Source organism: Schistosoma mansoni, chromosome 5 (assembly GCF_000237925.1).
Source record: "Schistosoma mansoni strain Puerto Rico chromosome 5, complete genome".
Classification (NCBI taxonomy): Eukaryota; Metazoa; Platyhelminthes; class Trematoda; order Strigeidida; family Schistosomatidae; genus Schistosoma; species Schistosoma mansoni.
In genome coordinates, this window is record NC_031499.1 from 484,714 (window position 1) to 556,802 (window position 72,089).

The 72,089-nt window shown below is 39.6% G+C and overlaps 3 protein-coding genes across 3 annotated transcripts in view; 1 reads left to right on the top strand and 2 right to left on the bottom strand.

The window, feature by feature from the left end:
• Smp_136320 (hypothetical protein) overlaps positions 1-1,885 on the bottom strand; it is a gene marked incomplete at its 5' end in the record, with an annotated part of 3,864 nt that extends 1,979 nt beyond the window's left edge. Inside the window, 2 exons of the mRNA XM_018797550.1 lie at positions 1,570-1,798; positions 1,858-1,885. Of these exons, the coding sequence (XP_018652581.1) occupies positions 1,570-1,798; positions 1,858-1,885 (257 nt within the window). The remainder of the gene's footprint in view (positions 1-1,569; positions 1,799-1,857) is intronic.
• A 19,739-nt stretch (positions 1,886-21,624) lies between these two features.
• On the top strand, positions 21,625-29,715 carry Smp_102510 (putative peripheral-type benzodiazepine receptor). The gene is made up of 3 exons (XM_018797551.1): positions 21,625-21,686; positions 24,869-25,216; positions 29,261-29,715. The coding sequence occupies exons 2-3, from the start codon at positions 24,902-24,904 to the stop codon at positions 29,423-29,425; spliced, it is 480 nt and encodes a 159-aa protein (XP_018652582.1). The 5' UTR covers positions 21,625-21,686; positions 24,869-24,901; the 3' UTR covers positions 29,426-29,715.
• Positions 29,716-34,657: 4,942 nt separating this feature from the next.
• Positions 34,658-44,904, bottom strand: Smp_179130 (hypothetical protein). Its single transcript, XM_018797552.1, has 2 exons — positions 44,849-44,904; positions 34,658-34,948 (listed from the first exon to the last, which is right to left on the bottom strand). The coding sequence occupies exon 2, from the start codon at positions 34,939-34,941 to the stop codon at positions 34,663-34,665; it is 279 nt and encodes a 92-aa protein (XP_018652583.1). The 5' UTR covers positions 34,942-34,948; positions 44,849-44,904; the 3' UTR covers positions 34,658-34,662.
• Positions 44,905-72,089: the final 27,185 nt, after the last annotated feature.

Here is a 72,089-nt window from a genome sequence, read left to right on the forward strand (position 1 = left end):
TAGAGTCTGACGAAATCTCAGCACGGATTGAAAAAGCTCGTTTGGATTTTGCCAACTTACGCCATCTATGGTGAAAGCGAAATACCCGTCTATCAATTAAAGGACGAGTATACTGTACGACAGTTCGTCCTGTTCTACTTTACGGCTGCGAAACGTAGCCATTGGAGTGGAGGATACTCGTACGTTACTGGTATTTGATCACACATGTCTTAGAAATATTGCTCACATCTGCTGGGATCACCGAGTAGGTAATAGTGAGGTTAGACGTAGGGTATTAGGGAATGATGGTAAATCAATTGATGAAGTTGTGAATCTACATCGACTGAGATAGTTGCGCCATATATTACACATGTCCGACGAACGATTACCACGACGCGCAATGCTGACTAGTATTGGGGTACGCGTGACTATCGTAACCAATGGTTGGAGACTCTAGGTGACATGGCTCAGAATCGATCACAATGGCGTAAGTGTATACACTCTTTATCTTCCCTTAAACCTTGAGATTAAAATTGCTTCATAACTTTATTCCTTCCTGTACTATATCCTTATATACAACCTATAATTTATATACTACCACCACCACTAAATTAACTACTTCTCCGAATTCGCTGTTCATCTTGTTGTGCTAACGAGGTATGCCAACTTGGACCGATGCATATGTGTGCCTGGTTCTACGTTGTAGCTGACTGACTGACACTTCTTTTATCTCGATTATGATTACTAATAACTATAACACCTACTTTATTCCTTATTTTTACTTTGTAACGTATAAATACCCATCCGTCTTAACCATATTTATCTACATACTTTGTGTCCTGTTCTTTTTACGATTACCGCTACGTTTCAAACATTTATCTATAAGCTACAAACTGAAGTATCTTAAAAGTTTGTTAATAACTACATCAATAATTGTGATTTCAGGCTGTATGCAGCTGATGAGTTCATTTTGTTCTGTAAATCTTGTGGTCCTTGCTCTGTTTAAATTTAAGGAACGATCTAATTGTATGAACCATCGTTTTGAGATTTACTCACGTCTAAGGACAAACAGGATCTCAGCACGGGAACCTTTTAAAAAACAAGGTGGGGTAGAAAATGTGAGGAATATTTTTCATTACGAAATGTTGCATTGGTGAACCAGTTATAAAAAATGGAAGCAAGACACCACCAGTCGATAAGCGCTGAGAAACATAGGGAACTTCGTACTACCCGTTTGTTATCAACGAGCAAATCAAACCTGTCTTACTGGAAAGTAACTATCACAAAACACAAGATCATAAATTTAAAAAAATAGATATGGGGGTTTCCCGCTTTAAGAAACAGTTTTATGATAGGCATCAGGAAGGATGGCCAATAAAACCATACTTAGATCATAAATCAATAGTATACTAGAGACTTTTTTTCATCTATCTCAAGTCAAAGAAAGAAATTAAGACGTATTCGTTTAAACTCATCAAACTTGAGTCAGGTTACATAAACACAGCCGATAAAAAACAGAGGTTAACAGCATAACAAAACGTCTAAAATTGATATCCATAAATCTTAATGTCAAAAAAGCGTGAGACTCACGATGAACCAACAGGACAAAATCCTTTGACGCTAATTTCAACACACATTTTCTCCCCCTCCAATGTAGTCAGATTCAAGTACGCTAATGTGTCCGTAAAGGGCAGAGAATCGGATGCTAAGCATATTTCTTTTACACCGAACCCCACTTCAGCTATAGCAGCTTTAGCCTCAATGGAACATAATTTCACATCTTCATGACTATCGGCAGTGTGTAAACAACCAACTGATCCTTTAGATGATTATTAATTTTTTAAATACATGAACTTTAAATTGACTTATTTAACATACCAAAAGCCTTCTTAGTTGCAGTTGTCATTCCTACTGATATAAAGAATGTACATAAAAATCAGGATTAGGATAAGTCGGTAAAAGGAAAACAAGTGAACAAATTAAAATCATAATAATTCCTAACAAACGAGATGTTATAAGAATTTCTCCTTGGCGAAAGTTAGCTTTACGTTTTATATCTGTTCATAGAAAATATTGTTTCACTAGGCGAATATCCTTATCACAGAAAGGCTACGTTTCACAACTATAGAACAGAATCGATTTCATCAAAACACTGTATACTTGACCTTTTGACCCCAAACTAACGTTCTGACAGCGCCAAAAATAGCCTAGATAAGTATGAGCTACTCTAAATTTCATAAAAGACAGACGGATTTCCATCATTAGTCATACATCTACACAGATGCATGAGCTTTCCGAATACTTTGAAAGGTCTCACAAAAAGTGCAAGCATAACCGACCAACCTCCTAATTTCGAGGAATTTTGTTAAATTTCGTAGTTTCCCTCAAAGTTTGTTGGAAGACTCCAGTGTCATAACATTCTGGGGAAAACGCGAAATTTCCCCTATTTTGGAAATTCCCTAATGAACTTCGGGGATTTTATCCAGAGCTGGGGAAAATTTGGGGTTTCTGTGCCACTTCCTCATAGTTTTCTATTGTGGTTTCCCCAAAATAGGGAGATTAGGAACCTTGGAGACGCACCTTAAATTTTAGTGGCATTAAGTGTTTGTGGGTGAACTCCAAGTTGTCTAGCTAGGAAACTGTGCTTAGTGGAGTCCCCCAGGGTACAGTTTGGGGGCCAGTGTTATTCCTCTTGTACGTAAATGACCCCCCTTGTCTACTATCGTCATCGGTCTTGCTATATGATGACAATGTCAAGATATGGAGAGTAATACAAAGTAAGGGTGATAGCTTAGAAATCCAAAACGACCTGGAGAAATTGTCTGAATGGTCCCAAACCTGACAGTTGCCGATAAATACTTCCAAGTGCATTGTGATGCATATCGGTCATCAAGGTACGGATACATACACGATGAATAACACTGAACTACCTATTGTCCAGACACACAATGACTTAGGAGTCACCGTTAGCCAAGACTACTGCACACTGTCGTGCAATAGCCGCCAAAGGTTTTAGAACTTTATGGTCAATATGTAGGGCTTTTAGTCATATAGACGCTAAAACGTTTCTAACTTTGTATACAGTGTTCGTGCGTCCTAAACTTGAGTACTGCGTACGAGCGGCTAGACCCTGTTTAAAGAAAGACAGTGAGCTTTTGGAAAGGGTCCAGAGAACAGCAACTAAGCTGATTCCTGGAATAGCGAAGCTCTCTTATGGTGATAGACTGACCAAGCTAAACCCATTCACGCAGTTATATTGAAGAACCAGAGGAGACTTGATTACAGTTTTCAAATTGCTTAGTGACAAATTTGCACCTGATATACCCTCATTTTTCTTGTCTTCTGAAACAGAAAATTAACGAGGACAACCCAAAAAGTTTACAAGCCCAGAACAAATTACTTGTCAGCTGACCCCTTCTCTTCTTGATTTACATTAACGATCTTTCACAACAAGTTTCATCTGACTTATTGCTTTTTGCTGATGACGTGAAACTTTGGAGAGAGATACGTAACCAAAAGGATATACTAGCACTTCAGGAGGATCTGACTCGACTTCAAAGTTGGGCAGATGACAACAGACTTACCTTCAACACTTCAAAGTGTAAAGAAGTCCATCGGCGACATGTTGCAGACTATAGTTATAACTTAGAAAACTCCTCTCTAGAAGTTTCCCAAGTCGAAAAAGATTTAGGAGTGTTGGTACCCTAGGACTTGAAGTAGTATGCTAACTCTGACAAAAACGCATTTCAAGCAAACCTTGAACTGGTAACATTGAAGCGCATTTTTGGCCAGTTTGACGGTAGAACTTTCCACATAATCTTCAACAGTTTTATTCGTCGCCATTTACAGTACGGAAACAAAGTATTTCCTTCCTCCCTCCAAAAAGATAAGGACACTCTGGAACGTATCCAACGTCGAGCCACGAAATCAGTTCGGGGACTCAAATTTAAACCTTATGAAGAGCGCCTCCAATCACTTAACCTTTACCCGTTAGAGTACAGGCGTCTTAGAGGTGACCTCCTAATGACTTACAGTATCCTTAACACTTCTGGTCATCCCCTTTAACATCTACTTAAGCTTAGTCACAACACTAACCTAAGGGGTAACACCCAGAAACTGGAGACCCAACAGAGCAGAACAGACTTTAGACACAACTTCTGCTCCGTAAGAGTTGTCAAATGCTGGAATTCGCTGTCGACTGAGCTAGTTCAAGCGACTTCCCAGGAGTCCTTTAAGAGGAAACTTGACCTGTTCTTAAGGACTAAGGATAACATATTATTATGATTTACCAATTTCTTTTTCCCCTCTATTATCGTTAATATACCTAGGTTCTTGCCTGGAGGTATTGGTGACTTACTGCTACTAGACACGGAAGCCCGTTAAGCGAACGCTTCTTCTATTCCGTCCTCAACCATTCGAACCATTTGGACTATCAACTTTTCCATCGAATCACCAACGAGTGGAATTCATTACCTCAGCGCGTGATTGAGGCTCCATCCGTAGACTCTTTCAACGGAAAGTTGGATCAACTGAGAGACCGTCATCTCCAGGACTAACACAGGCCATCAAGCCTCACGTCCTTTCTGAACTGAAACTGGTAATACTAAGGGTTGCTGAATATACACTTATCAAATGTAACTCGGACAAAATGTGTGTAATCTTGTATTATGCAGAATTTATTTGCATACCATAAGTTGGAAATTCTCGCCCCAGTCAACCCACTTACTAAAAGACAGCAATCGATTGCTGTACTAAAAGACGTCCATTACTAAATGTGACAGTACATCCAAGTATGTGGAGGGAAGTAGTGCGGCTAAGGCATTCAGAACTTGAACGAAAACCGAGGTGTCCATTAGGAATAAATCGCCATGAGTTGTTTAGACCGAAGAGTAAGAGGAAGTCTGTATCTCGGACATAGATGAAAGCGAATTCATACTCACTGTATTTGCTCAGTGTGCGTACTTTTTACAAACGTTGATCTATTTAAACACATAAACATTGGTACAAGGAGGCACCAAATTTATATGCAAAAGCTTCTTCTATTCCGTCCTCAACCATTTGAAAACTGGTGCACTTCACATGATTCAATAGTAGTTCCTTGAATGCTGTATAAGGGAGTGAGATCGGCTTATATGGATATGCCAAAGTTTTTAGTAAACTGTACACTTCTTGACTGATGAACGTCAGAAAATGTGCCACAATTTCGCCACCCTTCATGCCTTTCTTGGTTATGCTTTATATCTCAAACCTTCGAAAATAATCCTCAAATGCTTCAGAAGTTGAATGAACGTCCAACTGTTGTACCGCAGCTCCATCGCGACGCCAATGTGATAATTAGAAGTATTTGAATTATAGTATGAACTAGTAATCCCAGGAATAAAGCAATTTAATCAAGAAGTATTAGATGAGCACAACGAATGTACGTACTAAACAGATGGGAACAGGTAAGGAAACCTTACTTTGCGACACATATACAGGTAGGGATCGTCCAATAGTACCAAAACATTATCAACGCAACGTCTTCAATACGTTGCACAATCTTTCTCATCCAGGTGTTCGTGCATCCATCAAGCTCATAACGAAACGGTTTTGCTGGCCTGGTATGAATAAAGACGTGAGGGAGTGGGCACGCTCCTGTGTAAGCTGTCAGAAATCTAAGGTCATTAGACACAACAAATGTCCCTTAGGCTCTTTCAAAACCCCTGACACTCGTCTCGACCACGTTCATCTAGATTTGGTAGGACCCTTACCCGATTCCAACGGATACTCATACCTTTTAACATGCGTAGACCGTTTCACTCGATGGCCAGAAGCAATACCTATTAAGGATATTACTGCTGAAATAGTGGCTCGCGCTTTCGTCGAACGGTGGGTAGCAAATTTCGGCTGCCCTTCAACCATCAACGCAGACTGCAGATGCCAGCTTGAATCTGGACATTTCCGTTGTCTGACCACACTATTAGGAATCACTCGTTTCCGAACGACCGCCTACCACCCACAAGCAAACGGTTTGGTAGTACGGCACGAATGATAGCATCAGTATCGATCGCCTCAAAGCAACGTACATAGAAGGAAACCCTATCTATGTCGATTTTCCCTCGGTACAATCGAACGACACGGCCCTACACTTGTAATAACCCACACGACAGCCGACACACACGTTGATACTTCGTCAACGTCGGAAAATAAACCTACGACAACGCGTTCTGGAAGAAGAGTAAGATTTCCAGAACATCTAAACGATTATTGCACGTAGGACACAAACTCTATCTCGAATTTCCTTTGAGTTGTTTGTCATGAAAAAAATTTTAATGTGCTCATTTATATGGTTTTATTCCAAAGAACAATTTGTTTACTAATAAGCGTATTATTTCTTTTATATAAAAAAACGATTTTTCAATCGCTTTTACGCCGTCGCAAGCGTATTAGTTCATTTACTTTTTCTTCGCTCACCTTGTGTCCTTATACAAGTGCGGGTGTGTTTCGACATGCACCCACACGTTCTATTTTTTCTTTTCCAGGACGGCTGGAAAAGAACGATGAAGTCTATAAAGAACCGAGATTTTCAATTGTATTTTGCTTTACGATTACTATATTGTATTCCATGGCTCTTTATAGTAAGGAAAGACGACCAGATGCTGCTGAACATAGCAGGCTATCAGAAGAGTGTTTACCAACTACAAAATCGTTGGGTTTAAACTTCTGGCTGGCCACGTCGTAGGGTCATCACTATCTCACTAGGGGGGAGTGATCTGTAGCTGTAAATAATTCGCCAAAATCAATAGCTCTGTAAATGCTCGACATTGGATGCTGACCACATTGTTTTAGTGGACTTGTTTAACTGAAGGCGTTCGGTCATACATCCACACTAGGTCACGTCACAGCTCAGCGTGGGAAACATCTCCCACGTTCACTAGCCAGATTAGATCAACCGCTTCTCGATGTATTGATAACGCATCAAATATATCTTTCCAACCTCTTCACATCTGACTTCTGATTTTAACTAAGTGGGGGACGATTCGAATATAGAAGGTGTTACTGGTTAATAGTTGTCAAACTACAATACTGGTGGTATCTTCAATGGAATGGTGTGTGATGGTGTAGTGATGTGATAGGTTTCCAAAATGTGTGTAAATTCATTGAAGATGTGCGATTGAAACTGTGAACGTCTGTCGGAAGTAACTGTAGGAGGTACTCTAAAATTAGAAATCTACCTGTCAAGGAATACGGCAGCGACATTTTCTGCTGGGAAGTCTTTTATTTGGCATGCAATTAACCATCTAGTAAGATGGTCCAATGCGCTAAATACATAATTAAATCCGTTAGATGGAGCCAAAGGACCAACTAAATCAACATGGACATTTGGAAAACGATGGTCGGGTAGACTGAATATTGACGATGTTGTAACTTTGTGCCTATGACTTTTGCTGCGCTTGCATTGTAAGCGAATTCTGGTCCGCTGCTTCACATTTGGCCAAACAAATCTTTCTGCGATCAGTCTCACAGTAGCACAGACTCATGGAAGGGATAATCAGTAAAGACAGTCAAAAATAATCTCCCTCTATATAACGCTGGTACAAATAATGTGTGTGTCCCAGTCAAAGTGTCATAAATCATAGTAAAGTCGGAATGTGGTATTGGAACACTTTTTAACGTTATACTTGAATTTTGTCCACAGGCACCAAGATCAAAATCATCCGCACGTAGACATGCAACGTCTCATTAACCAAGTATTTTGGTGGAGAAAATAGCATCCACGTGAAAACGTGATAATGAATCTGACAAAAAAGGTTGATTCACCTGTTGTAAACTATGTTGGTCGAAAATTGGGAAGTGTCATCCAGTTTTCGGATTTTTCCAGGGGTATAAAGACCGCTTTTGGAATCAAAGGTGTAAGTCAAAGGTTTGTGATCTGTGAGTATTAGGAAATCTTTACCTTGAGATAAATGTTTAACCGCCTGGTAAATGGCCAATAATTCTGTGATAATTAGAAGTATTCGAATTATTATACGAGCTAGGAATCCCAGAAATAACGCAATTTAGATCAAGGAGAACTATATGAGCACTAACGAACGTATTATATTTAGAATTCGAAACCAGGTAGTCATCGAGTACAAAGGAATCATTAGTTCATACAAACACCACAAATTTCTTGCGGAAAGTACCATATGGCATTTGGCTTGGTTCTAGTTTCTTTGGGAAGGAAACAAATGGTTATGGATGCAGAAAAAGAATATTTTGCTTCGGTAAATAATATAAAGTGTTTTATTTTGCTTTGCAATGCCTGCGTCAGAGGTTGTAGAAAGGCTGAATAGTGTGGGATATATACCAATGTGAAATCTTCAAAGTCAGGTTGCCCACTATCTACGGACTGCGTCAGTAACATCTCTGTGTTTGCGTGTACACCCGGCTAGGCATGGTCTGTCTATACTTCTAGCTCCGATCATCTGTTAAGCGAGCTTCTGGCATTAGTGTAACAGATTTTAAGACCGTTCAAATTGCTCCGAAGGTTCAGTATCATTCCCTGTCGAAGCCCCACCACCCTAGGGTCCACAATTTCAAGGTTCTTTTGGCCGGGATCTAGCCTTAGTTTTATGTCTTTTCGAGCTTCTCGTCCCTCCGTACGGTTCACGAGCGTCAAGTCTCACAAACGAAAGCTTGTAGATGAAGACGAGTCGCGATTGACTAAGATCACCACTACATGTGGATTACGCGCCAGATAAGGACTTGGATCCCTCGATAGGCCGAAAACCAAAAGGCTATTATTGGTCCAGATAAGATATATTTGTTGGCGATCTCGTGGTATCGAAAGAATACCGTGACGTGCCAAACATTACAAGCGAAACTGCCGGGCAGATGCGAGTTCCTGCGAGGTCACAGGCAACAGAAGGAAAAATGTGTTTGGTACAGTTGAACAAACAAGTACAGTAAAACAATCACTGGTACAATTGGTTACAGTAATAAATGTTTCCATTATACTAATCGCGTTTCTCGTCATATAAGTAGGTCACTCCAAGGTAATTGCCTGGTGGAAAGAACAAACGAACCATCAAGGCACTTTTACAAACGTTCATCAATAAGTCGTCATCTGAATGTTGGTATTAGTTTCAGTTTTGAAAGGACAGGAAGCTTGATAGCCTGTGTTAGTCTTGTCAATGATGGTCTCTCAGTTGGCCTAAATTTCTTTTAAAAGAGTCCATTGTATGGAGCTTCAGAAAGAAGGCAGTGATTTCTTACTTGTTGTGATTAACTTTGTTTTTGTGTATTTGTTGCATCAAAAAACATCCTTCATCTACTTTAAGTTGAATTATTTCGGTTAGGGTTTGACATTTTGTTGAAAACTTTGTCTCGTGGTACCTTCTTTCTCATTGACTCTGACACTTGTGTTTCTATTGTTGTCATATTGTGTTTGAAACCCTAACCTGATTCCAGTGTTTGGCAGTACTTACAAATGTGGACAACCGAACTGAAGTAATGCAGTGTGAGGAATGTAAAAATTGGTTCCACAAGATGTGTACCCGTCTTAGTCCCTCCGCATACAAAAGATGCTGTAAGCCTAACGCTGCAGACGTAGGACGGAATGATTTTGAGCCAAGGAACCAGGAGCGACCACAATAACGAATTTCGGGACCGAATTATTGCCATACGTATTTGGAGCCAGATAGATCGACTGAGTGCGTTGACTAGAGCGTAGGTGATCAGGCCAGCTTTCACCAAGGTTGACTGAAGTCGACGATACCGAAGGGACGATGGTCGGAGGCGTGGGCCCAGGATAAAGACAACAATCAAAGAAAAAGAGAAAAGTGTGGCATGCGTGTAGTATAGGGGTAGAGTCCTATACTGCATCCGTTGTTAGTTGGAAGGTTAGTCGCGAAAATGTACGGGTAGGCGTACTCGGCTACCGCAACGTGAGACGATAATCCCGTACTCGCCTCGCGAGACTGCAATCTCATCCGAAGTCAAGGGCGGCGTGGTCTGCTGATCTGGACGTGAGACTGGAGTCTCGTCCGTAGATGGTGCAGGTGACAAGTGCTGTTGACTGGGACGTCGGAATGAGGTCTCTGATGCATCTATCGTGGGATCCGAAGTGGATTTGGAGATCCCGCTAGAAGATTTGATGGGTCTGGCATTGAGTCTCGGCTTATTAGGTATAGCACTATCATCGATGTGTGCTGACTATCTCAATGCGGCAATGTCGATCGACCTAAAAGGTCTTTTCGTGACGGGAAATCACGTGAATTGGTCCTTTGCAAGGCCGTTGCAAAGGCTTGCGTACCGAATATACTCCTATGGAAACATGTGAACAGGTAGATAACTATCGAGGGAGAGCGACCTGTCGATGTTGTATACGAGTTGACACCGGAGGCAATGTTCGCATAAATTCAGAAAATCATTGGACGTAGTCTCATTTGCCAAAACTGTCACTGCTCCGTGGTGTGAAAAATTCCCTAGGCAGATGTAATGTCGTGCCGTGTACAAGTTTGGCGGCAGAACATTGAATATCTGCCTTTAAGCTCGTTCTGATACCCAAGAGGACGAACGGTAAGGTTTCGCACCAATTGTCGTTTTCGTGTGCTCGAAGAGCACTTTTAAGTTGACGATGAGACCGTTCAACTAAACCATTTGATGCTGGGTGGTTGGCGGTAGTGCGTATGCGTTCCGTACCAAGGAGTCGGGTTAACGAGGAGAATGATTCGGACTCAAATTGTTGTCCTTGGTCAGTCCTGACAGTCGAGGGACAACTGTACAGTGCTATCCATCATTCTACGAAGCGGTGAGCAACTGTCTCCGCAGTAATAGACGTGATGAGAATAGCTTCGGGCCATCTGATGAAACGGTCGATGCACGTGAGCATGTGATCATACCCATGCGATGGTGGCAATGGTCCCACAATGTCCATATGAACGTGATCGAAGCGAGCATCAGGCGTAGCGTAGGTGCAAATGAGGGCGGCTACGTGCCTGTGCACTTTTGATAGTTGGCATTGTAAGCATTGCTTTGCCCACATACGGACATCTTTATTCATGGACGGCCAGATGTATCGTGCAGCGATGAGGCGTAGTGTGGCTGCGATACCTGGATTAGATAGACCATGGAGGGTATCGAAGACGAGACGACGGTGAGCAGAGGGTACGATGGGTCGAGGGAGACCCTTAGAAGTATCGCATAAGATAGTACCTGAGCTAGTAGCTAGGGGTTCTTCTCGGCACCGAAAGAAGCGTAGAATGCTATGCTTCTGTGCATGAAGGATCACTTGCTTAGCGACGGCAAAGTAGCTGCATTCACCTGGATCGAGAGCTTGCCAACTCCCGGAGATGTTCTGTTGCATAACGGCTCCTATGGCGAAATCCGATGCATCAACAGCTATACTAAGCGTGGCTGATGGGTCAGTATGAGCGAGAAGTTTGGCTTGAGCTAGGGCCGTTTTGATCTCTGAAAATGCAGTACACGCAGCATCGTTCAATTCTGGTTTGCGGGGACAACCGCCAAGTAACTCGGTTAATGGTCGTAACCGTTCTGCCGCGTGTGTGATGAAACGTCAGCAGAAGTTGACTAAACCGAGGAATGCCTTCAGTTCCTTGAGTGTGGACAGTACAATTTACTCCATTATTGCACATACTTTATCCTCACAAGGTAGAATACTCTCTTCCTTAATAAGATGACCTAAGAATTATATTTCCGTTTTACCAAGTTCACTCTTGCCCGAGTTGACTGTTATTCCATTATCTGAAAGGCGCTGGAATGGTAGTGTTGGGTGCTGATAATGTTCATCTACGTTTGACGATTCGATTAGTAGGTCATCAATATAGACGTGAACAAAATCTATGTCTCGTACTACGCTCTCGATTAACCTTTGGAAAGTTTGAGCAGCATTCCTTACTCCAAATGACATTCGTAGGAACTCAAACAGACCGAAAGGAGTAGCGATAGCGGTTTTCTCGATGTCTTCAAGAGTGGCTGGGATATGCTCGTACCAGATCAATCCTGGAAAAAATAGTCGTGCCCTTGAGTGATGCCGTGGTGTCATGTATGTCGGGGATGGGGTAGCTTTCGAAGCGCGTAACTACGTTTAATGCTCGGTAGTCTCCACATGGTCTCCAGCTAACCCCGTCCCTTTTTCGTACGATGTGGAGAGGTGAGGTCCAGGGACTGTGATAAGGACGAATAATACCAGTAGCTAGTAGGTTTTCAAACTCACGTTTAGTGAAAGCTGATTTGTCCGGCGCCAGTCGGTAAGGTTTTGCCGTAACTGGTGGTCCGCCGCTGACTATGTGGTGTACCACACGGTTGGTCACCGATGGGATCTCCTCGAGAGGTTTAGTTAAGTTAGAGAATCTCTGAAATAAACTGTGAAATAAATCGTCACGCGAATGAAACACACCTGTGATTCGGTACGCGTTTGTGTGATCTTTAAAGCCCATGAATTTGCTGTTCGACGAAGTATCGATTAGCTGCAGCCTACGTGAATCAACCAGTCATTCATAGTGCTGTAGGAAATCGATACTGAGTATTGCTGTGGGAACATCGGCAATGGTGAACGTCCACAGATACTGTCGTCGGTTGCTCAGGTTGACCGTAAACTGTCGTGTACCATAGGTAGGAATGACTGAGCCATTCGCAGCGCGTAGTCGAGGCATCGTATCTTGAGACTTACTGTTAGCAATAGGTACAGCAGAAACTTGGGACATGTATTCACTAGGTACCTAGCGTTAGTGAGATAATCGTGCACATAAAATGAACGGCCAACCTGAGATGAAGGGCCGGCCGCATTTACTCGCCGGCTCGAGAATTTCCCGCCCCGTATGTGCAGGAGGCTCGACAATGGCGGGCACTGGCCTCGAAGGCAGGGTGGAACACGCACCAACCAGCAATCGCTTCCGAAATCGCCTTTTGGCATGGCTTAGAAGATGCCCGCTTGGGACGAGCTGTTACGGTTTCACGAGAGCGTGACCTGGGTCGGGGACCTAGGGTTCTGTTTCATTGGATCGGTCTCAAAAACTGAGACGGGTGTGAGTACATTTATCCTTATCCCAATGAGATGTAGGTTGACTAGTATCAAGATCGATGTTCGAACGTGATTTTGAGGCAACTATATAATTGTCTCGGATGCTAGTCCGCGCCGATATCTTATCTGCTATGAGGGCTACCTAGTTAAGTGGTCTGTCCTCGAGTAGAGCCGTAATATTTGGTTGTACTTTTGCTAGTAGAGATTTGCGCTACAGTTCCTTAACGATTTCGGGATCGGCTGTCGTAGTCCCCGCAAGAGATTGCAGGCGCGTGAGGTGATGGTTCGGTTTAGCATCAACCATGGGGTGACGTGCTAACAAAGTCCTCAGTCGTTCTTCCCTTGACGGGAGGAAATGTCTAGGGACTGTCTCCCCGAGACGATCGTAGACGTTAAGTACATTTGCACTGAGGACGACCTCACGGACAGCTGTTAACTGGTCCCCAGTCAGAGTTTCCAGAGCGCAGGCATACTTTTGCCGTTGGTTCGATATGTGGCGGATCTCGAATTGAGACTTCAGTGCTGCGAACCAAACTTCCGGATCGTGGGAGATAAAGGGTACCGGTCGAAAACTGATTGCCTGTACTTCTGAATCTATTGTATTAATTCTATTCTTATCGTTATCCAGCATATTGGGTTGTTGTCAGAACATCATATATTGAAAAATATCAATACGAATATGTGCAACAAAAGTGGATAGATAGATAATAGACTCACCGTGTTAATCTTCTTTGTAAGGTTTTCTAGAGGCTGAAACGTGTTCGAAAATTCGGCTCACCAGATGTAGATGGCGTCGAGTCGCGATTGACTAAGATCACCACTACATGTGGATTACGCGCCAGATAAGGACTTGGATCCCTCGATAGGCCGAAAACCAAAAGGCTGTTATTGGTCCAGATAAGATATATTTGTTGGCGATCTCGTGGTATCGAAAGAATACCGTGACGTGCCAAACATTACAAGCGAAACTGCCGGGCAGATGCGAGTTCCTGCGAGGTCACAGGCAACAGAAGGAAAAGTGTGTTTGGTACAGTTGAACAAACAAGTACAGTAAAACAATCACTGGTACAATTGGTTACAGTAATAAATGTTTCCATTATACCAATCGCGTTTCTCGTCATAAATGTAAGTTAATACAAGCTCTTAACCGATTAATTTTATGTCTATTCAGTTGTATTGAGCTAATTATATTAGGAGACTTAAATACCACTTCTAGCAGCTTGGTTTGATTCTGTTTCAAGTCCATTCGACCATCATGTCTGCAAAACTTGAGCAAGGTAACCGTAGAGATATCCTGAGACGTTAGCTTGTTTCGTAGCTCCTTTATTAACTTGTAGTGACTTACTTTTGTGACGAGAACATGATTGATATATTGCGAACGATTATTATTAGAACCAATTTTACCAGTAACTGTTTTACTTTACTTTTTTCTTTAAGTGTACAACAGACTCTGTAGCTGTAAATAAATCCAACTGTGTCCTTACGTGAGTACGAGTGTATTCCAACATGCACCCACACGTTCTATTTTTTCTTTTCCAGGACGGCTGGAAAAGAACGATGAAGTCTATAAAGAACCGAGATTTTCAATTGTATTTTGCTTTACGATTACTATATTGTATTCCATGGCTCTTTATAGTAAGGAAAGACGACCAGATGCTGCTGAACATAGCAGGCTATCAGAAGAGTGTTTACCAACTACAAAATCGTTGGGTTTAAACTTCTGGCTGGCCACGTCGTAGGGTCATCACTATCTCACTAGGGGGGAGTGATCTGTAGCTGTAAATAATTCGCCAAAATCAATAGCTCTGTAAGTGCTCGACATTGGATGCTGACCACATTGTTTTAGTGGACTTGTTTAACTGAAGGCGTTCGGTCATACATCCACACTAGGTCACGTCACAGCTCAGCGTGGGAAACATCTCCCACGTTCACTAGCCAGATTAGATCAACCGCTTCTCGATGTATTGATAACGCATCAAATATATCTTTCCAACCTCTTCACATCTGACTTCTGATTTTAACTAAGTGGGGGACGATTCGAATATAGAAGGTGTTACTGGTTAATAGTTGTCAAACTACAATACTGGTGGTATCTTCAATGGAATGGTGTGTGATGGTGTAGTGATGTGATAGGTTTCCAAAATGTGTGTAAATTCATTGAAGATGTGCGATTGAAACTGTGAACGTCTGTCGGAAGTAACTGTAGGAGGTACTCTAAAATTAGAAATCTACCTGTCAAGGAATACGGCAGCGACATTTTCTGCTGGGAAGTCTTTTATTTGGCATGCAATTAACCATCTAGTAAGATGGTCCAATGCGCTAAATACATAATTAAATCCGTTAGATGGAGCCAAAGGACCAACTAAATCAACATGGACATTTGGAAAACGATGGTCGGGTAGACTGAATATTGACGATGTTGTAACTTTGTGCCTATGACTTTTGCTGCGCTTGCATTGTAAGCGAATTCTGGTCCGCTGCTTCACATTTGGCCAAACAAATCTTTCTGCGATCAGTCTCACAGTAGCACAGACTCATGGAAGGGATAATCAGTAAAGACAGTCAAAAATAATCTCCCTCTATATAACGCTGGTACAAATAATGTGTGTGTCCCAGTCAAAGTGTCATAAATCATAGTAAAGTCGGAATGTGGTATTGGAACACTTTTTAACGTTATACTTGAATTTTGTCCACAGGCACCAAGATCAAAATCATCCGCACGTAGACATGCAACGTCTCATTAACCAAGTATTTTGGTGGAGAAAATAGCATCCACGTGAAAACGTGATAATGAATCTGACAAAAAAGGTTGATTCACCTGTTGTAAACTATGTTGGTCGAAAATTGGGAAGTGTCATCCAGTTTTCGGATTTTTCCAGGGGTATAAAGACCGCTTTTGGAATCAAAGGTGTAAGTCAAAGGTTTGTGATCTGTGAGTATTAGGAAATCTTTACCTTGAGATAAATGTTTAACCGCCTGGTAAATGGCCAATAATTCTGTGATAATTAGAAGTATTCGAATTATTATACGAGCTAGGAATCCCAGAAATAACGCAATTTAGATCAAGGAGAACTATATGAGCACTAACGAACGTATTATATTTAGAATTCGAAATGTTGGTGCCACGAAGTTTGCACACATCTAACGCTTATGATGTTCAAATGGCTAAGCAAAAATATTTGCGCGTGATTGTGCCAGTAGTGCTTCTTTGACACAAACAGCGATATGTCCAAAGCAATTTCAATGGTGAACGGAGAGTTAGCAAGCGTAATTTTGACACATCAAATATCAATCTTTTTGTCGATAAGAAATTTATATGTAGTTACCCCAAATAAGGTGAGGGTCGATTGGTCTATATGGGCCAATATAGAAAGGATGGTCTATATAGAAGTCTGGCAAAAATAAAATTTAAACAATGGGATTTAGTTTTTTTTTCGCCCACCAAATGGCGGCGAGCTGAGAAAGCCTCAATAACCTGATCTCAGTGCTAGGACTGTTTCCAGTAAGAAAAGCAACAGTCTGATTTCCCAAGTTATCGACAGTCATCCAGGATCCCACAGTGTGTAACGTGTCTGTGGTTGCTGCTTCAACGAAAGTTGAGGAATGGGTACAAGTCGAGAATAAGAAGTAACTTAATGCTGTTAAAGAAATGCCAGTCCGCCAAGCGGTAGATGAGAAATTGAAGAATTATCATAGTTGTGTTTCATTGAGGCAAGGTGAGTGAAAGTTAAGAATCGAGAACTCGTTTTGAGCATGACTTTGAGTCTGTAGATGGCGTCGAGTCACGATTGACTATGATCACCACTACACGAATATTACGTGCAAGGTTTCGACGTGGATCCCTCAGTAGGCAGAAAACCAGAAGGCTGTTAATGGTTGAAAAAATATATGTTGGTTGTTGATCTCGTGGTATCGAAAGGATAACGAGACGTGAAAAAGTTTACAAGCGGAGCTGCCGAAAGTAAGCGAGTTCGTGCAAGGCCACGGACAAGGGAAGGAAAAGTGTTGAAGATACCACCAGTATTGTAGTTTGACAACTATTAACCAGTAACACCTTCTATATTCGAATCGTCCCCCACTTAGTTAAAATCAGAAGTCAGATGTGAAGAGGTTGGAAAGATATATTTGATGCGTTATCAATACATCGAGAAGCGGTTGATCTAATCTGGCTAGTGAACGTGGGAGATGTTTCCCACGCTGAGCTGTGACGTGACCTAGTGTGGATGTATGACCGAACGCCTTCAGTTAAACAAGTCCACTAAAACAATGTGGTCAGCATCCAATGTCGAGCACTTACAGAGCTATTGATTTTGGCGAATTATTTACAGCTACAGATCACTCCCCCCTAGTGAGATAGTGATGACCCTACGACGTGGCCAGCCAGAAGTTTAAACCCAACGATTTTGTAGTTGGTAAACACTCTTCTGATAGCCTGCTATGTTCAGCAGCATCTGGTCGTCTTTCCTTACTATAAAGAGCCATGGAATACAATATAGTAATCGTAAAGCAAAATACAATTGAAAATCTCGGTTCTTTATAGACTTCATCGTTCTTTTCCAGCCGTCCTGGAAAAGAAAAAATAGAACGTGTGGGTGCATGTCGAAACACACCCGCACTTGTATAAGGACACAAGGTGAGCGAAGAAAAAGTAAATGAACTAATACGCTTGCGACGGCGTAAAAGCGATTGAAAAATCGTTTTTTTATATAAAAGAAATAATACGCTTATTAGTAAACAAATTGTTCTTTGGAATAAAACCATATAAATGAGCACATTAAAATTTTTTTCATGACAAACAACTCAAAGGAAATTCAAGATAGAGTTTGTGTCCTACGTGCAATAATCGTTTAGATGTTCTGGAAATCTTACTCTTCTTCCAGAACGCGTTGTCGTAGGTTTATTTTCCGACGTTGACGAAGTATCAACGAAGTATCAACCATGGACTATTTGACAGTCGAATTATTCCCAAGTCTAGCATATGTTCGAATTCATTTTTAGTCAACCTTGTCTTTTCGGGAACGAGTCGACGGGCTTTCGGGAATACAGGTGGTCCTGTTGTCGAGATGTGATGTGTAACATTGCTGGTTACACACAGCAATTTTGGTCGCGGTTGGTATATCCCGGAGCACTTGTTGAGTGATGACTGATATAAGGGGTCTATGGCGTGCTTAATCGCGATTGGGGATAACCTGCAACCAGAACAAGGAGTTACGCAAACGGATAACTTAGTGTTTCCGTCTATTAACTTTTGTGAGCGTGTATCGATGAGTAGATTGTGGTCTATACCAATGATTGGCATAGAAACATCTGCAACCACGAAAATGCAGTCTATGGGTTTGCGTAAACCCACGTTAAGGTAGACGTACATTTTACCGTAGGTAGCGATCGGCTTTCCGTTTGCAGCCTGTAAACTTAAAACAGACTCGCGAAGTCCGTCGTTGGGATTTGCTGGAAGAACGCTAACTTCTGCGCCAGTGTCGACGAGGTAGCGAACTTTCGTTGCCACATCCGTGACGTAAAAGAGGCGGCTATGTTCGCTGGCTACGGTTGCCGTTAACGCGTACCGGCTCGGAAGTTTCCCGAAATCTTATTCGTGTCAGTCGCCTTAGACTTCGGGTAATTGCAGGGTTTCCTGTAATTTCTAGAGGATTTACCGTACTGATTGTGATACCAGCACTAGTCAGGATTATTTGTCTCTCGTGGTCGAGAGACAGATCGCCTACGTGAAACGATTCTTCGCGCGTTTCTTGACCGACTACGGTCATTACGAAATCGAAGATAGCGTGTGAGTGTATGAAATAATTCCGAGATGTCATTCTGGGTCGTTTGAGGCTTTTCTTTGACTGAAAAGACCTCGGCGCTAGTCGATTTGGTAATTTTTAAAATTCGATCAGCAGATGCAGCTAGCTCGTCTACGGCGTTGTTTTGGAACGAGACGAGCGCTGCCTGCACCTGTTTCGTGAGTTTAGATAAGAAAGGCTGTTTGAATAGGCCATCGTCGAGGGTTCTTTGACCTATCATTTCTCTCATCCTTAACAACATGTCCGTCGCGGAACCATGTTGTGCGTCGATATTATTGAGAAGTTGGTCTAACCGTTGTCGGTCGGTTAGATCTCCACGTCGCAGAATTGATCGTTTCAACGTTTCGTAAGATTCCGAAACATCACTAGTAAACATACTAGGTGTTACGTACCTGTTGAATTCGCACGGTAACGCCTTAACTACCGCGAGGAATCGTGTGCGCGAGTCCGTGATTCCGTGCCCGCAAAAATCAGCTTCTGCGTAGCAGAACCAGGACTCGATATTGTCAGGCCAAAATGGCGTTAATTGAATCGAGGGTGGGGGAATAGATTTTAACTTAAAAACCTTAGGTGACTGTTCCGTCATAGTAATGTAAAGAACGTAAAATATTTAATTAGAATATATCCGGAAAAACTCGCGAAAAAAAGTATATCACAATATATAAAAATCAAATAAAGAATAACAGTGAACAATAATGTTCCAAAAAGGAACAGACTCACAGTTTATTGGCTTGGTGTACCAGATCACGTCGGTCTCACCACTGAGGATACGACTAGTATTCTAACTTTACAATTAGCTACCAGTAGCACCTTCTATAATCGAAACCTTCTTGGCCAATGAAAATCAGAAGTCAGACGAGAAGAGGTAGGAAAGATATATTTGATACGTTATCAATATATCAAGGAACGTTTATTCTAAGCTGAATAGTGAACGTAGGAGCAGTGTCCCACGCCGAGTTGAAACGTGATCTGGTACGGATGCATGACCGAAAGCCTTCAGTTAAACAAGTCCACTTAAACAACGTGGTCAGCATCCAATGTCGAACACTTAGAAAGCTATTGATTTTGGGGAATTATTTACAGCTACAATATATCAGGTCTAAAATCATGTCTTAGAATTCTTTACCTCAAAATCAGTTCACCTCTTAATCTGCGGTAGGACGGAGTGAAAACTTTAGCTTTTTAAGCCTCTCTATGTATGGTAGACACCTTAGTTCTGGTATTTCACGGGTAGTTGCCCCCTGTACATTTTCCATAGTATCCGAATGGTCGTTTATACATGTAATATATGATAAGTCAGGAGTCTAAAACGAATTTATGTGGTATTCAATTAGGGACTAGTTTTCACGATGAGCATTTCGAGTTTATCCCTACTTTTTTTTTACAACTTACTAGGTCTTTGGCTCATTACCAGAGGTCCAGCAATTCCTAGATTTTCTGGCGAGACTATAACATATAGATTAACCAGTCAGAAGCATCTGAGGGACTTCAGGGCTACAGCGTCAATTTCAGTACCTGATGCTCATGTACAATCGGTTCACAGAGGATTTTAGAGAAAACGTGGCAATTAAATCGCAACAATAAATGAGACTACTAAGGATTTCCTTTATTTTTAATTGCGGTAATCAAATGACTTGTAGACCTCGTGCAGACTACCGTGATGTTGTCCTTCGATGTAATGTATGTTCGAGGAAGACGTCTGCTAGAATAAGAACTTTTTCGCTCGATCCAGATTTGGACTAAGGCAAATTTTAATAATTGCTGTGAACTGTATAATAAAAGCACCAGTAACAGTGACTGCAATATTCGCAGATGGTATTGAAGCTTCGGCTGTCCAGAGGTATGAGTATTGTAGGGATATGTGCGTAATAAAAATGACAAACTTACACAACCGGAGTATACACAAGCAATACTGAAGCTATGTGGTCGAGGCGGAGAGTGATTTTGTGACCTAATCATGGCTCCAGAGACTGTGGTGGACCTCAGCGAAAGAGCTTAATCAAAATATAACAATACGCAAAGTTACCAACAATATACCAAAAGAATTAACACTACAAACCTAAGCGTGTGTCTATGATTAACGCAAAAGGTAACAAATCACAGTTAAATTACAAAAAGGTATATTGAGCAACAAAATGGTAACAGTGTTAGGAAATGAATGTTGCTTGTAAGCTGCTTTCTGAGATAACAACCACAAATAAGTTCACTTAGTTAACAACAAAATGAAGTTAACAGCAAAATGAAGAAGATTATATCCAGTAGTATTATTCAGTAATGATCCGGGCCAAAGCTCCAACGTAGTGTGGAAAGGCCTAAAAGGATGTTATAATACCATTATAATCTTCAATCAAAGGCCGTGGCCATTAAAGCAGAAGAATAGACGGCAGATACGTTTTTATTTTAAGAATCGCGGTAGTGAAGAAGTGTTATATATATCCAAACAAAAGTATTCGTTTTTTTACCGTTGATACAGAGAAACAATAGATATCGAATATAAGTGTGGTTACATAAAAAGTGTGACAACTAGGAAAAATATGTAATCTTTAATTTGTTGTTACAAAAAATCACTAGATATAAATGACACTATAAGACCGACCATTATGAAGCCATATAGATGAGTTCCTCTACTTTATGCATTACGATTTTAGAACCTCTGAACCTCTTTCTAACCTTGACAAGCTTTTGAACCTTGTAGAAGAAGTGTATCCACTTTAATTCTTTAGTTTTGTATAATGTTTTTACTCTATACTAACGGTTTCCTGATTGGCTAATATTTCTCAAGGTCACTTAAGATTCGTTCAAAGGTCGTCCATCAATTATAGTGTCGTCGCGCTAATTTTCCATCTCTGTAACTTTTTTGCTGTCAGGATTTCCGTTCGCGATAATCGTTTCCTAAAACTGTACTGTTTACTAATTGACTAGTTGTTTGGTTTTTATGACTGTTATAATGGCATTTTCGATTATTCTTCCCAGTATTCGAATTATGACGATATTGAAGATAATGGGTTTATAATTAGGTGTATGTTGCCTCGATCCTATCTTGTGAATTGGACTAACAGTCTTATCCTTTCAGTCCACTGGTAACTCTGGCTGAGGGATATCTTAAATATCTTACTGATCGGGACAGCAACATATATTGCAATTTATCTCAACCGACTGAGGTATGGTTCATCTGGTCCTGCTGGTCTTTTCATCTCAATGGAGCTTCGTCTCTTTAGAACGTCGTGGAAGTTAAAGTCTACGTTAAGTGATTTTGTGGCATAGCTTCTAGAGCTTGTGCGTCGATTTGAAATTCATACATAAAGACTCGAAAAACTGTTTGCCATAGCTTCTGCTGTGTTTCGGTCTACCCATGTCATCTGAAACGCACTTCCTGCAATTAGAATAGAAATCCATGGATGCGTTCTCGTTCTGTAACTGATTTTTGGAACTAGTAGCTTCAGATGGTTGGTCGTAGTTTGGACAAGTTGATTTTTTTTCTGGAACTGTCAAGGGTACGAACGTCCGAGTTACTTGGTTATATAGCTTTCAGAGGCAATATCATGTCTTTCTCACTAATGCTTCCGAGTAGAATTTTCGGTCTTAAGTAGTGGTTGTATAGTTGATTTCTTTCGTCTCTACCTGTTAGGACTGTCCGGTAGCCATGCTTGGTAGAATGTGATGACCACACGGTCACTTCTCTCTTTAAGTGAAATTTACCTAATTTGACGAACATCGCCGTTAGCAACGAGTAATTTTAGGGTGAAAGATGAGTGCTCTAAGCCATCTCTGGGGTGATCTTTAATGTATTGGACTAAAGATAGTATGATTTTCGTTCTTAACATTTTGTAATCGGACGAGTTTTCTGAACACACCATCTATGTGTTAGCCTAATTTGGATATGGTGCTGTAGACCATCAACGTTGATGATCTCTGTCTTATGATTGGAGGCCTACAAGAGTTAGACGGGAACGGTGTGACAAACCAGCTAACTTCAAAGTCACCTCGTGGTCAGCATCTAACGTGGATTACCCCTTCGACGTATTAAAGTACTATGGCTTCTTTGGAGACTGTATAACACAAAAAACGTTATTATAGAAATATATTGGTAAGAATGAATACAGAGATAGCGAGACCACCGCATGTGCCAGTCCATGGTATACAATTACCTGATGCGCGTTGTTTTCCCTTGACTTTGACAGAGATCGATGATCTGTTCGATATTCAGTGACCCAACTGCCGAATGATTTGGTCAGGGCTCAGTGACATTTCACTGCCCCTACAATGCGTTAAAGTCACCTTTTGTGAGCTTTCTGGATTTCCTGACCAGGATTGTAGTTCATTTAGGACGAAATCGTCTACTGTACATCTAGGGCTATGATACATTGCAACTACTCCATTGTCTTTCCCTTTACATTTTCTGCCGGCACTCCACCAACACATGTGTCTCTGAGTCACGTCTCGACAGCTTGCATGGATTAAGTATTTTTTCTGGAGAAAGACTATGCCATCACCTCGGTGACTCAGCCTACCTGTTCTAAAGAGCGAGAAGTCCGTCAGATGTATATAGCCTCTGCCAGGGAAGTCCTAATCACTGCCTTCTCGTAGCAGGGGTGTTGTTTACGAAATTGAGAGGACGAAAAGCGAATGTCCGGCGCTTCAACCGGGTTGGTGGACACGGAAAGTCCACCTAGGGGAGTTGGGAAACTCTCACTCCCAATCAATAGTGTACATGGGCTCCAGTATCCTATGAACCAGTCATCAATCACCGGCTGCCATGGAACTGCATCTCCTCACTATGCTACACTGCCTTGTGGATTAAGCTTTTAGGTTAAAGGCTCCGGGTGTGGTCCCCTAAGAAAACCACCTGCTTCAGTTTCGGTACCTAGGCAGTATCACAGCCCTCACACAAATCAAATGAGATTTGTGTGGCGCATATGTATCTGGTGCTTCCTTGTACCAATATTTATGTTTAAATAGATAAATAAACACATGTATTTTGTGCCCCTTCGTACTAATATTTATGTGTTCAAATAAATAGTCATTTTAAATTCCAAGTGGACTCTTAAGCTTCCTTTTATTATTCTTTGGTATATTCACGTTTATCAACTTTAACCACCTTAGTAACTAAATGCTACTAGGTTTTACTTGGCTTCTAGTAAGACACAAGTTACATGTCGTCGCGTTCCTAAAATCTCGCAAAAATTTGAAAGCTCCGGAGTTTATTAGGTGAAATAAATAAATAATAAGACAACTTAGACCACCGATCTAATTGTGAGCACATGACTGACTGATATTATTTCCATTAATTTTATGGTTTATTCCGTTTATGCTGAAATTTTTTAAACTAGTCTATATTACCACTGACTGATATTTAACAAAAAAATAATTCATTTTTGTATTTGTTGCGTGAATCTTCCCATTGATGTGTAAGACTGCAATTGATTAGTCTCTTACCAGCATATGCGCATCCTGTGAGGATTGCCTTGATATTGCCTTCAGTCACAAGCATTGTAAGCCGAAGGCAATATCTAGGCGATCCTCACAAGATGCGCATATGCCGATAAGAGACTAATCAATTGCAGTTCCTAAACATCTATGGGAAGATTCAAGCAATCAATACAAAAATGAATTAAACTTAGGGAAACGTTTTATTAAGGTGATGAACTTTTCTGGTTGCATGATTGGCTATTTCTTAATCAATCAGCACCAGTGATTACTTGGAGAAGACCTTAGAATCTTGTGTGGAAATTCTAGATATACTAACGTTTTTCATGTGATTCCTACTTCCATCCAACATTTTTATTTGGAATATAATTACGTTCCTGTTCAACCGTGTTCTGATTTGGGGCTTGTTGAGTGAAGTAGTGTCCAAGAATACTAAAGAATAAGAGTAGCTGAGCCGTAATAAGAGAAATCATAACATCCCACAAAACTAACGACCAGATAAATACACTTTCTAGTCCTCTATTACTGCTAGTATTTATGTATTTGATTCACGAGTCAACATTCGCACGATGGATACTCATTAATTTTATTTGTATCATTTGGTGAATGGAAATAATTGATGGATTTCGTTGTTGGTTTTTTACTTCCCACTCAGAAATAATTTACTGCTCGCTAAGACCTTTTGATTATGTCTGAAGTATCTCTTCTCCATGCGTCACCTTTTATTGCTTTGCCATTTGTTGGAGCATTTGTTGGACAGAGGATTGTTTCTAAAAATATGTACTGGTATGATACTTTGAGAAAGCCATCGTTCTCACCTCCCAAATGGGTTTTTGGACCAGTTTGGAGTGCACTTTATGGTTGCATGGGAGCTGCGTCCTATCTGGTATGGAGAGATACACCACATGAGAAGGTGATGGTTCCTTTGGCTGTTTATGGTGCTCAGCTTTTACTTAACTGGTCGTGGACACCTGTGTTTTTTGGACAGCACAAAATAAAATATGTATGTTGGTTTTATTTGGTTTGGCGTTTTTAGAGTGATATTAGTGTTAGTCATTAGATGTGTAGATGAAGTATCAACAGTTTTAACGTATATGATCTTATATTCAATGATGTAATTAAACAACACTGCCTAACACCACTGCCCAAACAGAGCGATTGCAAGAGATAGTTGTACCCTCTCACTCTATCTGATTCGTTTGTGTACAAAACATTCAAAATGTTGAAAAACACACCCCTCTTCGATAAGTAACGCCAAATCACAGTCCTGTTCAACGAATCGAAGGTAGTGTTGATATCAAGCAACACAACAATTGTGATAAGTGTTGGTGCATGAACGTTTGGCGAAGTGTTAATAGGTAATTAATACATTCGTAATTTGAATATAAACCAGCCTGCTCCTCACAAGTCAGTTTTCCACGGGTTTTATGCAATCTACAAACTATGAAAAAAGTCAATACTTCAAAGAAAATCAGGAGTAGACTTATCACCAGTTGGTTGCTGCATGGATTACATAGGCCATTTTCAAAGATGATGACGACTTTCGCTCTATTCCAGGATTTTAGAACAGTGGTTTATTTCCAAGCCTTTGCGGACGACCCAGTCAGTTTTCTGAACAGAAGTTCTCCATTTTGCTTCCTTGATATAAATTTACTGACTGTAAACTTTTCGTTGGTTGCATTGGGGTTGTAACCTGTTCAGGTGTAGGTGTAGATTAAGAAGTAGATCGTTTCCTACTTCCGTCTTTCCTCACATTGAAGGAACTTTCTAATCCTAACACAATACAAGCGGCTGTTAACGAGGATCCAATTGATTGATGCTGTTTCTGGTCTATTTTTCATTGAGACGCCAACACCCACTAAATAAAAGTGCCTAGTGATCTCCGGATAAGCTCATTTGAAACATGTTTCGAAATAGACAGATGAAGGGCGAATGCGTGGTACTTCCCTAGAGTCTTAAACATTAGTCTTCTTTACAGCTAACATCAATGTCACGAATTTTCAAAGGCATCCAAACCTATTTGTTGTTCGACCTGCTTCAGTGTACGAATAATATCGGGAACGAATTGAATAGAACGCGTGGTTTAAGAAACTCTTATTCAGATTTTATATTCGATGGTAGCATTCAAAATTTTGATCAGTTAGCGTCTTCAGTTTATTTACTCAGAACAGAACTTTCATAACAGACGCACTTCAGTTACCCACGATCCCCAGTCGTCCTGAATGGAAAATTGATGTAAGTCCTCCAACCCTCTGCGAGGTTGAAAAAGCTATAGGAAATCTGAAGCGAGGGAGAGCAGCAGGTCCTGACAGGTTTACTCCTGAGATTTTTAAGGATGGTGGTCCAGTACTAGCAGCGAGATTGACTGAGGTCTTAGGTAGAATCTGGGAACTGGACGTAATTCCATCTGACTGATCCCAATCATTGACTGTGCCAGTCTATAAGAAAGGACAAAAGTCCTCTTGTGACAATCACAGAGGGATCAGTTTTACTAACATAGCGTCTAAAATATTAGCTTCAATAATACTTAGGCACCTAACCAAAGCTCGTGAAGAGCAGACTAGAGAAAAACAGGCTGGTTTCCGACCTGGACGTGGTTGCATAGACCAGATATTCACTCTACGTCAGGTCCTAGAACATAGACATACATTCAGACGTCCCACAATCGTAGTATTTCTTGACCTTAAGGCGGCATTTGACTCCGTTGATCGTGAGGTGCTATGTCAGTGTTTGTCACTGAAAGGAGTACCAAAGAAGTACATTAACCTCATAAAGGCTCTCTACTCGAACACAACTGGTCGAGTTAGAGCCTATGGCGAACTGTCATCAGAATTGGTTACCTCAAGTGGTGTTCGCCAGGGCTGTCCACTTTCGCCATTCTTGTTTAACTTTGTCGTTGACATGCTTTTAGAGATAACATTTTCATCATCTCAATCTCCAGGAGTTGAACTTTTACCGGGAGACTCACTTGTTGACTTAGAATACGCCGACGACATAGTTTTATTCGGGAAAACTCTGACAAAATGCAGAGCCTTCTGACCACTATAAGCAACAATGCAGGCATGTTCGGGATGCGATTCTCTCCCTCGAAGTGCAAAATGTTACTTCAGGATTGAGTTGCATGGACACCTGAACTAATGATAGGGAGTGAAGTAGTTGAGCGTGTTGATCGCTTCACTTATCTTGGGAGTCTCATCAGCCCTCGTGGTCTGGTGTGTCAGTCAGTCAGTCACAACGTAGAACTTCGTACGTACGTACATCAGTTCGAGTTGCCATACCACATTAGCACAGAGATACAGTTGTCGATTCAAATCCCATAGTGGTAGAAGTAGTAAGAGTATAAGCATTATGTGAAAGATTAGGGTTTGAAGATGTTATTGAAGGAGTATAGTACAGTGAAATAAATTTGGAAAGAGAAAAAGATAGAGACATGAGGAATTCAGAAGTTGGTAGAACACAAAGACTGGATGCACCTTCGCCATTGCAAACGATTTTGAGCCGTGTCATTCAAGGTCTCTAACCATCGGTTGCTGTCATCTCGCGAATCCCAACCAGGTAGTCTACACCTACCAACATGGCTCAGTCCAATTGTCAGTGACTTCATTGATTTGTGCCACGTTTTGGTCTGGCCACCCCTAGCTTTCTTCCAACCTACTCTGGTGTGTGACGAAATCTCAGCACGGATACAGAAGGTTCGTCTAGCTTTCTCCAACTTGCGTCATTTATGGCGTAGGCGAGATATCCGTCTAGCAACCAAAGGAAGGGTTTACTGTGCAGCAGTTCGTTCCGTCCTACTTTATGACAGTGAAACATGACCGATAAGAGTAGAGGATATTCGTAGGCTGCTAGTATTCGATCACAGGTGTCTTCGAAGCATTGCTCGTATATGGTGGGACCACTGAGTAAGTAATGCAGTTGTTAGGAAACGGGTACTAGGTAATGGTGGCAAATCGATTGATGAAGTAGTGAAACTTCATCAGTTGAGATGGCTGGGACACGTGTTACGTATGCCCAACCACCGACTGCCCCGACGAGCAATGTTCCATGGTGTAGGAGTAGGTTGGAAGAAAGTTAGGGGCGGCCAGACCAAAACGTGGCACACCTGAATTATACAGATAACACTTATCTTTTGTGGTAGTTATAAAGTGGAGAAAGCATGTCAGTTTCGTCATAATTATACATTGTCATAAATGTGAGACTGCTAGGCTACTTCCCGGGTCCCTTAATTGAAGCATTGAATATTGGAATATATTCACTAGTTGGAGTACATAGTTTAAGTTATCAAAACTTTCAATAGCAAAAGGTATTGTTATACGCTGCCATTAGTAAATAAAATGAACTTTGCAGTAACACACACTTCTCGAGCATACGCAACAGATTTGTGTCACACAGTTTTTCTTCATTAAACATAACTACAAGGAATCACGGACGATTTGACTAGCAACATTGACTTGTATTTTGCCTCTAACACTTGGACGTTACTCAGGGTTCTCTGAAGAACAGTCCACCTGGTCTTACAAAGCCGTTCCCTTAGCCTTTAACCTTGAAGCCTGATCCACAAGACAGTATAGGAACATCAAGAGATGCAATCCCATGATAGCTATTGACCAAAGATAGGTTTTCACACCATTTAATCTTCCAAAATCCTGAAGCCTGTGGCTTGGAAGTGCAGTTTTTCAATTTCACAAGGTGGGGTATTCGTGTCCATCAATTTCGGTAGTGCGCTGGAGATTCGCTTTCCGCCATTACTTCCGTAATCAACACTCGCCTCGAGAAAGCGAAGAGTAGGACTTCTCTCACAGTGGTTATAAAAGTGTCATATGGGAGCATTACGGCAGGGAAGCCTTACTACCCCCACTCTTGAACGTAGCAAGCTATCAATAGTGTTGATTGTCATATACTAACTAAGAGCTAACTCATAGCCCTAAATACCTTATATTTTAATCACAGCATAAATATTGCATAAACTTTGATTTGCCTAATATGTTATTAATGTCAAATGTATTACCTTTTTCTGACTCCTTGTTTATGCATATATTTTCCAAAGGGAGCTATGATAAACTTGGGAATTCTTGGCGGTGCTGTTACATGTGTATATTTATTTCGTTCTATCAATATCAATGCCAGTAATCTAATGATTCCATATGCTTTATGGACAGCATTTGCTTCAGTCATCAGTGTTCGTGTGGCTATGCTAAATGATCATGATTAATTGAATAAATATAAATATAACGAACAAGGAACATTTCTAAAAGTCGTGTCTGCGAGTTTAGTCTTGTTTTGTTTATACTTTAGTCTCTAAATATTTTCAGTAACTCAGGAATATTATTTAGTTTATTTTTGTTTTCCCTTTTTTCCAATAACTTTTTAGTATGTTGTGACAGTAAATGCAAGTCTTTTTTCAGTTTTCTCTACTACTTTTATGAAAAGAAAGCCATAGAAGTATTTCCCCGAAAATATCATAGGGGTTGATAACTTTTACATAAAGCTTATAATGTTGTTGGTTATGCTTTTTTGGTCGTTTAAAACCAGTAATTTCAAAAAATTCGGAACAAACAGTGTGGGATTAGATTAGGTTAGATAATTTTAAATCATTCCACAAAATTTCAGGAAGTAAAATATTTTCTAAGAGATTGATTGATGCTGAATCACAGCATAAAAACTAATCAACTATATGACACAAAAAACCAAAACAATTTACTTAAGTAAAGCAACACAATGAATATTAACTGTCCATATAAGAAGAGGAAATCGAGGAGAGAATTTGTATGCTCAAGTGAATAAAAAACCTGAATTTAAAACGATGTACTTTTAACTCAGGTGACAGTCACTTGTGTAATTGGTCGGAACCCGTTGGTCACAGATCAGATGGCAATGGCCGTCTCTCGCAGCTTCGCGCACAAAACGGCCTGTCTCTAACCAGCACCACCCTCCAGGATAGTCATTATTATTATTAGCTTTATTCAATACTATATTTTTGACACATTATAGAATTCTCAGCACACCGTATTTCTACAAGTTTGCGTTTCTTCTTCGATCCTGACGATAAATATTGAGTGATCACCAGTTAGAAGTTAGCAGTCCAGTCAATCGACATCTGAATATTGTACTTTTTTGTTGCATATTGCCATCAACCACAATATCTCTGATTAGGCCGTTTGTAACCTGTACAGCGAAAGGTTGTACGATTGTCAGGAACGCACCTGAGTAGGTTGTGCGATTAATAGCCATGATGATGTATTAAAACAGAGTTAGATAACTTGTTGAAATATCTAGATGGTAGGAACAGGTAGCCCAGATGCTTTATCAGGCCTCCATTGCCTATATACTACCTGGCACCCTCGCTCAGTGATTCAAAACTGGACTCAGATTAGTCACATCGTGACCAGCTACCGCTAGAATAGTTGTGTACAAGACTGACGCTCCTTTTGGAGCACCTATCTGGACACTGATCTGCGCCAAAATCATCTTCGTTTTGGAGGCCAGAAAATGCCTTGTCCTAAATGGACTGATCTAAACTATTTAGCTGTAGCTCCCGTTGCAACCGAGTGTCGAAGCGAGCTAAGTCCAATACTAACTACCACCGGGGAGTGTAAATGAGCAACGACTGCGTTTGGATGTCGTCATACAACTGGTGAGTCACGTCTTTTGCGAAGCGTTCCACTTATAAATACCGGGTTCTTACAGGCTCCTTACACAACTACTTGAAAGCCGCCGGTCTACTCTGGCGAACCGCGAGTTTAATGATAAGTGTAGATACCTATGTAAAGAAATTGTGCGGGATTTGTGTGATCACCGAGAAACCTCATGGTCGGAGCTTTCTATCGGGTTGGGAACAGCTGCTATATCAGGCAATTGCCCGAAGCTCTTTTGACTCATTTGGACCACTGGCAACATTAAGTCTAGTATCCACATTACAGGCTTCTGTAGTGCTCTTCATATTGTGGAAAACCCGTAAAGGACTGACCTCTAAGCAGCACATTAGCTTTCATTCAGGTCGTTAATGTATTGATCACATATCAAACAAACAAAACTCGTTGTGGCTCGCTCCTCGCTGCACCACTTATTATTTTCGACCACCACAAGTTCTAGAAATCTGGTTAATAATTTTCAAAGATTGTTACTACTACATTAGGGTCTGATGAACTATTTTAAACACTTTATTGGGTTCGTTAGTAGAGTAACTTATGTATGTTGTACTTATTCATATTGACTCCGATAAAACTATCTTCGTTGCCCGACTAGATGACATTGTAATCATTTTTTTGTTTTTACATTACTTAAAAAACTCTTGAGTTACATAAAATGTTTTGCTAACTGCATTATACTATCGTTGCCTGATAGTGTTAATCAAAGTCGACCCTCTGTGTGTTTATTTCCCGGCATATTGTTTTATTATCCGGTAACCTTGGGGATATATTAGCTTAATGGTATTTATTCTGGCAACAATACATTGTATTTAAGCTTATCTACAATATCCAAATTGAGAGCATACTGTTATTTAGTGGTTGATATAATTTGAGACAGTGCAATGAGAAATCAATTTTAACGACAGTTATGGGAATGAACATTTTTTATGTACTTACGAAATATATAGCTGTCATCAGCAATTTACTACATGTAATGTTTCGAAATCCAAATTGTAGAGTTAGTTATAATATACAGAAATGAATCTGGTCGGAAGTTAGTATGAACACATTGGTTTGTAGCAAAGATCCTAATAAATTCAGTAGACTGAGTGAAATATTACAACTAAATATTGTACTCGAAAAATTCTGGAATATTGACAGTACTAAATGGCTAGAGATAAGTGGTTATGTCACAAACACTATAGAAACAAATGCAGTTAGAATATTACTATGGATAACTATTATTTGATGTTTCGTATCAACAAATGTACTATCGATATCTAACATTAACCAGGAGATATAAATGGAATAACGAGAGATTTCCAGTTCAAATGGATGTTACTGCGTTCCCTAAGCTAGGTGGTTGGATTGAAAAGCTTTCATTACTGTTCTGGATAATTTTATCAGCTCTTACTTGTAGAAGTTAAGCTTTTATTCCATGTGCTTCAAGTCAGTTTGTCCCGATAGCTTTGACGTAATCCTTCTCAGTTTCTCTTTCTGTCTGTCTAAGCTAATTCTAACTCTAACAAGCGATTTATTTGATGGCTGTTTCCTCCAAACTGGTCGTCACTACGAGTTTCTGAATAGTGGGGAGACAGTTTTATGATTCTCCGTAGACATTTAACAGTACTCACCGTATGGATTTCTGATAAGTTACTGGTCAGAACTTTGTATGATTTAATTTGTCCCACAGATATCCTGCTAGAACTGTAAACGCAATACTGGCTGCCCCCGAGTTTATGTGAAAGCTATAATCAAAATAAGGACAACTTGGCCTTAAGCTTTATCTGTTTCTAAACGTGAAATTAACAATTTGATTAGTACGATAATTAAAGATACTATAGTCATTAAGTGGGACGCACGAACATACCGACCAATATTGCGTGTCTTATTGAAATGAATAGAAATTCAGTCACACTAATATAATATGGTAATGATGTCCTTTAATTGGCAGGTCACATGCAACAAGGATAGTCTGCAAACACATCAGACCAAATTGATGTAGTGGGACTTTAAGCAACGATCCTATTGGTCAGCTATGGACATGACTAACACAATCTCAGTTCCACTAAATGCTGATATTTTTAGTGACTTCTAAACATTTTCGAGACTTGTGTCAAATATACTAACACTTGAGATAAAAGGATAAGTAGGGTCAATTCACTTAGAAAGCACAAACAAGAAAGGAAACTGTTCAATTATATTCTTCAATATCAACAACGAAAAATTACAAACCCGCTACTGGACCAAGTAGCTTAATGAAAAATGTGATGGCGTTTGAAGTGATATTCACTGGGTTTGGACCTCAGTGTAAAAGTCAACATCGAGATGCAGGCACGTCCAGTTGATCAGTCCCATATAGGAAGAAAGAAGCGTGTCCAAAATTCCATCTCAAGCCACATTTCAAATATACTAAATCAATGTATGACATTTTAGCATTTTGAAGGAGAGATATTTCCTGTGTAGACAGTACACGTCTGTTAGATTTGACTGATCTGATTCTTTTAATATTTCGTCAGAAGGATAATCGCATTACTAAACAGCCCTTTAAATTATCGATCTACGTGATTCATCAACTAACATTAAATGAAAGGACATAGGTGGTGAAGTTAGAAATCGTATCTACATTTGTATGTAGCAACCTGAAAGCTACAAAATAAAAAGCAATTAATAGACTAATTGCTGAACATGTAAGTTTTATTAGGTTATCGTCCAATAAACTAACCATATGCCAAGTAAAACATATCTTGATAGTCACATTTACGACTACCGACACTAGTGATCACTAAAATGTGACAACTTGCAGTAAATTAATCAACATAATCAGTTTTCCCTAACTCATTTTAGGATACACGCATGCTCTCACCTTATAATCCACAATGTTGTCGCGCTGCCTCTCTTCAAAAGAGAAATAAATCTCTCATACCAAGTATAGAGGCTATCCCTGTTGCATGTGACCTGCCAATTGAAGGACATCATTACCATATTATATTAGTGTGACTGAATTTCTATTCATTTCAATAAGACACGCAATATTGGTCGGTATGTTCGTGCGTCCCACTTAATGACTATAGTATCTTTAATTATTGTACTAATCAAATTGTCAATTTCAAGTTGTCCTTGTTCTGACTATAGCTTTCACATAAACTCGGGGGTAGCCAGTACTGCGTTTACAGTCCTAGTAGAATAACTGTGGGACAAATTAAACCTTACAGCCTGCTTGTTCTGAAAAATGTTTTCATGTAAATGGATGCACTTTCCAAGTATATCAACAACATTGACAAAAGGGTGTTTACTTTAAATAAATATTAAAGTCCATAGTTTTATTAGTGTACAAGTCAATTTTATTTATTTATTTGAACACATAAATATTGGTACAAGGGGGTACCAGATGCATCGTATGCACCATATGCGTCGACGAGGATTAGGGTTTATTTAAATTGATAGTAATCAGGTTCATCGATTTCAAGGACCGACTAATTGCAAATTGAATTTAGGTTATTTAATTGATTATACTTTCATATAATTGTGTTAATCTTGAACTAGAATTTGTAATTTGATATAAAATCTCCCGATCAGCAATAAGGAACCATTACAAGAGTTGACTACCAAGTTTATTCATCTACTGAGTTTTGGTCATGGTTTCATTGATCTAAAAGAATTGTTTTTTGATTGCAGTCTATGAAGGAGCGGACGTTACAGATAACCTTACCATGTTAAAATCAATAATTATGACAATAAAGATGTCATATTTATGGACAAGTAAATACTGTTGGACTTTTCCAAAAAAAGGTGACGTAAGAACGAGCCAGTTTCTCATTCACTTGTTTTTATTAAAAATAGGATCACTATGATAGCGAAGTGCACTCTCAGAGGTAACAGACAAATCATTCACAGGAGTATTTAAGTCTTTCGTTAGTTGGCGTTTTCGGCGAGCTTCTGAGGTGGTTTGTTTAGGATTATGCATTGAACTAGATATCGCTTCTTGACTACGAAACCAACTTTCTGCATTGAATCCAATGGAACCAACAAGAACAGCAAATGGCAACGCCACATATCGAACATTGTTACGTATGAACTGAAGAATAAGCGGCCACATCTACGTACTGGGGTAAAAGACAGTATATAAATATACAAATATAACTTTTTCTATTCCAAACTGCTTAATGTGGAAGCTTAAGATGGTATGCTTCTGTGCGAGGCTCTGTTGTGATGTATGTCGTAATAACTGGTTTACAGTAACTAAACAGAAATATGAGAAAAAGGTAATGAGGTAGATTCACCCTTTAGTATATTTTGTAGAAAGCTTATGTGTGGTGATAACTACGCATAGATATAAGTTCTGAATGATAATAATGATAGTGGCTTGATTTAATATTGCGTGTTTGGTACAATATGGAATTCTTAGCACATGAATATTGAATTACACATTATTTTTACTATGGTGCTGATTAACGTAGTCTATTTAGGGACAAAGGTTTACACAATCAGTTTTGAGTCACAGTATGAGGGCTAGAGATACCATTCGAAAACTAAAAGCGAAGCCGAAATGCCATTTGAACCTAATACTTCTTAGTTTTACGCTACTGCCAAAATAACCATTATTGATGCAGAAAACTCCACCAATCAATTCATATATCATATTAGGTGACAGGAATTTCAATTAAGCATTCGATTGTTTAGAGTTGCTAGTATTAACTAGCTAGGACATTAATTACCAAACGCCCACGACCATGACACATGGAGAAATTCGACAAGATTTAGACTTAGTTAAGTGTATCTCGATTAAGCCTAGATCACAGTTCAAGGGAAAACTGATAGTTAAGGATAATCAACTGAAACCTGCTTCAGGTTCATCACTAGCTCAGTTACTCACCTATAAAGTATACCCTGGCCAAGTGTGTGTCAGTCCAAGTCGTTCACCCTAAATCAACATAATGAAGAAGCATCAACAAGAAGCAGAGTATGGTAAACACTATCAACTTAGATAGATAAAAATCTAAAGATAGAAAATATAGTAAAAAATGAGGTCAAAGAATGAAAATTATGGAACAACACAACTTAAATATTGGAGGAAGGTCGAGAATAAATACAAGTGAGCCACTGCCATCATATTAAAGATGTTGTGTTTCGAAAGTACATTGAGATTACTCCGCAAGTCCCAAATAAGAAATTTGTACTCACTAACAACCTACTCCAAGAGTTAACGATTCCGAAGACTATTGGTATGTATTCATCTGGCCTCGCGATCTTTTAACCTAATCAGTGTAAAATGCACAACATATTATTTGAGTGCTTGTGGATACGCAGCATATTGCAGAAAGTCATCATTTGAAATAGCTCTATCAAGTGTTGTTTGTTACTAATATTAAGTATCTTTATTAGTGCTCAAATTTAGCATCAATGTCATATCATATCGCCACTCACTAATATCATATGATAAAGCCATTAAGCAGATTATTGATCTCGATGAATTTGTCCCTGAGTCAACCAGCACTGGCAGCCTTGTTTCACTAATAAGTCCTCATTGGTCTTTAATTTGATAGCTCCTCCCCTTGCCCTGCCATTGAGTCAAGAACATGGGAATCAGCCTCCACCATACGAATACTATATTTGAAACATACGCAGTTTATATGCAGATACACCCGGCTGCATTACATCATAAAATGAAAGATAACAATTATACATGATCAAGCCAAGAAGTTTTTATGAGTGGAGGAAACTGCGAATAATAAGTTGGCAACACATTAAGAATAATAAGTCATTTAACAGTAGTTAGCATGTCAAACGATAGCTCGTGATGAGATGAGTATATATATATATATATTCTTTATCGGATATAACAGAATATTTTTAAAGTTGTGAAAAGATTTCTTTCATTTATGCGACCCCGTACCCGCAGAATCTTTATTCGACAGTAACACACAACAGTTGAATTCGGTGAAAAGCTGGCAAAGTGTAAAGCCTTTCATAAATTACGTGTTGTGGCGTGCTTCCTTAATTGATCGTACGTACTGCCTATCCTCGTATGTAATAAATGACTTAATCCGCGTTGGCGAACGACGGAGTTAAATACGTCAAACACGAGAATGGATTTAGAATGCATATATTTTCTATACTCATTGCTCTGGCCAGAGGATCAGAGTGATGAAGCGAATAAAAGCAAACGAGGCGAAAATGACATGCAGTGGAGATGGCTGGGAAGCCAACTCTGGAGCGAAGCGAAAATAATGCGTATTGGAGATGGCGGGGAAGCCAACTCGCTTTAAGCAAGCGTTAATCAACATTTATAGTCAGACAAATGATGAATAAGATACGAAGTGTGCAGACATATACGCTCATATAAAAAGTAGTCAAGGTTAATAAGCGAATGATTAACAAGATCAAAATATGACTCATAATGTATAGGTGAATTAGCTTGGCCAGTAGCTAGAATAAGGTATACGGGCTTAACATGTAAACCGATACTACGTACGTAAGAAAATAGTGTTTTCCCCTTTAAACTGTTCACGACTATTATAATGATATGATGTGGAGTGATTTGATTGAACTAGCTTCAATGGCTTGATGATTGATGAATCCATCGCAAAAATTAATTTTTGCAAGTGAAAGGTAGCCTTGGTCGAACTTTTCAGTGTAAACCCTTTGTAGTTTAGACATATGAACGGGTGGAGTTGATTACTCAGTGTTGCTCTTAATCAAGTTTTACGGTTACTGCCGGTCTCACAACCGGATATTTACTTATTTAAACACATAAATATGGTACAAGGGGGCACCAGATATATATGCGCCACGATCGGATAAAGGGGAGTTGGGGATACGGTTAGCAACCTCGTTCCGCATCAAAACAACCTTGCTGAAAAACGCTAAGCAGAAAGCCATATGAATCATTGAAACTCTGTTCATGGAGTTGAAAGATCCTCATTAAGATGATTTATGATGCCTCATGGTGAAAGTCGAGATTGTTCGGAGTTTAAGAAGCCGATGCTTCTTCCGATAACCAGAGCAACAATCAACATAGGCACATAGTACACCAGAGTGAACAATCAAGAGCAGATAAGGCAAGCCAATCACTGAAACTTAAGGACAGCGCAACAGGTAGGTAGAACACTTTAAAGAACTTTTAAATAGACCAGACCCACTGAACCCACCCAACATCAAAGTAACAAGCACAAACCTCTCTATAGATGTCACCCCATCAACAATCGGAGAAATCAGCATGATCATCAGGGGGAAACCAGCAGAATCAGACAACATATCAGTTGAAGCACTGAAGTCAGATATTGGAAGTAACTGCAAACATGCTCCATAATCTCTTCAGAAAGACTCGAGAACACAAGCAAGCACCAACAGACTGGAAAGTAGGATACCCCATCAACATCTCAGCAAGTGTGAGAACCACAGAGGCATCACACTATTATCAGTATCAGGAAAAGTTTTCGACAGTGTTGGTGAACTGAATGAAAGATTCAGTAGATGAACAACTGAAAGATCAACAGGCTGGATTCCGTAAGGATAGGTTGTGCACAGACGAAATTGCGACACTACGTATCATTGCTTAAAAATCAATTGGATGGAACTGGTCACCATACATCAACACCATTGACTATGGGAAAGCATTTGACAGTGTGGATAGGAGAATCTTGTGGAACCTTCAATACCATGGTATACCTGAGGCAAATTGTTATAACTTGTGGCCGAGTGGATGTCCTGTTAACGTATGATGTGATAAGTCCGCCAATCAGAAAGCAGCGAACAGTGACACACGAAACTATACGAGCAGTCTAGAGTACTTGTCGGTACTGCTTCTGCCTAGCCCAGCCAGTTAAGTCTAGGACACCAATAACAGCCTCTGCGGTATGAATCATTGTATTCCCAACATACTGAGTTTATATACCGATCAAACTGACCACATCGTACCATAAAATAGAAAATAACATGTGTACAAGATTCAGCCAAATATGGCTGTGAATAGGGGAGAAAGTAATTAATAGACAGGGCATAATTCAGGAATGGTAAATCATGTAAAAAATAGTTTGTAGTTCAAAATAAAGCTTATAATAAGGGGGAAACGAATATGAATAGTTTAGTTATTTAGCGATTATACGACAAAAAATATATGCATAATATTGGTTCATAAATAGATCCCAAAGTTACCATTCATTATCCTTATCGGGGCATAACAAATTGTCACCATACGGAATTCGTACAACAGACTACACTACATTGATAAACAAGGAGGATCTGATGCAGATGTGAAGGCAAGGATTGGGCAAAACAAGAGCAATATCCCTACAATTGAAGAAAATATGGAACTCAAAACAACTGTCAGCCAGCATCAAAGTCGGAATCTTCAATACAAACGTCATGACAGTCCTATTGTACGAATCTGAAACTTGAAGAACCACTACAACCATCATCAAAAAGACAGGTATTTATAAATAGCTGTCTGCGTAAGATACTCAATATCCATAGCCCGGATACCGTCAACAACAATCTACTGTAGCAGAGAACAAACGAGCTTTCAGCTGAAGTGGAAATTAGAAAAAAGATGCTCGGGGAGGGTCGGAAAAAAAATTTCAGAAATCACCAAATTGCATCACGAGGCAAGTCCTAATTTCGGATTTTCAGGGAAAGAGGAAGACTAAAGAACACATTGCACCGGGAATTGGAGGTGGATATCAATATAATGAACAACACTTGGAAACAACTGGAAAGGAGAGCCCAGAACAGAGTTATTTAAAGAGTCCTGGCCAGAACTCTATGCTCAACGGAGAGTGATAAGCGTAAGTTAAAATGGTTCCATCACAGAAATTTTCAATCCGCGATCTGCATGTGGGAGAACCACCGAGACACTGTGGTTGTGTGCTAGGGAAGAGGAGTATACAATTTACAAACCTTCACTAACTGGATATGTTACTTGTCAGAGAATTTAACCACCACTGAATTCAGTATGTTGTTGAAATCATTAAAACATGTAATAAGTTCCAGACTGGTCAAACGACGACATGATTTTAATCCGTGAAACCTCTGCTTGCCAGACACAAACGAGGAATAGCGAACTTCTAGACAACTTGGGGGGTTTGGATGTGAGTTAATTATTTTCCGTTCGTCAGAAGTGTGCATTCACATGGTCCATATGAGACTAGGAGGTCTTCTTCGCATCAGTCAGTCACAACGTAGAACTTCGTACGTACATCAGTTCGAGTTGCCATACCAAATTAGCACAGAGATACAGTTGTCGATTCAAATCCCATAGTGGTAGAGGTAGTAAGAGTATAAGCATTATGTGAAAGATTAGGGTTTGAAGATGTTATTGAAGGAGTATAGTACAGTGAAATAAATTTGGAAAGAGAAATAAGAAAGGGACATGAAGAATTCAAAAGATTAGAAGTGGGGAGAACACAAAGACTGGATGCACCCTCGCTATTGCAAACGATTTTGAGCCGTGTCATTTAAGGTCTCTAACAATCGGTTCTCCGTGTATAATGATCTGAATACATTACTAAAATATCAGCCTTTTGACGAAATCTGGTTTATTTACCGAGTCAAACCATTTATATCTGTCAAAAATCTAACATTTCATTTCAAAATGTTACTCAACTGAGTCTTAACTAATCGGAATATTACGTATTATATTTGACTGTTTCCCATTTCTCTTTTCCGGACTTTTGACAGATGTTGCTATGATGAAGAGACTATTGAAGACAACTAGTAAGGTATGTGGTGAACTTTTGGATATCATCAAATGAATATGGACAGATATTTAAAACTTAACAACCAACTTACAAGCATTATTTTATCAGGAACAATTTCTCCACTCTACTCACATCTTTCTCCTTATATATCTATTTATAACCCAACCGTTGCTGCTACCTTGACGTGGTGGTCGGGCTTGCCTATCGTGATGAACCAGTCGAGCTATACTGGCAGGGACAATCGTTTCTCAAGATCCTACCATACCAGACAGGTCGGTTGAAGAGCGGTAAGACTAAAAGCAACAAACTCAAGGTCCGAAGGTGAAGTCGTACTGCTGACTGTATAAAGGTGTGATGATAGTAAGGTGTCTCCTCAGACAAATAGCATAAAGGCGACAGTTTCTTCCACTGAGGAAGGGTGGGGTTAGGAAAGATCGGCACTAAAAATGCATACTTCACCTTATCCCATGGATATCCGTCTCCGGTGATAAGATCTCAACAAGTACGAAGCTAACACAAAAATGACCCGCAAAAAGGTCGTGTACGACCGGCTTTAAGCAGTTGTCCCTTGGGCACTGCGGTTACGCTATTAGGTCACTCTAACCCAAGTTACTTTTTAGGTACCTTTAAAAGAACCCTTCCGCGATGTGGGCAACTGTAAAGTGACAACTGCCCTCATACCTCTAACATGATTCAAGACACTGTATTCATAATCGATTCCCCCCAAATCTTGTTATTCCTTCTACCTTGACTATCAACTCTAAACTTACTCAAGTGTCACTATGACCAACGATTCTAGTGCATGATTTGTTTTAGCTCGTTTGTAATTTGGGGAGAATCAAGTGTTGCTAAACATGCATGAGATGGTTTGCAGGATTTGAATATATAAACGTTTAGTGCTTGATCAATTATATAAATGTTATAATTATTTTTCCCATTGGCCGTTGAACACTTACTATAACTGGGTGTTGAACTGACAGGAATTCGGACTGTTATTTGATTCGTCATCAACACAACTACTTATGGTTAGATCTAATTCAACATTCCTAAGAGGATGAACAACACCTACATTGGGGTTACTTTCTTCTGAGTTTTGAACTTTACGAAATTCAGGAGAGTTTATCAGTGATGGCATATTTGTAAAGTCAAAGGTTCTCTTAGAATCGGACCTAATTTTATGACCATTAGGATTGTGATGCCTTTGGGAGCTTACTGTCAGTGGTCTGTAACCAGCTCTTCCTGCTTTTTGCTGGCATGGTGTTCTATCTGGAAGAATCTTAACATCCTTAAAAACCAGTTTTAACTCATCGAATTGAAGGAAGTCAGGAACTCACTGGCTTTCACAGACAAGCTGAATTTGAACAGGATCGGTGGGACCATACCAGGGTGACTTCTTTTTAATCTTGTGCACACAAATGGTACATGTGTCGTATTGCTGGCTTTAAGCAGATTAGACTTGATATTTTAAGGCTATACGTGTCCGGTATATTAAACACAATTGCATTGCTAGATCGTCTTATTCCTTCAAACACCTCTGAAGCAATGTGATCTAGGAAATAATTTGTGTCATTCATCTGATCTGGAATCGTTGCGAGGTTGGGGTTGATGAGATACCCAAGCGGATTGAGAATATTCATGTCAACTTGCAACTTTATTATGTCATCCATATGGTGGAAGTTGTGATTATCATCATTGTTTACTAATAGGGTCTTCAACATGTCTGGAATGGCGACGACTCAGTCAGTCAGTCAGCTACAACGTAGGACTAGGCACATTTATGCATCGGTCTAGGTTGCCATACCTCGTTAGCACAACAAGATGAACACCGAATTCATAGAAGTAGTTAATTTGATGGTGGTAATATATGAAGATTGTATGTAAGGATATAGTACAGTAAGAAAAATATGAAGCAACTTTAATCTTATAGTTTAGGAGAAGACAGAGAGTGTATACACCTACGCCACTGTGACCGATTCTGAGCCATTCCACACAGTCTCCAACCATTGGTTACGATAGCCACGCGGGCCACAATCAAGTAATCTGCATCTACCAACATGGCTCAGACTAGAAGTTAGTGACTTCAAGCACTGATGCCACGTTTTGGTTTCAGTCAGTCAGTCAGCTACAACGTAGGACCAGGCACATATATGCATCGGTCCAAGTTGCCATACCTCGTTAGCACAACAAGATCAACACCGGATTCATAGTAGTTAATTTAGTGGTGGTGGTGGTAGTATATAAATTATAGGTTGTATATAAGGATCTAGTATAGGAAGGAATAAAGTTATGAAGCAATTTTAATCTCAAGGTTTAAGGGAAGATAAAGAGTGTATACACTTACGCCATTGTGATCGATTCTGAGCCATATCAAACAGAGTCTCCAACCATTGGTTACGATCGTCACGCGGACCCCAACCAGGTAGTCTGCATCTGCCAACATGGCTCAGGCTAGAAGTTAGTGACTTCAAGCACTGATGCCATGTTTTGGTTTGGCCGACCCTAACTCTCTTCCAACCATCCCCAATACTAGTCATCATAGAGCGTCGTGGTAATCGGTGTTCAGGCATACGTAACACGTAGCCCAACCATCCCAGTTGATGAAGATTCATGACCTCATCAACTGATTTACCATCATTCCCTAATACCCTGCGTCTAACCTCGCTATCAATTACCCGGTTATCCCAGCAGATGCGAGCAATATTTCTAAGGCATCTGTGGTCAAATACTAGTAACCTACGAGTATCTTCTACTCTTGGTGGCCATGTTTCACAGCCGTAAAGTAGAACAGAGCGAACTGCTGCACAGTAAACTCGTCCCTTAATTGATAGAAGGATATCTTGTTTTCGCCATAGGTGACGTAAGTTGGCAAAAGCCAAACGAGCTTTTAGAATCCGTGCTGACATTTCGTCAGACACCAACTCATTAGAGCTGATCAGACTTGATTGATTGACCATGTATAGGGCTGATTAGACATCCAAGATAAGTGAAGTTGTCGACGCGTTCGACTACTTCACTCCCGATCCTTAGTTCAGATGTTGACGCAGGCCAGTCCTGAATCACAATTTACATTTAGAGGAGGAGAAACGCATCTCAAACATCCTTGCATTATTTCTCAGTACTACCAAAACACTCTGCATTTTATCAGCGTCTTCACCAAACAGGACTATGTCATCTGCGTATTCTAAGTCGCTTAGTGGTCCCCCTGGTAGGAGATCAATTCCTGAAAATTCAGTCGAAGAGAGTGTTATTTCCAGCAACAGGTCTATAATGAAGTTAAACAAAATGGGGATAGTGGACAGCCTTGTTCGACACCACTTGAGGTTGTAAAATCATATGACAGTTCGCCATAAGCCCTCACTCGACTGGTAGTGTTCGAGTAAAGAGCCTTCACAAGGTTTATGTACTTCTGAGGTACACCTTTCAATGACAGACACTGCCACATGTTCGGAACATGAGTGAATGGATCGTGAGGATTAGTAAAGGTATCAAAAGAAAGAGATGAAAATGGCAGGGAGATAGTAGTAAAAATACACTATGTATATTGGTACATGTATGGAGACAAAGTAGAACATAAATGTGCAGCGTGTTAAACTTTAAAATATATATTACGCGGGAGAATAGCCTCATATTATAATAAAGTAATCTAGAACAGTCGATACACAGTACCAAACGGTCAAGGTGGATACGATGTGTGGTACATATATAAAGTGAAAGCCTGCATTAGTTGAAATTTGGGGGTGGTGGTGCACAGATAAGTAGTTTAGGAGATTATAACCATCTGGAATCATTATGATGCTTTATGACCGAATATATGAAACGGCTTTTCAGGTGAAAATCCTGACCAAAAGCTATGACACACACATCGAACCGAACAGGTAGTTTCAGAAATTAAAACATCCACACACCACTTCAAAGATAGTACATGAAATAGTGAGTATAGTTCTTTGTCATACATGATATTTTTACTTCTTAAGTATTAGGTAGAGGTCTGAATAGATCTCATGAATACATAAAGTATGTAAGTCATAGCATCCAAACGCGTAATGAAGAAAAGTATGCAAATGTGGAATGCAATTCTTTGTCAAATATGATCATGTATGGTTTGAAAGTGATAGAGTATGATTCTATCGCATAGTCAAAATGAATATGCAATTATATGAACATGAGTTATCACACAAATATGATATATATATGGTATATACCATGTTCATGTCAAACTAAGATCTTATCACAGAGTATGAAATTTATAGTTTGTACGTAAATAGTTCATAATTTTATCTTCCGTAATTCCAAGAGAAAATAACCCACCCAGTTCTATAGGAACCCTAGAAAACGAGAACTGAAGGCCCTGACCTGGAAGTAACGTCCAGTTTGTAGCGGGCGGTTTAGTCGAAATCATGTAGACTTATGAATCGTGAGTTGACATACTGTTGAAAAACGTATTGCATGTTATTATGGTTTCTCTGAATACAACCCAGCTATTCATATTGTTCGTTATTCTTGGACACCAGTTCACTCGACAAGTTCCCTAATCGGAACATGGTCAACCAGTAACTAAATTAAATACCAGATAACACAACAGATGAAAGTAAAAAGCAGATTAGGTGAAACGTTAGTATATTTATAGTTTTTCATGAGAAGATTCTAGAGTCTTCTCCAAGTAACGGCCGGCGCTGATTGGATAAGAAATAGCCAATCAGTGTGCACCAACACGTGCACGGAACGTGCTATAATCCAATCAATGTGCCGCTAACACATGTACACGAGCAATCTTAGTTCATGTCTTAACTAGACACTTTGTCGTACGAAACATGTCACCTAAAGCTAGATAATAAGCTCTTTGCATCAACGTTTTACGAAATGGTCATGTTATCTGAGCCTTCTAAACTCTAGTTACATTAGTGGTTACCATTTTTACTTATATTTAGCATACACTTAGTATTTGCTGTTATGTCACATGGTAAATCATGGCTGGACTTCTTTATTACCCGGAAGTCATTTTAATTACGTTTTCAGTTTATTCACATGCGATATGGGTTTGGAAAATATCTAAACAACCTCTGAAATTCTTCACGAACCCCACCATAGTCTTCGCATGTGTTTATATTCACATATCCAACTGTTACACTAACAACATCCAAACAAACGTTCAGTGCTACTGTCAGTATACGTAAGAAAAACTTTATTTCGATTTAACGTTATAACACATCCGAACGTTTGTAGTTATTCAAATTCGACGTCGTACTTTATTTTATGAAGTATTGTCTCCTCGTGGCTGTTAGCTAACAGATGATTTCGGTACATCAATCCACTGTTCAACTACTCGACGATCTAAAACCTGTCCAGTTCAACCGATGGTCTCAGGACACTATCATTCGCTCAAACCACCAGTTTACGCGGTCGAATGAACCTCCTGCAAGCTGAAAACGACATTGTCGCCCCTATCCCAACACTGACAATATTTTTCACTGTTATGATTGACATGAGTCCTGAGTGGTACTCTTGTTTTCCTACGTACTTTTCGTTTCACTTGTCGAATAAACATACAACACTTATCGTTTATTATCTTTCAGAAACTTCATCGTCCCACCCTTGCTCTCGATTTGTAGTCGTCGACCCTTAATGATTGTAACAGTAGTCATCAGCTCTTCGAACTCTGACTCGAGTTGATCAAGAGCTTCGCACAGCGAAACCAGTATTTCTCACAATTATACTTCTATACATACAGTTAGTCTGTTAATTACAAATATAACTAGAATTCGACGTTTACGAACAGAAGCTGTCAACGACACTGTCTAACTTTATACTTTAAACCAATGATAGTATAAACATCGGCATCGATTGATAATGCACTTATCCCACCACCACTATATAATCATTACTCTTGCGGCAAACTAAACATTTCTCCTCTGAGAAACTTGTCAGAGCTATCTAATTGAAAGCAACTTGATAGAATTTTGAAACGTTACGGATTTTCTATTATTTCTATGATTATTCACTTCACATTCGACCAGCGACCTACTTACTTGCTTAAGCCTATGACCCCTCGTGGAGGAGCGCAGGCCGCCCACTAGCATTTTCCATCCAACCGTGTCCTGGGCAATCCTTTACAAATGCCACTTATACTTTTCATATATGCTTCTGTTTCCCGACGTAATGTATTCTTTGACTTTACTCTCTTCCGCTTCCCTTCCGGATTCCAAGTCAGGGCTTGGTGATTTCCCCAATGTATGTCTGATCCACTTCCAACGTCTTTTCCTAATTTCCTCTTCAGCTGGAAGCTGGTTTGTCCTCTCCCATAAAACTCTGTTTGTAAATACTTGTGCCTTCTTGTCGATGGATGTATTAGTTCTCCACGTTTCAGCTCCGTACAGTAGGACTGTCTTGACGTTCGTATTGAAGATTCTCACATTGAAATCAGTCAACAATTGTTTTGAGTTCCATATGTTCTTCAATTGTAGAAATGCTGCCCTTGCTTTGCCAATCCTCACCTTTACATCTACATCAGATCCTCCTTGTTCACCAATAATGCTTCCCAGGTACGTGAATGTTTATACATTTTTCAGAGTTTCGCCATCAAGTGTGACTGGGTTGGTGTTCTCCGTATCCTATCTGAGGATCTTGATTTTTCCTTTTTGTATGTTATAATAATAATAATAATAATTTATTCTCAAATAACATTGTTACATGAGGCATGCCGGTTTACAGGCAAGATCAAATTGTTAGAGAAGTTACAATCTTCACTGTTGAAAATTACTCAGCTGGGTTGATATTTCATAAGATATGAATGTAAATGGATTTCATAAGGAACATGTCAATATCAATATCACACTTGGCGCACTTTATGGAGGTAGCGTTGCAACATACAACTGATGGTCGAGAATAGATACATGCGAAGTTGGGGGCTTTTAGAAGTTTCGAACTTATATCCCTCCAGAATATCGGAAGCATTAATAACGGTGTAGGACGAAGTCACCCATTCCATTTCTGTTTTCGGTGGAGTATCTGCAGGAGGTTGAAAAAGGTGTAAGAAAAAGGAAGGACGAAAAGCAGAGCACACAATTTTCATGGAAGAATAGTTAAGGTATAACCATTTAGTCTATTTGTCTGTTACTGAAGTATTTATTAGGTAAGAACATACTAATGTGTTAAAGAAAAATAAGTGTGGGCAAGGTATGAGTGGATATCCATTCATACCTTGCACGTGTTTTTCGGTAAATAGTGTATATGCATTGTTTCTTAGTCTATAGGCTGGGTCATTGATCATAGTTGGACAGGAGGTTAGGAATGATAGTCCATTTATTGCTTTGTAGAGAAACATCAGATTGTTCCTTAACCTACGGTGCCATAAAGGTTCTAAAGAGAGGTGCTTACATCTACTTGTGTAATCAAGAGTGGTGTCACTTCCTAGCAGTTGGCGTGTAAAACGTCTTTGAACATCTTCTACTCTCATTTTGTCAGTGGTATCCATATTAGAGAAGATAAAAGAGCAGTATTCTAAGGAAGGTCGTACACATATTTTGTAGAGGGTAAGCTTGGCATCTGTCGTGAAGAAATTTTTTGTTATGAAGCCAATTAGACGTCTGGCTTTAGAAATAATAAAGGAGGCGTGTGCTTTAAAGTTTAGGCTTCCTGTGTAATTTATTCCTAGATCGTGTACTGAATTAAGTGTCTGGACTTTACTTTTATTTAAGTAAAGTTGGGGTTCATAGGGGTGCTTTCCAAAGTGCATGATCCCGCATTTGTGGAGGTTAAATGGTAATTGCCACTTTTCGCTCCAGATAGTTAGGTTATTGAGATCATCTTGAATCAGGCGTACACTTTCACTTAGAACCTCAGGCTTATAGCTGTATACTATTTTGAGATCATCAGCATATAAGTATGGTTTCCCAGATTTTATGATGTTACATATATCGTTTATATACATGAGAAACAAAAGTGGGCCTAATACACTTCCCTGGATGACGCCACTAGTTATTGGTCTAGGTAATGAGAGACAGTCGTTGTACTTTACCATTTGTTTACGTCCCTTTAAGAATGAAACAAACCATGAATAGAGTGGGTTGTTGATTCCGAAGGACCGTAGTTTGGCTAGTAGCCGTTTGTGTGGAACCTTATCAAAAGCTTTCCTAAAGTCTAAAAATATGACTGATACAAGGAGTCCATTGTCTCGTTTCAGAGTTATATCATTCATGTAGTCCACTAGGCATGTATCACATGATCTGGACCTAAGAAATCCATGTTGGGAGACCGAGATGAGATTATTAGTAATTACATGTTGGACTAACGCCGCTTTAACTACTTTCTCCATCACTCTAGACACCACTGAAGTTATGTTTATGGGTCGGTAATTTTCAACATTTGCTTCAGGTCCTGTTTTAATTTTGGGAATGATGTGTGTAGTTTTCCAGGCAGTAGGGTAATGCGCTGTAGAGAGTGATATCGCAAGTAGTTTGAGTAATAAAACACACATATCATCGCCTCCACGTTTTAGCATGCTAGCCGGAATACCATCTGGTCCATCAGTGTAGGAGTGTTTCAGTGTACTAATTGCCTTAGAGATATTCTGTACATTGAAGTCTACGTTAGTAATCTCACAGGCAGATGCTGTGATAAGTTCTGAATCATTAAGTGGTTTTTCATCAGTTAATGAGGAACAAAAGTGTTCATTGAATAGTTCCGTAACAAGTTTAGGATCTTCGTATACTTGTTTGTCTTTAATAAATATGTTTCCTCTCAACTTAGAACGTTTAAGTTTATTTTGAAAGAGTGTGGTGAGTGCTGAGGAGTTATTACTAAGTTCGACAGCACGTTTTTCCTGTTCGATTGCTTTTTGTGTACTTATTGCGTCTGTCTGGACAAGTATTTCTGTCATCGTTACTAAAGAGGAGAAGTCATTAGAGTTGTGGAAGCGAGTACAATGTCTCTGCAGACGTCTTCGTGTACCGACCGGTATAAACAGATCTTTAGAAAACTTAGGTCTCCAGTACTCTAAAGGTGCGATTTTGTTCATGATACTTTCGATGTTGTGATAAAATATATTGGTTAGTGTGTCGGTATTGTTTGCAGTAAAGAATGTTCCCCAGTCAGTGCTTCTTAGGTAATTGTGAAAATTATTCCAATCTACCTTGCGATAGTTTCTACGAAGGGTTACGTTTTTACGTCTACCGTTTGTGTTTTTTATATTAAGGCTACATACGACAGTGTTATGATCACTACCTGGGAACTTTTTTCCAATATACACAGTATTAGGGGTGAGGCCACTGGTAAAGACTAAGTCCAAGATATTTTGTTGTCTGGTAGGGCTACTAACATATTGAGTCCACTGTCCTAGTTCTAGACATTCAATAAATGATTCATAACGTTTCGGAGCTTTGACTGGAAACCAAGAAATTTCAGGCATATTGAAGTCACCACAAATGAGCTTGCCTGTGAATGGAAGGGATGATGCTAGTGTGAATACCTCTGATAATACTGCTATTTCACCTATTGCCAAGTTAGGTTGCTGGTAGATACAGCCGAACAGTAAGGTAATGGAATTTGATGGCTTTAAAACAATCCACACCGAGTCCTTCAGTTTGTTTAGTTCAGGTATATCGCATAGTAGTGAGTTTAAGCTAGAGTGAGCATAAATAAGGCATCCTCCGCCTCGTCCTTTCAATTTATCGCTTCTATATAGGAGGTAGTTATCAAGAGATATACTTAGGTCGGAAATATTACTGTTAGTCCAAGCTTCAGATATCATTATAAGTGATGGTTGATATATGGAAGCAAACAGAGCTAAATCAGTCTTTTTATTGCAGATCGACCTAGCGTTGATAAGACACATATTAAACAAGTGGCCTACTAAGTTAAAGTGAGTGAGAGTATCTCGATTAAAGATGTCATGATCCTCGCGTGAGTGATGTATGTTTGAAGTAATGGATTGAGCGTTTTTCAATAGCTCTGTATTTTTATAGCTAGAGTTACTGGGGCATGTATCAAATGAGCTAGTGAAGTTGCTTGGGGAGTTTATCCAGGAGGAAAGGGTAGGAGTACTTTCTGATGCGAACTGTACGGGGGAAGCGAGTTTATGTTCCGCACTTGGTTTGAAATGACTAGGGCTATATGCTTCAACAGGGGTGCAACTAGGGGCCTTATTCCAAAAAAATCTGGTACATGTTGACTGTAAAGTGTACTGTTATTTGCAAGACAGTTTTGATGGTTAAGCTCGTAGCCTCTGTTATAACTATTTGCGCTACTGCGAGCATGAGGGGGGTCTGATGCTCGTAACTGGAAGTTGTTACGACTGTTGTTATATATGGAGGCCGTCTTCATGTGGTGGGTTGATACTGGAAAGTTCTCGTTCTGAGAGTGATTACAATTGTGATTCTGGGGAATGTACATAGGGTGTGGGGTGAGGAACCTGTAATTACCATGCTTATTAACGGTTTTCGGCTTAAGAGGGTGAGTGGAGTGATCAGTATTCTGATAGTTTTTGTGAGTGTGCGTGTAAAAAGGTTTGTTACGCTCAAGCGTACTACCCATTGTGCGAGGTGTTGATGGCAAGTTACATGATATCAGCGGATAGAACCTATTCACTGTCGTTGGGATACCCACAGAACAGTTTGCCTCAATCTTACATGTCCCCCTATTTCGTATTTTGGATTTTATCTCCCCAGTCTTTTTTGTCAGAGATGAAGGGTTTCTTAGTCTCTGTGAGATGAGCTTAGGTTCATTCGAATCCTCTTGGGGAACCAATTTTTACATGAATATGTTTAGTTGGGTGTGTTTCGTTACACGGCCCACATTTTGGTATTATACTGAGCGAACACCCGGGATCAGAGATGCCGTCACGCCTTTTAGTGACAGATGGGGACCGTATCTTATTCAAAGATTTCAGATCTGCAGACTCATCTAGATCTACGGATGGACCAGTCGTTTGTGGTATAACATCATGCTTGTTATCCATGCGCTTTATATCAATCATTTTGTTGCATACTGTCTTTAGCTGGTTTTTTACTATCACTCTGTCATACGATTCTATTGCTTCACGTCTTCTTATACGACGTTGACACGGTGTTAGGTCAGGAGTGACTTTAATGCTTTTGTATGGAACTAAAGAGCTGATATTTTTGCTCAAATCAATAAACTGTTTAGCATCGTTACAACAGCCAAACTTAAATAGTAGAGGGCAAGTCAATCTATCCGACTTTTTTCTAAGGCGGATGACTTGGCAGTTGACCTTCAGCATATCGCATGCTTTAAGGCAGATGTCCCTCAACTTATTTGGGTGTATGCGATCAGGGAGATTGTAAACTACTGCATTGTGGGAAGACATCATTCTTTTCGTCACTTCTTCAGCCACAAAATCTAAAATACACTCAGCTTTAGTGAGTTGTTCGAGGTTTTTATCGGTATTAATACCCCATATGTGTGTGAGGGGTGCTAGTTGGTTAAGTCTACTGTAAATTTCGGCTAGGGAGTTTTGTAACTGACGAATGTCAGTACTATATCGATCAGCATTCTCGTATACGTGAGATACACTGTTAGACTCCTTAGTTTTTGGTATATTGGACCTAGGCCTATTGATGCAGAGGCTGCTGCTGCATTTGTCGTCTTCGTCTGTATTTGTTCGTGTGTATGAGATAGGAGGGCTAGGTCATCTGCGAAGTTCAAATCATCTAATTGGTTCTGAGGTGTCCATTGTATTCCGTGCTTCCTCTCAGATGTCGAGGTATTCATAATACGAACAATCACCAGAAGAAAGAGTGTGGGGGAGAGTAGACAGCCTTGTCTGACTCCGGTCCTTACTGGAAATGCATCTGTCAGCTGTCCTCCATGCACGACTTTGCACTGTAGTCCGTCGTATGAGTTCTGGATAGTGTTGACAATCTTCTCAGGAACTCTATAGTATCGAAGAAGTTTCCATAATGTTCTCCGGTCCACATTATCAAACACCTTCTCATAGTCAATGAAGTTGATGTATAATGACGAATTCCGCTCAACTGGAAGAACGCCATAGTAAGTCCCGCCTTTAAAATAGATACGAAACATAATCTTCAGAACGATAGACCCACGAGCCTAATCAGCATGAATCCTAAAACTTTTGAAAAGATTATTCGGAAGGAGCTGTTTATGTATCGGGATGAAAAACGAATTCTATATGAAAAAGGATATTGCTTTAAAATATGTTGTTCCTGTCTCACTAACTTATTAGTGCCTCGTGAAAGCTTGTGCGCTCCTAAATATCGAAAGCTACCTATGGAGGTAGCTTACATTGACTTCAGCAAAGCTTTTGACAAATTTTCCTAAAACCGGCCGTCATATAAGTTAAGTTTTATCAGGATTGATGATAATTTATTAATGTGGATAAAAGACTTTTTAGTTGGGCACAGACAAAAAGTACTGATGAGCTTCAAGTTGTCTATTTGCGAAACCGTGAGTAGCGGAGCGCCTTAGAGCACAGTTTTGAGGTCAGTGTTATCTGCATAGTCTAAAATTTGGCAGTTGTCAACAAATGCTTCCAAGTGTATTGTGATGCATGCTGGTCATCAAGGTACGGATACATACATGATGAATAACATTGAGCTACCTGTTGTCCGGAAACATAATGACTTAGAACTCATCGTCAACCACAACGGAAAAACTACTGCACACGGCCGTACGATGGCCAATAAAGGGTGTGGAACCTTATGGTCAGTCCGTAGGGCCTTTAGTCATGTCAACGCTTCGTATACAGTACTCGTGGGTCCTAAACTTGAGTACTGCATATAAGCGGCTAGCCCTTGCCTAAAAAAGACAGTGAGGTTTTGGAAAAGGTTCAGAGAACAGCAACAAAACTGGCCCTTGAAACAGCGAAGCTCCTGTATTATGTCCTTCTGGTTTAACCAAACCTATTCCCATTGTCATATCGAAGAACTAGAGGTGATGTGATTACGGTTTCCAAATTACTTAGTGATAAATTTGCATCTGATGTGCCCTCATTTTTCTTGTCTTTCTAAACAGAGAATTCGTGAAGACATTTCAACGAGGTTCCCAAGCCAGGAAAAATTACTTGTCAGCTTGAAATCGATATGCCGTCAAATCATCAACCAGTGGAATTCACTACCCTAACACGTCTTCAGTCTTCAGTATAAGGATGGGATTTCTATTGACCTATATTAAGTCTCTCAGATTTGTTGCACTGTAGAGGTCCAATCTGTTTTTGAATATACCAACAAAAGGTGCTGGTATTGCGTGTTGTGGTAGAGAATTCCAGTAATTCACTACTCGATGCGAGAAACGAAACTCCAGACGTAGACTATTTGATCTCGATTTTTGAACTGTCTTCGAATGCCCTCTCAAATGATCAGTCCTAGACAGAAGGAAAAGATAGGACATATTAGTACCAAGGTCTTCGTTCAAGATACGATAAGCCAATATTAGACCACCCCGTATTGTACGGTCATATCGAAGAACTAGAGGTGATGTGATTACGGTTTCCAAATTACTTAGTGATAAATTTGCATCTGATGTGCCCTCATTTTTCTTGTCTTTCTAAACAGAGAACTCATGAAGACTTTACAACGAGGTTCCCAAGCCAGGAAAATTTACTTGTCAGCTTGAAATCGACAAGCCGTCAAATCATCAACCAGTGGAATTCACTACCCTAACACGTGTGGAATGCATGACCTTAACATGTGATTGAAGCTCCATCCTATAGACTCTTTCAAAAGAGAGTTGGGTCAACTGAAAGACCATCATTGCCAGGACTAACACATACATCAGGCATCCTGTCCTTTCCAAACCGAGCCTGACTACTCATGGAAAGTAAAAGGCGTCTACAGTCTATTCTACTATGTTGTCTCTAATTTCTAGGTGTTAACTCTAACGTTCACGTGGAAACTGAGGTATTTAACAGGATATCCAATAGTATCTGTAATGCAATAAGTCATTAGAATTCTACTTATTAGGAGAGCATAATCTGAAGAACAATGATTCCATGATTTGAGGCGCTCATTATAAAGCTTGGATTTTATTGGTGAGACCATAATTTGTGCATTATGTTTCAGAGATGTCAAAGTGATGTTGAGAGTGTCTGCCTACTTCCTAGAACTAAATGTGGTTCGCGAAACAGTTTGACGAAAAAAGATTGTGACTCACTGTTGACTGTCAAAGTTGACTGTTGAAGTCAAGAATTAGATTTACGGCTTTTCATCTCGAAATGACATCAGACAAAATGCCAAGACGCCATTTGACCCAACGAGTTAGTGAATTTCGGACCAGAATTTAAGACTACTTATCCTTAATCTGGTTGGTTCATCCATATATTATGGGCAGCTACTCGAAATTGATTTTTGCTCAATCTAAGGTTTTTGTCATCCTACCTTTACGTTGTCTAGGACCACATATCATACTTAGCAGCTACTCCAATTTGTACGGGACCACTGTGTTAAATGACTGTTTTATAAAGTTGTGGACTAGTATGATCAAGTGAATGGATGTAATCTTTCTGATTGGGCTATTCAATAATTGTGATTTGTGGATAGAAGAGCCAATCACAGTTGGTTGCGATGGGGGACTTCACAAACTTGTTGTATTCCTTTTGATGATTGAGTTTATGTCTTCCTCGAGATTATTCTCAGTCTTTCTACTGCAACTGATGTTACCGTTAATTGTAACAATCGGCTACTTATCTTATAAAATTCTCCTCTCACTGATTTGATCGGATAAGATGAACCGCACATGGAATTGTGGTAAGATGGATTAGCACGTATTTCTTTACAAGTTACATACTGTATGATTGATTATGTCAACAATGGATTCTGAACACCAGTTGTTTCATGAAGGTCGGGAAGAGTAACTATAACTGACCACTTAGCAGCTGAATCGATATTAATACATATCAACTTGAGATGAATAAAGCTGACAGCATTATTACAGCCATACATGCCACAAACCAAGTTTGAACCAATCGGACAAACAAACAACAATGAGTTTAACAATTACACGACACTCCTCTAAACTTACCGTGATTCGGAACCAATCAGGTTTGAACGACAGATATCTAAATTTCGACTAAATAATGTCCTAAGACAGACGTATTCCTCTCTAAACAAAACATATTTTAAAAGGACTGTAGAATCCACAACTGTTAGTGCAACCGAGTGACGAAACTACCCTAATCGGAGTATAACAGACCTGAAAGTGTTTGTTAATACCAAAGAGCAAGTGCAGAGAAATCAACTGGTTTGTACTCCATTAATATGAAAATATATACCCGAAATTGCATACAGTTCGATCTCCCGAATTTGGGGTTTTCCCTAGTCATATGAAAATCCTAAGATTACTAACGTTTAACGAAGAACTTATGATATAAAGTTTGGGCACTTCACAATATCCCTTACCTAGTTCTCCTTAGTTTGCACGGCGGTTAGTACTTGTGAGACCATAATTTTGTGTCAAAAACAGTAGAAGTATGTAGCACAATATCAATTGACCTTCAGGATATGTACTTAGAAATCCCAAATCCTATTGGCCAGGCTAAATAACCCGCTTTTCACCGTTTAACAGAAAAAATACAAACCAAGTTTTGGGAACTGCTTCAACCTAAAAGCTCTGAACAAAAGTATGCATATTCTCTGTGCATCTAATAAACAAAATTTACGTTTCTGTGTTTGGTGCTCACTTTCAAATAAAAAGTCTTATTTATAAATGGTTATTCAAGTGTTCTGTGTGTGACAGTACTTGATACGTTTGACAAGTTTTCAAGATTGATCGTAGATGTGAACTATTCTAGTCAACGATCTGAATAAGAACCTACCACAACTACTGATCTGACTTTTCCACATATAATACTATGGATAAATAGCAGAAATAAAGCCCCAAACCAAAAGTATATCGTCAAGCCAACGTCCTTCGAGAACAACGAGACACAGCATTCATTGACTTCTCCAGTACTAGATGAGCATAACCAGGTGCCAAAGTGCCGCAGCATTAAATAAATCCGTGATATAAAGGCATTCTTGTCACACTTAGTGCAAGATCAGACCATAGGGTACCAACACTCCTGGATCTTTTTCAACTTGAGGTACCTTTAGAGGGGAATGACCTAAGCTATATGCATAGTCTGCGACAAGGCTCAGGTAGACTAATTTACGCATTGAAGTGTCAAAGGTAAGTCCATTGTTGTCACTTACTTATATGTGAAGTAAGTCAATTAATTAACGGTAACTTGACACCTGACCGTTTGAGCTTACTAATGAGAGATAAACGACTGAACTTATAGAAAGCTTTTAAAAAGTATAGGTATATGACACCAACCTCCCCGTTGATATCAAGGATGGTTCATTTCCGAGTCCTGTTGAGTTGGGGTTAAAACTCTTGTCGATGTAGTTTGTATGGAACGGTTGAAATGTCTGAAATTACTGTTCATCCAGAAGATCGAGGACGTTGATTGGGCCATTCTAATCTAAAAACTGGAAAAATCCGGTTTCGGCACTTCGGGAGCTGCATGGCGAAATAAGCTTTTCGGACTGGAGACAAATTTATTGATTATTTTTATCTCATGCTGAAGCCTGTCTTCCTTGATTGCCTTTGTACATTTGCTCCTTGATCACTTGAACTGCATGTATCTGCCTTCATCACTAGTTTGTTCGTTTTCTATCCAGAAGTGCCTTTTGCGCCTTCACATTCTATGAGTTCGATTCTTTATGACTGTACGTTGCTTATAGATTTTGTAGACCGTCTACGAGGCAGACTGTTTTTTAGCAAAAGATCGTGTGCAGTAAGAAATCTCAATGTATATCCACCTCAAGTTGAGGGTAGAATTTCCAGTCGAACTGGTGGTCATCAAGAGAAATCAAACTAACGAGATGTTTACAAATCCAATAGCGAAGTTATATGGACAACCTTCGATGTTCATTCAAAATATATGTATTCGGTTAACTGCTCTGAGCTTTATTTACATTCGACTACAAATTGCTTGTTGCAACGCAAGGCAACGATCAATGGTATCACCCACTGACGGAGGTTACTAAGCCCTTGAATGTTTAACTGTCGTAAAACGACTGATGCTTCCCGACAATCCCTAGGGTTTTGCAGAAGCGGTCAAAGTGAGACAGTTTGGAATGTGGTCTCATTTCAGCCACACGATGTATGATAATATCCATCCCTCAAGAAACGAAATTAATGCGGTCGTAATGATGCATGGCATAAGGTAAATATTCAGCGATGAGTTTTTGCGACGATTTGCCAGTTGGGAGAATTTTGAAACCTACTTGAATGAAGTATATGAAGTGATAGAACTTCTTTGATTGGTAGTTATTTTTACAGTATACGCACACTAAGTATGTTCTGTCAGTATGTAAAAAGGACAAAGATACTTGTCTTCAGTATGTAGATGATGATAGTGCTTAGCATTCTCCCGAATAAAATACACCCCCCAACTTACCACCACAACCTATACAAAGGAAGCGAAGTCTTTCATCCTTGTATGTAGATGAATTTGTCTTTCAGGTCCAAATATTGCTACTGCCAATCTAGAATTTGGGTCGGTACAGTAAATGAACTGAAGGTCATCTCCATTAAAACTATTCACAACCACCCCTGCACAGGATACATTTCTGTAGAACCTTCGAGACACGAAGTAATTTCAGAATGCATCCACTGCTATGACAATGGAATTATGTATATTGTTGATACTTCATGTACACGATTCGCTTGTTGGCGTTTCACTGACTACATGTTGCCGCGCGGCCATATTTTATGTACGCATGTAAAGATCTTATTTGTGGAGGTAAGTCCTTCCTTGTCCCTATAAAAGCCATTGGTTTATTTCTACATAGCAATAGATGGACAAGGAACTACATGATCAACTTCGTTTTCCATGCGTTCGACAACATGTCAATCTCTGCGGAGAGCGAGGATTTGCTTGAGAAGTCCACTAATAGCTACCGCTTAATACATGCTCTAAGTAAACCTATGACCAGTGAACGTATCCGTTCATGCTTTGAAGAGTCGGAGGACATATGTACGCAAGTTATGAATTCAGTCGGTGGAAATGAAGCAGCTATATAGTTAAAATCCATTGTTCTCAATGAACATAGCCATGCCTCGTAATAAAAAGACATCTAATTGTGTAAATTTCTCAGTTTAACACAAATCCATTCGTATGGACATCAACTTGTTCTTAAAAATTACGGCAGGGAGAGTGTATTATGATATCTCGTGTCGCTGTTAAACATAGGGATGTTGGTTCGCGTAATGATTACCAAGTTGGTGCCCACGCAAATAATCGTCCAGACTATTAACCAAATACTGAAACCCTGAACTTAGCTCATCAAAATATTGGGTTGAATTCGATACAATTATACTGCTTAGAAATCACTCAGCAGTTAATTCTTACCATCACCAGGGCTTATTTTACTAAGCTTTCGTCTCGGTATACACGAGTAAGACTGGGTGTTAGCCTTATTATTTGAAAAAGCATTGACTCACAACTTTTACCTGTTCTCTTTCGTCAAACGCCAGAGTCTCCATATTTTCTTCCCTCCTAGTGATTTGCCATTAGCAACCCGACATCCCTTTCTTCACCTCTGCAGCTATGTTCATGTTATGACTTTGGAATAATTCTTCTCCACCTGAAAAAAATTAGTAGGACTTGGACATTTATTAACTTTACATATGATCATTAACATAGATAAGTTATATATACTACCTGTTTGACTCTAACACATCTGGTCATCGGATGATAAATAGAAGCAAGTGGTTATTCATGAGATATTCATGTTACAGCACATATGTAGTACATGTATGCCAGTTTTCGGAAACAGTTCCATCGTCAACTATCCCATGCCATAGATACGCAAAAAACACTGGAATACATGTAAAGTTAATTGAATTACATTAGTAATTAAAAAGGAACGATTCGAGTGAAGAAATTTCTTTTCAATTGGTTTTTCATCATGGCTCTACACTAATGTATATATGAATAAATAATATATTTGTAATATCTCAATGAGTAGAAAAATTAGATTACAAATATATTATTTATTTATATCAATCTACCTAATGCTCAATTTCTTCAAAATTATCAAATCAAAACTTGGTAATGATACCTATAATATATATATGATTTACAAGAATTAAATAACACTCATGGAGTAGATACGTCACGTAATAATTATATGATGACACCGATTATAAACTAACATTAATTGGAGGAGAAGGATTAATACTAATCAGAGTTATTATTCCAAAATCAATCAGTTGCTACGTTGCATAATATATAAAAAAGAGAAGAAAGAACTAACAAATTATTTCGATGAATGGTCAGTAATATAGTAGTTATGTAAGAATCAAGAGACGAATGAAGAGAATAAGTAAAATCCATGAGTGTTATTTAATTATTGTAAATCATATATATATATTAGTATAAAGCCATGATGAAAAACTGATTGAAAAGAACTTTCTTCGCTCGATTCGTTCCTTTTTATTTATCAAATGTCAAAATGGGAATTTTCACATTAGTAATTATTTACAACAATACGAATATAAACTTTCTACTGAGCGTGCAGACGCTGAATATCTAATCACGTTTTGCGAGAATATTACAGTTGTTTTCGTTTGAATTATAAAGGGAACCAACTTGACTGAATTGTCAGGAGTCTGATAAAAAAGTAAATAAACGTATGGTTAACTAGTATAATGAATAAATACGGGAAAATGGACAAGTGTGTGTTAATGTAGACAATTCTTGTTTCCGTAAATTATCAGTACTTTGTTATTCCTTGTACTATAGAGAAGCCGGCGTTCATGAGTCCAATATGTGATTGTGCGATACCTCAAATTCCATTGATAAGGCAGCTACCTTGATTGAATTAGAATTATTTTACACAAATGCGACCTGCCTTTCATAACCATGAGACTTCAATCTCATTCCATTCTTCCTTTTAATTTCTTCCCAGCGTCCATGTCAGTGCGCTTGGCGATTTTAATTCAAAAGTCATATATTTCAACGATTTTTCTGCATCTATACTGGTAGTTTCCTCTGCTAATGGGTATGTTTAAAAGAATCTTGACAACCTTAAAACTGAAACTCAGTGCAAAAGGTAGTAAAGCTGAGGTGTTTGCTTAGTCCCTGGTGAAGGCTACATATAGGTGTACCTGTCTGATTTATTCCCTAGAATATAATGATTTAGCGGCTTACATATATCTAACGAGAGAAGGTAATATTAATAACTTAGTAAGAGCTGTTGCCTTAAGCAGATACATATCGATTACAATCCTAAAGAAAGCTAATACCTCCATTGTTAATCTACTCACGGCACAGACGTAGAATAAGATAGTGAAAATCAACCGAAATCACAATGAGGAAGACAAAAGCACAAAACCTTACACTTATGTCGTTACTTGGTGCAACATTTTGTGGCCTTGACAGCAACAGGGTTTTTCACGTTGGTCCATATAAAAAAATCATTTGTCTACTTTTGGTGTATAGCTGGTTGAAAATTAATGCTAGCCTTCCATGAAATTGTGGAAAAAATGTAGCAGCGCCTGAATAATGAATTTTTTAGGGTCTGCGAAGTGAAAAAAACTCTTTTTCACTTAGTTTTGAAATCAGAAAGTAGCTTCGTATATTTACTTAGGAATAATTTAAACCTTAGACTGTGCACAAAGTAGAAATAAAAAAGTAGTTCAAAATGGCGTCACAATACCTCAGCGTCATTGCTGCGACACCCCCCCCAAAAAAGTGCGTCAACTGTTACACTGGACATTAGAGTCCTACCAACAGTGAGATTCTAATGTATGAGAATTTAACCCCTGTCTATATTTTCTGCGTGCTCTATTACATTTCGGCATAACCGATTAATTTCGTAAGGTAAAGCCGGCAGCATTTGCAACAGTTTAATCTTGCCCGTAGACTGATATGCCTTATGTACGATATTGTTATATGAGAATATATTATTGTAAGAAGTGAAACGGATCTTGGCGTCTGGTTAATTGCTTAATCACTATGACACAAACCTTGAGTTAATAGTAGCAGCTCACTTATCAGATTATGGCATCAGAGCAGTGATTTGCCATAAAATTCCTAGTGAGTCTTAAAGCACCATGGTTATGCTTTACGCGTGCACAATGAGGCTGAAAATGATTGCAGTCGAATCAAAATGATGGCTTCAGCCCTGTTGTTTGCAGTCAGGAAGTTCCACAGGATACTATACAACAGAAAATCTGTGAAGTTATAGTCCATTTCGTTATTGTTACGTTTATAATTTCTACTATAATAATAGAGCTGATTTAAAATTTATACATTTTGCATGACGTGAAAAAATAATCTGAGTGATCTTAAGTGGAAGTCATATCAAAATGTAGTGGAAGATACGAATGAATAATCGAATCACACCTTGCTCGAAAAGTCAATACGGAAAATCACCAGATGAAATAATTATATAGTGACCGATTACGAAGTTAGTAAATAGTTCGAAGAAAAAGACAAAACGTGTTCCCAATGGCTAACTGTACAAAAAAATAGCACAAGTGATGGGTGATGCTAGTCAGGCTTTCTCGAAGGATACAAGAGATAAAGTAGGCAGGCGTGGATGGCGATCGAAAGGAAAGGTGAGGTTAATGTAGTTCGGATCTACTAATGAACATCTGTACACGTCTTTATTAGTTGCTGTTTAAAGTTTATTTTGAAACCATTATTCATTATTTTCTTTTCAGTTTTCTTTGCAAGTGTTCACCGACATAACTCTACTTTTCTAATTCAGCAAACGTTTTTATACTACCCTTCGTGCATAAAACACAATTCGCTTTGTATTATGGATTCACCAGTTGGATGATTGCCATAACAATAAACGATCGTCTGTTTACTATTAGCACTTCAACTGTTTTGATATCACTTTGTTCACACAGAAGAGTGGCGTTTCTTTTCCTTTTGCAGAACACTGTCAACGAAAGTTCAATTTTCATGTAATGGACACAACAAATGGCCAATCTCCATTGCAAGGTACATGAAGACGTTAATTATTAACGAAAAATCTACATGTACTCTTTACAATTTTAATATACAACACCATTTATAGCGTATCAGTCTACTAACCACGACAATGTTCATCTATCGCGCTTGTTATGACAAACAGTGACAAGGTGGGAATATTTCGACTATGTGAATAAAATGTGATCGCGCGTTTGCACTATACTGTCTTCCAGAAATCGTCCACTTAGTTCAAAAGAAATCGTTCTTATATGCAAGGTATGTAAGCGACAACAGATATGTTAAAGTTAACGACAATGGCGAAATCGTTATAGACTTGCGCGAAGTTTGCGAAATTAACTGAAGAAAAAGAAGGATACTTAAATGCATAGTACATTCTGCGTACCTCTCAATAACGTTCATATGCCTTCCTAAAAGCAGGAAATCTTGGGGTTTTACCAAAGAACGTAAGTGGGTTTCCCCAAAGTCTTTGGAAATCGCAGAGAAATATTGAGGATTCCCCAAAAATAACATGAAGTTTTGTGGGAAACCCATAGGCCGGGGTATGTTACGGGTTTTCCTTAGCATTTCGCAAAAACTGATAGAATTTTCTTCAAAATCGGGAAGTCGAGCATGGTGAAATGTGATTTATTAAATAAGTCCGAATAAAAGTTAAAGACAATGAAAAACAATACAGTCAAAATGGACAATGAGAAAAGTTGGGATACACTAAGATAAGCCACTACTTGAAAACGCTGTGGAAATCGAATAGTGAGCTGAGCCAGAACCATAGTTAACCATAAACTTGGATAAAACTCAAAAAGAAAAGTAGTGTACGTCTTGTCACTACGGTAATGTCCCAGATATTTTGTTGTGTCCAATGGGTGTTAGCCTGGCCACAGGAGTGCATTAATTCTGAGGTGATTGCGCCGACTTGTAGTCGCATAAAGTGGAAAGTTGTGTTTGTCTTGGCTCTTTCCTCCACATACTTTGGGCTGTGGTCCAAACAGCCCTTGGTTACAAGCTCGAGATCATGCTGTGAGGAGACAATATGGGGTAGGTTTCCGTGGCGAGTGTAATTGCTTTGTATCAAACGAGGCAATTTGTTCATGAAATGACACTTCGAAAGGTCAAATTTCAACCCATTATCTAACATCCATCACTCCATTGCTGTAAAGTCCTTTTGGAGCTCAGGGGAATCCTTTTCGCCATATATAACCTCCGGATTTCCTCATCGCCGAATAGGTCAGTGCCGTCGAGCTAACTTGATCTAGCCCGTTGTTAGCGAAGATCAGGAACAGGAGTGTACCTACGATTGTTCGTTGTGAAACTCTTTATTTTGGGACCCTCCAACCCGTGTACATTCTATTTACCATATTACGAAACATCCTGTTCCCTAGATAGTTCCGGAGCCAAGATAAAAGTGAATGAGTGAAACCCATATTTGCAGTCTTTCTTATGAGCAACACACATGGCACCGTGTCGAAGACTTCTGCGGATAGGGGAATATTACATGGACCGACATGTTTTGGTCTCAGCTGGTCATCCATGATGTGAAGAGATTTTCACACGGGACTTGTCTTTCCTAAAGCCGTATTAGGCTTCGTATCTCAATAGGTACACATATCCCCTAATTTGTGGGCTTTTTCCTATTAATGGATCTGTGGAGACATTTGAGGTTAGCTTGCATTTCGGCTCCTAGCTTGACTTCAAAACATCGCCTATTTCGTCGTGCTTTGGCGTCGCATCGATTTCGCGATGCCATATGAGAGCTAGGGACAGAATCCTTCAGAGAGGCTTTCTACTTATACTGGGCTTTCCGTTCGGCCTGTGGCGAGCGTTCCGTGCCTTGCTTAATCCAGGACCTTCGCTATCCCAGTGTTTGCTTACCTTGAGGTGCACTGTGTTGGATAGCATTTGAGATGACGTCGTTCACTTTCTCACTGTGGTAAGAAACTGATAGTCTCGACCGATTTCGCAGCCATAGGGCGTATTGAAGATACTCCGTATCGTCATGTAGTCTGCTCTAATACGGCTAAGGTAAGTAATAAGGTTCTTAGCCTTTTGAATTTGGTAAAATTGTCACAGTTACTGATAAGTATGGGCAACTTGTTCCACAGTAATCTATATCACACTGTAAAAAAGTTACAACGCATTGGTTTTTGGTGTTTTACGGAAGTTAGTGTATATGCGTTGTTTCTTAGTCTATAGGCTGGATCATGGATCATAGCTGGGCAGCAGGTTAGGAATGAGAGTCCATTTATTGCTTTGTAGATAAATACCAGATTGTTCCTTAGCCTACGGTGCCATAAAAGTTCTAAAGAGAAGTGCTTACATCTACCTTTGTAATCGAGAGTGACGTGTGTGTGAAGCGTGATCAAGTCATATCTAGTGTTTCTGAGTGACAAGGTTATTACGTTTAGTTTGACATGTCTCTCTTATGGCAACTTGACGACTGCGTTAATCAAGTTGGTGGTAGTTCACTAAACCTTTATCAACACTTCACTATAATTTTTTAAGACGGATACTAACTGTCTGCATGCAATGCTCAGGATTTACATGAATGATCATTGTATACAATGACAAAAGGATCTTAACAAATGCATGTCTAAGGCTCTTAGACTCGACTGGAGGATTCTAGCGCTCTTTACAGCTACCGCACAATAATGTGCAATGGTCTTCGTGTCTTGACTGGCAATAAATTCTAGATCACTGTGTGTCAGGACAACATAACAGCCCAACAAATCCTATTGTGGATGCATTCGTACCTTGGCAACAAATATGCATTTTAACTGATACAGGTATTTTTATTTTCGAACTTGTCACCTAAGAGTTTTGCCACCCTCCGTAACTAGATATCTTCAGTATATAACAGGACCGATGGAGACAGGAGACTAAGAGGGTAATTTGCACAAATAAGAACACTAGTGATTACCAAACTGTGTCCTGGGGCAGCCTACCAAGTACAGTTTTCACCTAGAAAAATTGTAGTTGACTTGTATTTTTTGGCACTGAACTATAAAATCGTCTACCTAGATAACCAAGCTGCTTTCAATCTCAACATCGCTAAGCACAGTCAACAGCCTATTGTGTGGAACTTTGTTAAAATTCTTGCAGAAGTCAACGAAGAATACATCTATCAGTAGGCTTAGTTAATTTAGACCACACTAACTTTCTAGAGCTAATAATAAGCTTGTAAGACATAAATGGTCTGCTCTAAAGCTGTGCTACTTTTGAGAAAGGATCAGAATTTCATAGAAAGTTAAAATACTCCTCAATAATGTTTCTATAATCTTGGTGACCACTTGAGTTAAGCTTACTAGGTAAAAGTTCTTGAATTTACATTTCATTCCCATATTACGAAAAGGATTTGCTATGGAGTTCATTCGGTATTTTGGTAATCTACCTTGGGTTATGGATAGAATAAGACTGGTTGTTAAGGAATTCATAATCAAGTTTACCAGTTTCCCTAGTTGAAACCTATGAATTCACCTGAATAAAGTCTATTTAACAATCAAAGTGCATCGAATTCTTTGATGGACACAATTTTCAGTCTGAATGGAGGATTTGTATAAACCTAAAGAGAGAATGTCCCACCCTATATACATTGCTAAGGCTATTAGAGAATACCCAAGCTTTTTGTGTTTGTTTATCACTGGTAATATAGTACAGCTATCTCCATATAATGATGAAATGCTGAATCTCCCCCTCATTCCTTTATTTATGTACGAATATTGGCATTTTGAGTATTTTAAAGACATTTTATCAAATTCTTCGAACAATCTTGGCTCGTTTTGAGCTGCTGCATAAATATTCCAAGCTTTCAGATTTCCAGAAATCAAAAACTGAAACTTTATTATCACTCCTACCTAGGGATGACACAAAAACGAAGTTTAAATGCCACTCTTAGCAGTGTGGTTTGACTTTTTTCAAACCCCTCTAAATACCTTGTCCATGCATCTTCAGCGGAGTGGCCCGAGAGAAAACATGATGGACTTTTTTTGCCAAGTGAACAATTTATCAACCGATTGCTCCCTTGAAAACATGTGCTGTGTTGGGAGCAACCGCTCTCGTAGACTCCATGAAAGGTGACTGATTTTTCACCATAATCAATCCACGAATCTTCAACAATGGTTAGTGAAATCAACTTATCTCTGATATTTGGTTGTTTCTTGCTTCTTATTATAACTTAATTATCATTTTTCTCGGAAGCTGGAGAGACAAATGCTCTACATTTAGATTGAAATCCCGAAGCACTTTTAACGAATGGAATATGAGATTACAGAAGAAGATAGATGCGTAGATCTGTGAATGAACAATGAAATAGAATGCACATACATTTATTAAACAAATTAGTTGACAACAATCAGAAACAATACGAAAAATTAAAATAACCTGGCGAAAAAATCTAGAAGCTCATAGCTCATGGTTCAGGAAACATAACACGACAAAATATCATAACCTATTGTTCATTCAAAATTCGAATTAAGCTGCGAGTTCAGTTTCGCTGAAAGCCGCGCTTTTCAAAAGGATAGAGGTCGAGTTAAGTTCCAGTTTGCATCGTTTGTTGCTCATCAAGATTATTGTCATTTAACTTGAATTTACTTCAGTTTGAGTAATGTCATGGGTACTGCTTTTCCTTAAACTGTTGGCCTCTTTACTTTTTGTTGAGTACAATACTTCTGTTTGTTGAACCTCCTAAACGTGACTCCACGACTCACTGTTTGCTTACCGCCTAGCTTTTTGAGTTTTTAGCTTTTCCATCTGCATGTCTTTTTTAAAGACCTATGAGTGATAATCGCTCAGTGTAGGAAAGGTTGATTGTTAACGCCTATTTAACGCTATTTAAAAGGACAGTGGTATTGTTTCTCGTTGAGTTAAATTCACTGTTTTGATCATAAATTACGTATCAAAACTACTGTTTACACTTTAATTGAATTTATTTCAGTTAACGTGACATTGTATTTGTGTGTTTTTATCCTGCTTTTATGTATTTACTGCATCAAAGCATTCTTGGTCGACTGCGGCTTGTTTATTTGATTAAGGTTGTATTTGTCTTACATATCTACCTTGCCTATCATTTTGCTTTATTCTAAGATGGTCGGCTCTGCACACAAGTGTGGACAGCCATATTGCTTATTCCCCGTGGAAGAAGGGATGCAATGTGACGAATGTAAGAAGTGGTTTCACAAAATGTGCACCCGCTTAAGCCCTGCTGCCTATAAAAGGTGCTCGAAACCCAATTCTCATTGGCTCTGTATGTTTTGTTGCTCAAGCAAGACATTACTCATTCAGGAAGCTATTAGCCTTCTAGCGTTAGCTAAAAAGGTCGACGTAGGCCGTGCCGGCAACATGGATACTGATAACGAAGATTATATCAGTGTTGTAAATGCTGCCATGGCAGGTACCAGACACCCAATTTTGCAACACGAAGCAAAAATTTCCACTCCGATACAACCAATGAAAGACATGCCATTAAGTACTGTGGGACAAGTTGCTTTAGCAGCGACTGATGACCCGGCTAGAACCACTATCGTCCAGAGTAGTTCCAGTCTGGATGCTGAGACTAGTGGGAAATGGATTACGCGGAAACGTAAAAGAGACGGAAAAATACCCAAAGAAAGCGCGCGTATAGTCGATAAGTCCTCGTTGGACTCACGTCCTGCGCATCAGGCAACTCCGCTCAAATCCAAATGTAAGAAAATATTTAGTACTGTTGTGGATGGGAACAGTTTAACTTCACCAAATGTTGTTGTGAGTCACTCGCTCGACCCACATGACACTTATAAAGAAAGCTAACAGTAAGAAGCCGGTAGCTAACCGGCAGGATCTGACATCACGGTCGAAGGCCGTGAACACGACTTTTAAGGAAGTTAAACAGGTCCCTAGTGTAATCATCTGGAACTTGGAAGAATCGAAAGACACCGATCCCGCTAAAAGACATGCCCACGACCTGCAGTTAGTGGGATCTCTCATCAGAAATATACTGCCCGATGAGGTCCCAGGGGTACATATCTCGAAAGTCATCAGACTCGGTAAATATGTTGGGGGTGAAACCCAACAGAGAAGGATCCTTAAATTAGTACTCGGTAAATTTGAGGAAAGGGACGTAGTACTAAATAACGCACGCAAAACTCGTGACCCAAACATTCGTATTCGACCTGACTGGCCACTTGAGGATCGGATCAAGTGGAAGAATGCCCTAACAGAGTTAAAAACTCGAAAGCTAAACGGTGAAGCGAACCTTACGATTAAGGGTTTTCGGGTAGTTAGGTCTTGGAAGCCAATGCTTCCGAGACCTGTGTGGGTAGAACGTATGTCTCCAAAAACACCTTAAATGTGTGTTACACGAATGCCCGTAGTCTTCGGAATAAGATGTCTGAGCTAAGTTTGATGGTAGACGAATTAAATCCGGATATAATTGTTATCACCGAAACTTGGCTCACTGTAGATATAGACTGTTCTCCAGTCATTTCAGGCTACATCTGTATCAGAAGTGATAGAGTTAGAAGTCGCAAGGGAGGAGGCATAATATTATATGTTAGGGACCACTTCCGCATAAACTCGATCATATCGGAGGCGCATGTAAGTGGTACGTGTGAGGTAGTATGTTGTGCAATTAGGTCTAGAAACGGGTTAGTGACGATAGGAAGAATATGTCGTAGTCCGTGTTGTCCCGCTGACGACTTTATCCTAAGACACGTCTGTTCTTGGAGTAAAGCAGAATGTTGTCTCATCGTTGGAGACTTCAATGCACCCCATATAAACTGGATAGAGCTCACAGCTCCAGGTGGGGGTTTCGATAGCGTCTTTCTGTCATCAATTATTCAATGTGCACTTGTACAATGTATCGTTAAGCCGACGCATATAGACTTGGAACATTATCCGTCATTGATAGACCTTGTCCTCACACACCACTGTGAAGATATCGTCGACATTCAACACCTTCCCCCACTGGTGAATAGTGACCATGTACTTTCCTTTAAGTTCCGGATACATGGTATAGAATTTGCATCTGCTCCACCCCGTCCTAATCTCTGGAGAGCTAATATTCCGGCAATCAGAGACTATGCTATCTCGATTGACTGGTCGGTCGATGCTGATGGATCGATTGATAATGCATGGAATATGTTTAAGTCTACGTTCGAATCCGTAACTCAACCGTTTATCCCATGGTCAGCACGTAAGCTATCATATTGCCCTCCATGGATTAATAAGGAAACCCGGAAGCTGTTGAAGCGTAGGAAACAATTCTGGGACTTATTCTTGTCAACAGGTCAGGCATCATTTAAGTGCGAATGTAAAAAAAATCCGGAATATATGTAAAAAGACCATAGCTAAATCCCGCATGGCTTACGGACGACAGTTGGCATACGATAGCCGTACCTGTCCGAAGCGACTGTTTTCATACGTTAAAAGGCGGACGAAACGTAGTGATGGTATCCCCTCATTACTGTTAAGCGAAAATTCAGCTTTATTGGCTGAATCTGATCTAGCGAAAGCGGAGACATTTGCTAACTATTTCAGTGAAGTCTACTCTACGTGTAGTGTTACAACTACTTGTCCCGTTGACAAGGAGATACCAGCCATAGGACCTTTACACGTGACAGAGGATATAGTTCTTCCTTTGATAACTAACCTAAAACCTTGTAAGATACCGGGCCCCGATGGGTTACACCCACGTTTGCTGTCGTCGCTCGCGGACATTATCTCAAGACCGCTCACGATGCTCTTCAACATGTCCCTTTCACAGGCTCAACTACCTAGAGACTGGAAAGACGCCATAGTTAGTCCTATATTTAAGGATGGTCAGAGACGGATCGTATCTAATTACCGGCCTGTTAGCCTGACCAGTATAGTAGTTAAGTTACTTGAAAAATTAATTCGGGCTAAGCTACTGAGTCACATAGATTCGTACAATCTGTTAACTCCCGAGCAACATGGGTTTCGTAACAAGCATTCATGCTTGACTAACTTACACATTGCGAGAGAGGATTGGACAGCTGCCCTAGACAACGGCCTGTCTGTCGACGTGATATTCATAGATTTTAGCAAAGCGTTTGATAAGGTTTCGAAAATCGATTACACAACATAAATAAACATAACTGATACAAGCAATCGAGTATAAAATAGGAAGCTTCTTATGTGACCGCAGACAGAGAGTAAGGGTCAATGGAACGCTATCCGAATGGAAACCGGTCAAAAGTGGTGTACCCCAAGGCACCATCTTAGGCCCTTTACTTTTCCTTCTGTATATTAATGAACTACCTTTATTACTTAAGTCGTCGACGTTATTGTTTGCGGATGATGTTAAAATTTGGAGAACAATAAGAAATGAGACTGATCGTTGTTATCTGCAAGCAGATTTAGACGAATTAGTTAGGTGGGCTCATGATTGGGGCCTGAAAGTTAATTCCAGGAAGAGCGTGTTCATGCACATCAGGCACGATATTAGTTACCACTATACCATTAATGGTACATCTCTGCCACGCGTTCAAGAGCACAAAGACTTAGGAGTAATTATAAGTCACGACTTGAAAACTACTACGCACTGCAATGCGGTTGCTTCCAAAGGCTATCGCGCGCTATGGTCGCTTCGCAGAGCATTTAAATGCTTCGACGAGGATATGTTTCGAATTTTATATCCCACCTATGTAAGGCCACACTTAGAATACTGTATCCAAGCAGCTAGCCCTTGTCTGATAAAGGATACTAAATCGCTTGAGCGTGTCCAGCGTGTAGGGACAAAATTAGTAAAGGGTCTTTCTAAACTCCCTTACGATGAGCGTTTAAAACGTCTAAACCTTTTCCCCTTATCGTAGGACGCGAGGTGACCTTATACTGGCATTTCGTATCTTTAATTATGATCTGGGTGTTAATATGTCTTATCTTTTTGCTCCCTCCAGCACTAATAATCTCCGAGGTCATAGCAAGAAGGTTCTGAAACCGCGATCTAATAAACTAAAGGTGGGGTCCCGTTTTTCTCATCGAGTGGTCAATGACTGGAACGCTTTACCAGAACAAGTGGTATCAGCACCATCAGTGAACATTTTCAAAAAGAAGCTGGACCTTCACTGGAAGGAAATCTGTCAGGATTAACACAGGTTCATCAACCTACTATCCTTATTACTGAAGACTGAAGACTGCCTTGGTTGTCGATATCCGGTGGATAGTGGGAAGCACTATGATTCATGGTACCACGAAGTTTGAAGTAGTATGACACACTAGTGTGGTTGATGGGTCCTTTAACGTAGATATGTTGGTAGTTTCTGTCTAGGAAAATCGTATGTGATACCCACGAGTGTTATGCTTTTACTTCTGTCACTGGAAAACTTGGCTATTTCGTTTTTCAAGGCTAAAGGTGATCCTGACATTAATCTCAACGCACTTCAATAAATTAAACGAAATAGTGTCAATATTTTATGAGGCGCTTCACACAGACTAAACTAAAACAAAGTACTGCATTCTAATAAGACGAAATGACCTCAAGACACTAGTTATACTGAGATCAGGGCATGAAGCGCATTATGATAAGATTCATTTGACCAATTCTTCTCGATTCGGTTTTCAAGTACAGCGGTCTTTATAAGTTTCCAAGTGCAATTTATT

What these genes read in the sequence shown, in the direction of transcription:
- Smp_102510 (XM_018797551.1), top strand. Translation starts at nt 24,902, where the DNA reads ATGTCTGAAGTATCTCTTCTCCATGCGTCACCTTTTATTGCTTTGCCA. An exon ending in GACAGCACAAAATAAAATAT is followed by an intron (nt 25,217 to 29,260) that starts GTATGTTGGTTT and finishes TATTTTCCAAAG; the next exon opens with GGAGCTATGATAAACTTGGG.
- Smp_179130 (XM_018797552.1), bottom strand. Translation starts at nt 34,941, where the DNA reads ATGTGGCCGCTTATTCTTCAGTTCATACGTAACAATGTTCGATATGTG.